The sequence below is a fragment of the Apteryx mantelli genome, chromosome 1 (assembly GCF_036417845.1).
Source record: "Apteryx mantelli isolate bAptMan1 chromosome 1, bAptMan1.hap1, whole genome shotgun sequence".
NCBI lineage: Eukaryota > Metazoa > Chordata > Aves > Apterygiformes > Apterygidae > Apteryx > Apteryx mantelli.
In genome coordinates, this window is record NC_089978.1 from 187390181 (window position 1) to 187462078 (window position 71898).

At 38.7% G+C, this 71898-nt stretch overlaps 2 protein-coding genes across 5 annotated transcripts; one reads left to right on the forward strand and one right to left on the reverse strand.

Annotated features, from left to right (window-relative positions):
• Positions 1-9304: 9304 nt before the first annotated feature.
• ATP23 (ATP23 metallopeptidase and ATP synthase assembly factor homolog) lies at positions 9305-16368 on the reverse strand. 2 transcript variants are annotated; one of them, XM_067314317.1, is made up of 6 exons: positions 15982-16368; positions 15177-15222; positions 14987-15068; positions 14474-14611; positions 11799-11882; positions 9305-9847 (listed from the first exon to the last, which is right to left on the reverse strand). In XM_067314317.1, the coding sequence occupies exons 1-6, from the start codon at positions 16349-16351 to the stop codon at positions 9644-9646; spliced, it is 924 nt and encodes a 307-aa protein (XP_067170418.1). In that variant the 5' UTR covers positions 16352-16368; the 3' UTR covers positions 9305-9643. The 2 variants fall into 2 exon arrangements, with proteins under 2 accessions (XP_067170418.1, XP_067170420.1); XM_067314319.1 differs by lacking the exon at positions 9305-9847 and adding an exon at positions 10647-11423 and having other exon boundaries at positions 15982-16351.
• RPAP3 (RNA polymerase II associated protein 3) lies at positions 16350-38665 on the forward strand. Of its 3 annotated transcripts, XM_067314292.1 has the most exons (18): positions 16350-16502; positions 18246-18404; positions 19263-19403; positions 19825-19947; positions 22501-22628; positions 23169-23290; positions 23662-23732; positions 24679-24810; positions 27519-27646; positions 29478-29599; positions 30416-30486; positions 30628-30744; positions 32486-32554; positions 32801-33012; positions 34243-34438; positions 35093-35190; positions 36644-36744; positions 38166-38665. In XM_067314292.1, the coding sequence occupies exons 1-18, from the start codon at positions 16350-16352 to the stop codon at positions 38255-38257; spliced, it is 2235 nt and encodes a 744-aa protein (XP_067170393.1). In that variant the 3' UTR covers positions 38258-38665. The 3 variants fall into 3 exon arrangements, with proteins under 3 accessions (XP_067170393.1, XP_067170401.1, XP_067170408.1); XM_067314300.1 differs by lacking the exon at positions 32486-32554; XM_067314307.1 differs by lacking the exon at positions 18246-18404.
• The last annotated feature ends 33233 nt before the right edge of the window (positions 38666-71898 follow it).

Sequence of the window (71898 nt, forward strand, 5' to 3'; positions counted from 1 at the left end):
GAAGAGCTTGCATTTGCTTCTTTTTCCAGGTTTAGACACATTGTTAAGGGATGAATGAGTGGTCTCATTTATCTGTGATTCAGAGGCGTGAACCGATTTCTAAGGTGAGGGTACATAGCCTGTCTTTCTATAAAAACTGAAACAGAAGTCACACTTCCTTTTTTAAAACAGCAGGAGGAAGAGGGTCATAAGCTGTTTCACAATATTCAGTTGTTAGATAACTCATCTGCACAATGGATGACAAGGTTCAAGAACCTGCTTACCCTAAGGGTAAGGTTACCCACTTCTCTTGCAGATGCCCTAACCAACAGGTTATAGGCTAATGAAGCTACGCCACATTGCAACTCATTACTGACTGGCCCAAGGCAAGGGGGAGAATGACTCTCTGCATTTTTATCCTAGCAAGGAAAGATCTGTGCCCTGGTTTTGCCTTTCTCTTTAACATTAACTGCAGCATGGCAAATACTTACATTTTCTACGTTTCTTATCTACATTTTTTGTAGTAGATTCACAATGGTATCAGTAAGCTTTCAAAGTATTAAAGAGAAAATCTCAAAGGTTCAAACAAGCCAGTTAATTATCACCCAGAAAGTGGAAAGCCAGCCTGAGTGGGCCCAGTAGAAAGGAAGACATAATGTGAGTTGAAACCCTAGCTAAGCAGAGACAGGTTGAAATTACAGCCACATGCAAACGGTTTTATGACAGATGAACAACAGCAGTAAGGACGTCAGCAATACATCTTTATGTGCTTAAGGAAGCAAAATGTCATGTAAAGCTCAATTTATGAAAGATCAATATGTCATAATAGGGATTATTGCAGTAACACTGTACAGGTGCCTGGCTTCACAGTGAAATTTGTAGTGTACAAGTTACATGTCTGGCCTCTCTGGGAAATGTATGGTGTTAGTGGATGACTAGAAAAGGATGCCCACCCAAGATACGCAATCAAAAAGGATTGTGAAAAGTACATTTCCAAAAAACCCACGCTCATCTAGGACTCAAGTACCCTACACCCAGGATTCACTGTCTGAACCCAGGAAAGCTTTCTGAGCCTTAGACCTGAAATATGGAGCAGGCATTCTTCCTTTCTGAGCAGACACCTGAGGAGATCTGAACCCACATTCCCACCCCTCAGAGAATGTCCTAACTGGCAGAGTTGGGTACTCAGAAAAGAAGGAAGGGGAAACCCTCATTGTCTTTTACATGGAGTAAGTAAATGTGGGAGCAAGAAAGAGACAACTTAATAACCAGTCCTCTTCAATTAGTGGTTGGTAGACAAATTGCCTCTAACAGAGACATCGAAAGAGAGCAGAAGGAGAAGGATGTAATGTTAGAGCTGGCCTCTTACCTCTACTCTCACCCAGCAGTCAGAAAGGGGAATTGAGATGGAAATGTGTATTTTGTGATTTTATTTTCTCATCTTCCTAGTCCTACAGGTAATTAGTCTTCTACTTTTCATACCAGATCTAAGGCAGCAGGAACGACACCCAAAGGTAATACCTATGCTATGATACCTAGAAATGCTTTTCAAGTCCCATGAATGAATATTCAACCCTGCCTAGAATTCAGCTCAATATCAGCATGAGGCCTAAGTATTAATCCCACTCTCTGGCATGATTTTTATGCTGAAGAAATATAAATACAGCCAAATGTATTCCAGCAGAACGTCAAATTAGGAACCTAAGGGACTGATAGATCACCAGTTGGCACCCAACCACAGTTCAGTGTGCATGCAGACAGCATGAGAAAATTGGGAGCATCAGCCAGCTGCAAGAGCTGGGGTGGGGTGGGGAGAGTGGGGAGATGCAGTCATGACACATACACACGCCCAAGTTCATTCATGAGCATATGAGCAGGGACGAGAAGGAAGTTCTGTAAAAATAGCATCGGGGGAAGGGGTTTCACATCCTCATTCAGTCTCCCTTGTGTAAGCTGGAGATGCATTGTGGAGCAGAAGGAGGGAACTAGTAATAGGACAAAAAGAAGAAAGGGCTTCCTTTACACACACACACACGAGGATGCTCAGGAGGAAAGCAGGATGAGCATAATGTTTTCACTGAGAAGAAACTAAATGGGAAGAAAACAGGAGAAAGAAAAAGGAGGCTAAGAAAAACCACTCAGCTGTGAAGCATTTTGGAGAGAGGGAAAGTTGTCTCCTGCTGAAGCTGTTCCACTTTGCACTGGGACAGAGGGAAGGGAACTAACTGAAGTAGGACAGCAAAGGCACCCTGCTCCCTCTGCAGCCATCAGACTCTGCCAGCCTGTCATCCAGCCCTGATTTGTTTACAACCTTTTTCCTGGCTGATGCCTGTGAGCAGGGAGTATGGGATTATAAATCTTCTACTGCTTCAGTATTTTTTTTACATAGCGTTCAATGGAGCAGGAACAGAAACCAAGATCAGTCTTCATATATTGGTTCCCTAAACCACCCTATGCACACAGAGTCCTCTGTGAATACTCTTCATTTTTCCCTCTTTCCTTCCTTTTCAAGAAAGAGAAAGCAATGGCTTCACTTTCTTCCAAGCTCTGGATGTAGAAATCCTAAATTCCCTTCATCCTGCTAAAGAACTCTAACCAACAAACTATTGAATAAAAAGATGATGGAAAGCTTTGTTTTGCCAGGTCTTTTTTTGATCAGGCTTACAGGCAAGCTGATGAGGAATGCTTGTTGGTAAATTTGGATGGCATTTTGGTGTGGATGGATGCTTAACTCTTCAGCTCTGTCAAGCGCATTTACCTCCTGTACGTGCCCTGAAGAAGACTTCTAAACACCCCAATAACTTTTTATTACATCAGAGCTGGGTTTTTCTGCTTACTGCTGATTTGTCTTGTTTACACTTATAATTGCTACCATTCTCTAAAACAGTTTCAAAAAACTACAATCAACACATGAAGTCTCCTGTGGTAACTTTGGCATCTGTCCATGCAACTGTGAACTAAGTAACTACAAAATTTAAAAATGCATCTGCCAGAGAACTGTCAGTGAGGTATGTCATGGCTAGCACTTCTTCTCTAGGAAAAAGCACCTCAACACTGATTATTAAATCACTCTCCATTGTAAAAGTATATCTTCTTACTGTTTGGACAACACCCCTCATCTTTTCTTAGTTTTACCTTGTTAGCATTGAAAATCAACTTCAGCCAGAGATACAGTGTAAGCAGAAAGTATTGGTGCTTCTAGTGGTATTAAAAAGCCTGGATGCTTAGCTGGTGTTTGGTACTCCCACAGGTAGAGTTAACTGGATGGCATTAGAAATGTGAGTTAGCGCCTAACCAGATTAATACATTCCTGCAAGTCCTGAGCCAGAACTTCCAAACCTTTCAAAAATAAGAGAAAAAAAATCAAAATGTAATGGAAATACAGGCATGGGAAATAAGAGATTAAGAAAATATAATTTTTCTGATTCTGATTAGTGATGATGGGTCTTTATAGCTTAATGTTTTGGTCTGCAATGCGCACCCCAGCATTTACCTAACTGCCCCTGCAAACATAGTCACGCTCCAAAATGTCAGAGATGGAAAATGTATTTCCATGTCTGTTCTGAGGTGATCCTCTGAAGGAAGCAAATATTCCGCAAAAGCAGAATAATGAATGGAAATATATTTAATTTTTAATCTATTTTAACATTAGAGTTATGCAAATTTGATTAAAACAGATATTTATACAAAAACAGAACTGCACACTGAGCAAATGCTGTATCTGATCTGCAGGTGGCTTTTCATTGCAGCATGCTGTTCAATGGTCCTTCAGCTCCCTCTGCTGTCTTATTTTTCAAATTTGCAATAAGCTTTTCCTCTTTTTTTTTTTTTTAAACATCTGTTTTGATGAGAAAAAATGATGCAGATTAAAATTGCACCTAAAGCAATGAAATGATTGCTTGAATTGATAAACAGTGTGTGCAAAGTTTCATATAATTACTGACCCTCATCTTTTCAGGGAACAGCAAGAAGCCCATCATACAGTTCTGATTGCTTTCCAGTAACTTGTAGTGCATATATTCTGCCATTAGAATCTGATTTGGTGTAACTGCAATGTGTCTGTTGCTTAAGCTGGCATTTCCTGGTAATGCAATTTTATAACATCCTGATCATTTTTTTAAAATAATTATGTCTTCCTGTAGATCTATGTACTCTTTATTACCAATGTCTTTTTCAGATGTATCTTTGGCATACAGTCTTTCCTGGATTTTGATGGTGTTCATCTATCAAAAATGGTAAACAAAATAAGAAGCAGCTTGTATGTTTATATTTTAGTCTTTGTTGTTTTCCCATTTTTAAATAGACTTGACAATGCTTATCCTAGATAGCAGACAACTGTAAATATTCAATGAATGTATGAGTCAAAAAGCAATATAAATACAAAACACACACACATTCATTAAATCAGAACTATGCTTAAAAAGGTATAATGAACGGAAGGAATATATGCCTGAATATATGTTAGAAACATTATGAAAAATTCAGCATCATACATCATACTGACTAAAATGGGGATCTGAAAAGAAGTAAAGGTTAAGGGAATATTAACACACAAGATTATGTTGTTCCGAGGCCTCTCTGATCCGCAGGGGATTTTAGAAAATGCAGAATGTCTAGCTAGATTACATCAAAGATGGAAAGCTTAGAATTCAATGTGTAATTTTCTCCATAGGTATGTAGGGTATTTTATCCATTTTTTTTCCTGCTGGATATGCAGCCATGTGATTATGTCAGTCACTGACGGAATTATTCTGAGAAAATAAGATTATGAAATCTCCATGTGAAATTCTGCAAAACTATTGAAAACACAGATTTGGGGAATCTTGGGCAAGATGATATTTTCTCCAACACAACTAGGATGCATTTCTGAGGGATCTACATTAATGAGTAACCCCAGAAGCAATAGTACCTAATGATATGTATTATGCCTCCTATGGGAATAAAGGGGCATTCCTCACGTAACCCAGCATGAACAGAACAAGACAGACCACTTGATAAAATCTCTCATAGACTCTTTGGATGTGTTCCTGCGGTCCTCTATGAGGGCAGTGCTTACATCTGAATATTCTCAAAATGTTTTTTTCTGTTCAGGAAATGGCAGCACAGCACTGGATCTGCTTGGGTGACAAAGGAAATTGCTGCCTTTTCTATCTTCCTGTTAATGCAACTTGATCTTTAGTGAGGCCTGTAGGAGCAGACCCCTTGGAACTGAGACTAATTACATGACAGAATTAATCATGGGGAATTACAGAATTAGAATCAGACTCAAAGAATGTAGGCATCCAAAACAGGCTGTAGGTAGATTGTAGGAGCCCAAAACTGGAGTTTAACAAAAGCCCTTTCAGATGCTGCTTAATTCTGGAGGTACCTTGGAGGAGCTAGGGAGGACCTTCCCATTCCAGCCTGAGAGTTTGTTGGGCACTTGAAATCTTTTGTGCATGTTCAGACCTTCCCCTGACTGAGCAGCTCAGTACCTCACTCCTGCTCAAGTCCCACCAGTGAGTCTGTTGCCTGTACCAGCCAAATCTAGCACGTGGTATCCTCTGAGGAAGCTTCATACACTGACAAATCAGTCATCACAAAATACATAGGGACACAGACCAGGAAAAGACAATGCTGATTACTATATCCAGTCCTCCACCACCAGGGACAACCATAACATGAGCAGCAGTTGAGAGCATGAATGACACAAGCTAAAAAAGGTTTCCCATTGCTGATAATCTTCAGATCTACAGTAAAAGAGGCCTGTGTCTCAGCTGTGATGTGCCACAGCTGAAGAAGAGAAAGTGTTCAAGGTCATGTCAGTGAGCTTCATCCCTGCAAAAAAAAAAAAAAATCATCATTTACCAGGGAATTCACAGGTGACTCTGTGATGCTATCTAATAGCTGCTCCTTCCAGAACTGACTTTTCCACTGGCCACACTGTCCCAGGGGCTACTATTGGCCCAGGAAGCCTAACTCCCAGCTAACACCCCAGCATGTAGCTCATCCTGCACAGACTTAATTGTCTGATCCAGAGCTCATATCAGATCTCATTTCTGAGGGCCAGACTCACCCACCCTTGCCACTATCACAGCTTATCACACTATCACAGACCTCTTTATTCAGAGCAGTAATAGTAAGCAGTGAACATAAAGGTATGTACTAGTGACTGAGCAGCACAAAACAGTGTCCAGCTTGAATCCAGTTCATCAGCTTGAATCCAAAGAATCCAAGCAACATCTCTTTATTATGTGCATTTAGTTAGGTCCTTATACATTTTACCACGCTGTTTATCCTAGTATATGATCTTCTCTCATGCAATTCCAGTGCTTTGCTCATATGCTAAGTATGCATGCAAACACCAATCAGTAGTAGCACTGTATGTTCCATTCACGCTACATTTTGTTATACATCAACGCCTTCCTCCACTCAACGTCACAGGTGTCTTCTGTAGATCTTAGCTAGTCCTTTAATGGCTCACAGACAGCCTGTTCTCAGTCCAGTATCTAACTGCTTTCCTATACACACACTATTCACCTTCTTACTACTTCTGTAGGACAGCTACAGTAACTACAGTACTTCTTTTTTAAGCCTTCAGAGTATTGTTTTAGTCTTCGTACTATGGAGTAAGGCAAAAAAACCCGCCAGTGATCTCTACCATATTACTCAAGGAAAATTTTCTTTCTGATCCCAGATTTAGTGATTAGTTTAACCTTCAGCATATGAGTAAAATACACCAAACTGGCACTAAAAGAGTTTAAGACCTTAAATCCATCAGCTCATTCTAACTCATGCCTATTACTGTTGTCTCCCCAGTGTTGCGGGGGCCAGAAATGAAGAACTAGAACTTTGGGAGTGGAGAAGAAGAAAGAAGCAAAGACTATTCCTTTCCTTTATGAACTCTGCAAATAACTAGCAGAAATCCTGAAACACAGGATTAATACAACAGAAATAAAATGCAAATTAATGTGAATACACAACAATCTAGTTTCACTTAAACATTTTTGAAATACTCAAGAGCTTAACTTTTCTCATTTTAGGATCACCCCTTTCCATAAACTTTTCATTCCCTGTGTAAATAATGCATGTTCCTTGTCCACTGTCATATTAAGAATGCCTTTACTCTTCAGATGCCATCTTTTAATTTTCTATTTAAATTAATCATGACCAATTTATAACAGTTTGACCTTGTACCATTACTCAAATAATTTCCTCTCCCAACGTTTTTACAGAGTAATCCCATCCACTCTCATTCAGTTTTTTTTGCTTTCTTTCCAAACCTTGCTGGGAGAAAGAATCCAAGAAAGCAAAATGTACAGGGCCAATGAAAGCAAGAACAGGAACACCAAATTGTAATTCTGTGACAGGGACATTCTCTTGGGAGTGGGCAAGTGAGGAACCTGGGCTGGCAGACCTGGGAGTTCAGGTCCCCCAGGACTACTTACGCATTTTACACTAAACAGGCAGCAAATAAAATGTGTGTATCTATGCAGTTATTCTTCCAAAAGATTGAGCCTGAGCTCTGGGTTCACACTACAGATTTGCATAGTGACCTCACATGTCATCTAAGCCCACCCAGGTAGCAGGTGGCATTCTACTGCTATTTCCAAGTAGTTTGAACTCAACAAGTAACAGAGCAGAGGGGTTTTTTTTGCTTGAGTGAATTCAGTGTGAACAAAACATAATTGGCAGATTCTTGTGCTTAGGACTCAGGCTCCAGGTACTGTATAACCAACTACATCTACAGTGACAAATTAAACTTGACTAGGATGGTTATCTAACACTGATGGTGAGTGAACAAAACAACTCCCATCTATATTTTCTAAACTTTTCAAATCTCCGGAGGACTGGCATGCAAACTGCCTAGTGGGAATGTTCCCAAGTTCATGTAGGCTCTTTAACTGTATCTGGGACACCCATGCCGAAGCGACTGTATTACTTGTCATGAAAAGAATGCCCTAGCGTCTAGGTGCATGGAGTAATTTCACACTGGGAGTGTCAGTCTCACCCAGATATCTACAGTCTAGAACACAGTTGCATTTCAGATCCATCTCTTTCAGGCATTTCTTGTAGGCTGTCCCATGTACAGTTCAAGGCACCGAATTCTACTACAGCTTTGCAGATAACTGGCATCAACTCAGCATTGTTGCTTCTATGCTAGGAGCTGAACATTTGAAACACAGGTGAAAATACTTTGAATTTTAACTTACACAGTTCCTTCTCTTGATCCAAATCTAACTGCTGCACAGAACTAATGTAAAATTTGTTTTTAAACTGAACTAGTATCTGTAGCATAGTATCTTGTTAGGTGTTCAGCTGAAGAAAGGGATAATCTAGATGATACATTAGAAGTCTGTACTATTCAATCATTTTTTAAGATGCTGGGGGGGGGGGGTTGTTTTGTTTTTTAGCAATGCCCTATCCTGCAGATGCAAAGAAGAGTTATGAAGAATTAAGCTAAAACAGGAGGAATCAGATGCTTGCATGCAGCTACATGGCTATGATCTCACTAGGATGACAGAGACGTGGTGGGATAGCTCACACGACCAGAGTGCTGCAACGCAGTGATGAAACACGCTCTTTAGGAAGGACGGGCTGAGGAGGAGTTGCCCTTTTTGTGAGAGAGCAGTGGGAATGCATGGAGCTCTGCCTAGGGTCAGGTGATGAGTCAACTGAGAGCTGATGGAATTAGAAGGCATACCAGCACAGGAAGCTTTTACTGTGGAGCCTCATCACCATTATGTCAGTGAACCATACTTGAGGTAAAGAAGCCTCTAATTTCAAGAGAGAAGAGAATGTGGTTATCTCACATCTGAGACAATCATTAGAATACCTTGTATTTGGAAATAACGGAGGAGTGAGACATTAGATCTTTGTTTGTGCTGTGGTATCCAAGACATTTTTCTCTCAGATATAGGATGTAGCTAGTAACCCGCCTTCCCTCAGAGGAACAGGGGATCTGGATAACTAGATACCCTGTACAGTTTATCTGCCTTGCAGTATAGGAAGAAAACTGTAAGCTACACCTACCTTTTGGGCAAGGCCCAATCAGGTGAATACACTCTCACAATGCTTATTTAGCTTAAGCCAGAGAATTGTCAGTTAAACCCCTAATAAACCAAAGGGCTTGGTGTACCTGTGCAGTTGACATCAGTTGGCTGGGTTTCCAAGGATCTCAGAGGTGCTGAAAGACTGAACTTTAGAGACAAATGCAGCAGTTTAGGCAACTAGGGATAATCCAAAATTTAATGGAGACCCAAGAGCTATACTTCGGGTGCTCACTTTTGAAAATGGAATGATCAAGATTATCAGGTTTATGACTATGTATCAGAAATGATGGAAATTTAAAGATTTTATGAAAAGATTTATTCAGTAAAGACAGAACTTATAGAAACAAAGTCCTAATCATACTGAGCAGAATTAATTTGCATTGAATTGTGCAGAATAGGTCTTATTTGCCAAGTCATTTGATACACTGAATGATCTTGCTGAAATAACAGGTGAGGAAACACACTGTTTATAGTCTTGCTTACTTCATTTACCTCAATGGAACTTGGCTCCTGGATAAAGTCTACAAAATGAATTGATTCACTTGGTAGAACTGCCCTTTCCACCAGAGCTGTGTGCGTAGGCTTAATCTAGGCATAACCAGATATTAAAATAATTTTTCAAGTTTTTTCCTTTACAAATTAGCATTATAGCGATCTCGGTTCTGAAAGTCTTTATAAGCACGTTTTGCATCTGATTTGTTGTGTGGGATTCTTCCAAATGGTTCCAAATCATTGAAGCAGGCATCAAAAACTTCATCCACAGCTTTTTCTGCTGTTTCTTTGCTAACTTTTCTAACAGCCAGAATGGAACGAATAGCTCTGTCTCGTACACAAGTCTGAAAGTGGGAAATAGATGAAGAAAATTTGTCATTATCTGAGAAGTTAAAATAGATTACATTGTTCAGATTTTGTCAAATATTAACTCCTACTACATATGCAGAAATTTTATAGCACAGAAGAGTCAAACAATGCCTGTAATAAAGTACATTTTTGTTCAATCCTATGTTAACTATGTATTTTAGTTTTCCATTATGCACATAAGCCTTTGGCTAAAAAAAGGAGTTTTCCTGTAACAGGAAATAAAATGCAATTTGACTTTTGTTGTAGTATCACATATTTGTACAACTTAGAATTACACACAAGAGAAAGTATGTCAAAAAGATAACCCAACATAAATTTCAGTTAGCGCTTTTCCAACCGAAGTGCTGTAAAAAATAAGACCAAGTAATGGATTCCTCTGCTGACCTTCATTTTGATACCTCTCCTTAAGACAACATTTGCTGATATGAAAAACAAAAAAGGTGGACAATATCTCCAGCTACAAGGTCACTGCTGCTCTAGATTAAAAGGGAACAATTACTTGAGACTCAACCTGTAGTCTTTATTCTTATTAAAGAAAAAAAAAATAGTATAGGACTTAATGCACTAGGTTATTTAGACCCCTTGTCGTTCTCTCTCTTCCAGTTTTCAAACTCTTTTAATCATATAGAGGGTAAGACATTTCCTGCCAAAACTTATTAATCATCTACTAACAAAATTATTAAATAGTAACTGGGATGAGAAAACAGCTCCTAATTTAAAAATCACTTCTGAGTCAAAAAAAGTTTTCTATAAAGCAGCTAAAGCTTTCCAAAGATGTTTTAGAAACTGTATTCAAACCTGGCCTTTAAGAATTTTTTTATTGTTCATTCAGTGCTCTTCCACTGTCAGTGGTACTGCGCTAATCATTGACTCAGTTCTCTTCAGTTGTCGGTGATACTGCTCTAGAATATGACTAGGTATTCAGCTATTTCACTCCAACAAAAATAACAGAAAAGGCAAACAAAATCAATCATGAAGCATTAAAGTTTAATTAAGAGAAAGCAGCAAATACATAGCATATTCTCCGGCATTGCTGCACCCTACTGCTCTGCAAATATGGAATTGTGATGGAATATGGCAAACATCCACTAGCAATATAAAAGGGGGACAATAAATACCAAAAGCCATAAGGGGGAATGGTATCATTATGTATTCACTTTTCAGGTGCAAGTGATAATGAAAACTGTGAAACAGAATTACGGCTCAGTGTTATAGGAGGGGCCTGTACACTGTATCTGTAAAAAAGTAGAAGAAAGTAACAGAAAACTTAAGTAGGCTGCTGCTTTGCAGCAAAGTACTCAGTCAGCTGCCATTTAACTGCGCGACAGTACAGGAAATTCATTGCAGCTTCCTGACAAAACCAAGCAGGATCAGGCTCTTTATGATTTTTTCCCTCGCCAGTCAAGACATTTGCCCTTTGAGAACAGTAAGAGGAGGATGCAGATTAGTCAGCAGCTACCAGTGTTCCATTCAGCTACGGTTCCTCTCTCTTCTCCTTAGTAGAGAGGTTTAAGAAGGAATCCAGGGATGAGAAATGAGTAGAGAAAAACACTGCAAGAAGAGCCAAAAATGAAAGAGGCACTGGTTAAAAGGAAAAACATCCAACAGCAACAAAACACAGCTTGTCCAAGGCAGATATAGATGCTAGACAGAACTAGGGGAGTAGGAATACATTTCCAAGGGAAGACTTCAGAATAGAAAGACAAGACAAGCCTTGAGGAAGAAGAGACACAGAACAGTGAAGCAGGGCTCAAAAATGGGAGAATAAAATTAAATGGAGGACAGATAAACATTTACAAGAGTATCAATGATTCTGAGATCTACTTCTTTCTGTGATGTTTTCAGCTATGAAAGTATGGAAGGCAGAGCTCAAAAATAGAAAGAATGCTCATAACAAATCAACAGACTAACATCTACAGTCTTTACCTGATGGTGTTGCTTTAATCCAAATTTAAACCTGGCTATTTCATTCATCAGTGTACAGTCTCCACTGAGATTAGCAGCTCGAATCTATTGTGGGGGAAGAAAAAAAGCCACAAGATCAGAGAAAAAAAAATTGTAATACAAAGTCAAACAAACAACTTTTTTTCTGGTGACTGCCAGTAAAGAATGTTCCCAGGACCACTTGCACTTATTAAGTACATAATATCTTTATATCCTCTCAATTCCAACAAATGGCAACATATTACTATAAAACCTGCAGATAGCTCCAGGGATCAGGTTTAGACAAGTGAGCAGAAAAGATCATAAATACATGAACTGCTAAAGAAACATGGAAACAGATTCTCCCCAAAACATCTATATGAGAAACTGATACAATGGCCAGGAAGGAAGACAAGATACCTTTCAAAGAGATAGAACAGCAGTAACCTGCTAAATCACCTGCTTTAGAAAAAGACACATTTAAAAGAATACATCTTTATTCCCTTGTAAACTGTCTTCTCTTGTGCCTTGAAATTTCCTTTGTCAGCCAACTGTTCCACACCATATCTCCTCAACTGGGAAATGTAACTAAAATTGTATTTCCTATAATTAAATACCAGAGTGAAGGGTAATATATCAAAAAAATGAAATGGAAGAATTAAAAAGTTGAATGAGCAAAAGTTATAAACGCCATGGTTATAGAAAATAACTACCAAAAGAGCTGAAGCACGCAAAGAATTTCAACAAAAGCAAGATCAAGCCAAACTTGTTTTATGCATGTTCTCTAATTTCATGTTTGAGATGTACATTTGTTAATCTGCACTGTGTAGATACATAGACAAAAAAAGCAGGTAAGATAACAATTTTGAATTATATAGAATGGCTTTAATGACACCATATAACATTACTTGACACTAAATTATATCTATTAAAAGATAAAGATGATACCTGACAATGGAAAGTATTTCCAAGGCAAATATGCTTAAAATTTGTTTTTATGAAGTCTGATCTGTTCTGTACCAAATTTGTCATGTCAGTTCTCTGACCTACTGTTTACAGTTTATAGATGAAACTTGTGCATATCTTAAGTCTCAAATTGAGTACGTTCCCTAAAGAATGATTGCAAAGTATTTTGATATCATTTTATTTTTAAAAAATACAGTCAAAGAGTCACCTAATCCTATTCATTTGCACAGTCACAAAGACATGGTTTTGTAACATTAATCATAAGGGTAAGATTTTATGTGATCACATGATAAGGATTACATAGGAAAACAATTAAAAGTATGTGAATATACACAAGCTGTATACATAAGAGGCATCTTTAGTAGCCTAAGCAGTGGTCTGACTTCATCTCATAATGTATCCAATTTCCAAAGCCTTTCAAGTAGCTTATTCCTGTTTCCTCTGAAATGTATATGAAATCATGAGCAAAATGTACTACTAACAATGTTACACTTAATCAGAAAAAAAAGTATGTTATGGGAATCACAGAATCGCTGAGGTTGGAAGGGACCTCTGGAGATCATCTAGTCCAACCCCCCTGCTCAAGCAGGGTCACCTACAGCACGTTGCACAGGATTGCATCCAGGCGGGTTTTGAACATCTCCAGAGAAGGAGACTCCACAACCTCTCTGGGCAACCTGGTCCAGTGCTCTGTCACCCTCACAGTGAAAAAGTATTTCCTCGTGTTCAGATGGAGCTTCCTGTGTTTGAGTTTGTGCCCGTTGCCTTGCGTCCTGTCACTGGGCACCACTGAAAAGAGTCTGGTCCCATCCTCTCAACACCCTCCCTTCAGATACTTGTACACATTGATAAGATCTCCTCTCAGCCTTCTCTTCTCCAAGCTAAACAGGCCCAGCTCTCTCAGCCTTTCCTCATAAGAGAGATGCTCCAGTCCCCTAATCATCTTTGTAGCCCTTCGCTGGACTTGCTCCAGTAGTGCCACATCCCTCTTGTACTGGGGAGCCCAGAACTGGACGCAGTACTCTAGATGTGGCCTCATCAGGGCTGAGTGGAGGGGGAGGATCACCTCCCTCGACCTGCTGGCAACACTCTTCCTGATGCACCCCAGGACACCATTGGCCTTCTTGGCCACAAGGGCACATTGCTGCCTCATGCTTAACTCGGTGTCCACCAGCACTCCCAGGTCCTTCTCAGCAGAGCTGCTTTCCAGCAGGTCAACCCCCAACCTGTACTGGTGACTGGGGTTATTCCTCCCCAGGTGCAGGACCCTGCACTTCCCTTTGTTGAACTTCAGGAGGTTCCTCTCCGCCCACCTCTCCAGCCTGTCCAGGTTTCTCTGAATGGCAGCACAGCCCTCTGGGGTATCGGCCACTCCTCCCAGTTTTGTATCATCAGCAAACTTGCTGAGGGTGCACTCTGTCCCTTCATCCAGGTCACTGATGAAGAAGTTGGACAAGACTGGACCCAGGACTGACCCCTGGGGGACACCGCTAGCTACAGGCCTCCACCTAGACTGCACCGCTGATCACAACTCTCTGAGCTCTGCCATTCAGCCAGTTCTCAATCCACCTCACTGTCTACTCATCTAGCCCGCATTTCCTGAGTCTACCTATGAGGATGTTATGGTAGACAGTGTCAAAAGTCTTAAAACATGAAACATCCCTAATAACCAGCAGTAATAGAGTGACAATGTTAGAAGCATTTTAACTTACCTCTGAACATGCTAAGTGTTTGACATTTTTGAACCAGTCAACATGTGCACGGCAGTGATCAAAAGCATGAATCAATTCATGTGTAACCACACGGTTCATATGGGATTGGTGGCGAATATTGTTCTGACACAGAACAATCTGTAGAAGAAAAGATATGGATAGTCTTTTATAGAAAAATAAACCATCACTGCTAGTGGTACATACTTTATTTACTGACTCTGAGCTACACTAACTTTCAGCACCTCCCTTACTCCTCAGAGACCTTGTGGAGATCACCTGCATTGTTTAAACCCTTAAAAATGACCAATGGTTTTCAACATTAACTGTCTCATCATTCTGCAGTTTACCAGTAATGCTAGTTCTATATTGCTGGACATCTTGCACGTCTTCTTTTTATGTTTTCAAATCAGATACCAGTATTAGCAATTCAACTCCTTTTTCACTTAGTAACAAAATACTAAAACATTCATAGTCAGTTCTTTGAAAGACGACAATGTGTAGTTCAGTGCCTACCTGAGATGTGGCAGAATCAAAACCTCCACTGACGCAGCCATCACAGTTTTCACAAGAAAAGTGCCGGTCATTGAAGACAGTGCTGAAAAGACCCAAATGAACAAAGTTACAGGAAAGAATTTTAATAAGACTATTAACCCCATATAATACAGATGTTACCACACAAAGCAATATCAGTTAGTTTACATACCAACCAGATTGCTTCATAGCCTCAAGAAGTAGTTGAGCATATGGATCTAGAAAAACATGGCTGCAATCAATTTCTCTAGACAAAACTTTTGTACAGAAAGTCATCTATAATCAAGAATACAAAGATAGTCATGAAAAAAGCACCATGCATACAAATTTATATATTGCAATATTTGACCATAACGCATTATAGCTGATATCTAATCAGTAGAGCTCAGGCTATGTAAAGTGATATATATACAATACTATTCAGGAATCAAGTCACACCAGACATTATTTTATTGGTAATAAATACCAATGTAGGGACTAATATCTACCTCCATGTCCTCACCAACGCTTAGCACAGTCAACACACCGTAATGAAAAATCCACACATGAACCAAAAATCTGTCGATCCTCTCAAATTTTTAAGAAGAAGAAATAGAGAAAGTCTTGCCGGGAGAAATAAAACACACAGCCACTTTTCAAAAGTTTTCTTTGTCTTAACCAAAACCAGGGTGTTCATTAAGCACCGGCCGCATCCCTGCCTTCTCCTCAGGCCAGGCCAGGCCCGGCCCACTGCCCGGGTCCCCCGGAGGGGCAGAGACGGTGCCCAGCGGCGGAGGGCCCCGAGGGACAGCGCCGGAGAAGGCAGCAGCGCTCGGAGGAGGGGCTCCCGGCAGCCCGGGCCCCGCAGCCAAGGCCACCGCAAGACACAGACACACACACACCCTCCCCCTCCCCCGGCGGGCGGGCGCCCGCCGCTGCCCCGGCCCGGCCCTGCCCGGCAGCGAGGCGCCGCCACCGGGCGGCGGGGAAGCGCTTACTCGTGTCCAGGGTCATCCTCAGCATCAGCTGGCACCTGTTATGGAAGGTGAAGAGGCTGCGGGCCAGGAAACTCTGCGGCTTCTTGTTGCGGTCCGGGAAGAGCCGGCAGCCGAAATCATCCTCCTCCTCTGCCGCCTTCTCCTCGGCCGGCGGCGGGACCGGCTCCCCGGCCTCCATGTCCGCCCCCTCCCCGCGTCGGCCACCGTCCCCGGCTGCGGAGCAAAGGGCACGGCAAGCCCCACCAATCGCCGGGCCGGCTGCCCGCCACGTGACGCGGGAGGGGGCCTGACCAGGCAGCGCCGAGGGCCGCCGTTCCGCGAGCCGGGAGGCAAAGCGCGGCCGGGCCGAGCCGGGGCAGCGTGGGCGCATGCGCTGTCTGTTCCTGTCGCCGCGGGGCCGCCGGGGTGCTGGGGCGACCGCGCCGCTCGCCCGAGGGGCCGCGGTGCATCCTGGGAGGCGGCCGGGCCGCGCGGCGCGGGGGGCCGGCCGCGGCGGCAGGAAGCGGCGGGACGCGGCGCAGGTGGGGCCGGGACGGGGCTGCGAGGGGGTCGCCGGCTGCCGCCTGTGGCGCCGCCGCCGCCCGCGGGGAGGGCGCCCGGTGCCGCAGCGCGCTCCGGGCGGGGTTCCGCGGCGGAGATACTGGGGGGAGGGGGCGGGTATCGCGATACCTGGGAGTGTCGCGGTGCTCCAACACGGCTCCCTCCATATCCCCCCCACTCGCACGGGAGGGGGCTCTGGGGGGCCGCCGGCGCCGCGGCCGCCCTTGCCGCTTCCCTGCGCCGCCCTCGGCCACGGCGGCGGGACCGGGACCGGGCCTGGGCCTCCCTCCGTCCCGTCCGCCTCGCGGCGACTCCTCTGCGCCGTTGCGCAGCTCCCGGGCGCATCCCTAGCTGTTCCCTAGCACCCGCAACGCGTGGGGAAGGGAAAGCGGCGAAAGCGTAATTAACTGGTTAATGAAAGAGCTGTCGGTGCACCCGCCCTGAAGAAGCCTTAATTGAGCTCTCCTGTAACTGTTGAGTGGTTGAGAGGCCGACTTCGAAATTCAGATGAACTTGCTTTTCTTCTTGGGCTTCTCTTTTGAAGTCTCGTGCCTTCTGAGGTGCAAAACTGCTAAATGGCACAGTCAGCCTGAGGGTTGAGGTAAATCTCATTATTGAGATGTGCCTACAGTATAGCAGAGGTATAGTATGCGGAAGCCACGAGTTAACCTGCCCTGCTGGTTATCAGCAAAGTCAGCTTGGGGTAATCGGATGACTCCTCCAGTGTATTTCTGGCTGGAGTTGCTGGGACAAGGAGGCCCTAGGCTGCTAGGGAAAGTTCTTTTGTTTGTTTTTTAAAAAAAAGGGGGGGGGGAGCAGCAACACTGAGAGTCAGACAAAGCTGCCTTAAAGAGTGTATAATATCTGTGCTATAAAGGGATCTACTACCGGCTTTTGGCTTAAGATCATCACCAAGCTATGTGCAAGATGCAGCAAACGATGTTAGGCTAGTGGATGACAAGAGCCTGCTTAAATTATACATTTCTGTAAGATGCTTTAGTATCCGAGAAAATAACATGACTTGATATCAGGTTGTTGTCTTCAACACTAAAAATAAGACAAAATTCATGGAGACTTCTAAATATTAGTAATTATTAAACAGTATTCTAGGGACTTGAAGGGCTGCAGGTATGTGGAAAGAGCATGTTCAAAGAATATACTGGAGTTGTAATTCATCTGACTTCATAATAAAACTCCTCATTCATTTACTCTCTCCTGTGCTAAAATGTAAATACGTGCATATTTGAGCATACTTTGTAGGGGCAGAAGATGATTTGGGGATTGATTTTTGGCAGATGTCTTGTTTCTATTAAGATACAAGGCAGCATATATATTTTAGTCTGTTTTATAGTTGAAACTTAATGTGTTATTTTCTTTCTTCTGTCATCTGGGAAACAGTACGGAAATTTCTTTAAATTACAATCACCTTGTTATCACCTTCAGGATTATAATTGACTTGTTAGGTCCTATAGCGTGCACTTATTGTTTACTGTATTTTGGTGTATTTTATTTTATCTGAATACTGTGGCTTCCCTTCGTGTTTTCAGAAACATTTAACTTGTGTTTCTTCTTGGTCTCTTACTATTTAATGGTTTTTACTTACGCTGTTGGGAATCCTGTCGTGCATGTAAAATAAGCCAATTTTCTTCAGTTTGAAGAGTGTAACTTCCTTCAGTTACATACTTACAGTTCTCACTAAAGAGTTTTTCCCTGAAACTTGGCAGATTACAATGACTGCACCAAATAAAGCATTGGAGCTACAACTGCAAATGAAGCAAAATGCTGAAGAGCTGCAGGATTTTATGAGAGAGTTAGAGAGCTGGGAAAAAGATATTAAGCAGGTGGATTCTGAACTAAGGAAACAGAGTGGTGTTCCAGAAGAGGTAAAATTGCAAGTCCAGTATGAATATTAATGCAGCTATTCATGATAGTGTTTTTAATAGTTGCTTGTTTGTTCTTCCCCTCATATAATGATGTAGAATGATGTAGATGTAGAAAGATACTCATTTTGCAGGTGTTTTACTTGAGACAGCCCAGTCTGCTTCAGCAAAATTGCATGTGTCGACTTAAAATATCTGGATAGGTGGTATGAGCTAACCAAGCTGATTGGTTGCTCTTGATCAAGGATTCCTTCATAACTGCTTCACCAACAGAGCTGTGGCACAGTAGCTTCTTGAGCTGATGAATGCTTGAGGCCAACAAATTTTTAACCAGCTCCAAGTAGATCTAGGAGAATATTTCTTTCTGCAGCCTCACTGTTGCTTATTTATTGCTGACTTTTAATATATTAATGTTATTCTCTGGTGATGTTCTTCAGTGAATTGTTTTCTAAAACTTAACTTTTTACCGTACATATAATGTGTTACTGTGTGTTGAAAGATTTATGCTTGCTGTCCTTACTGGTTTTATAGAATTCAGAACAGCTTGCTTGTTGGGTTTCTAAAATAAAACCAGCCCAATAGGTATAGATAAATAGTGTATGCCTTTTTTTCTTTATATTTAAGGTTGTCAAAATCAAAAGAATGAATTAACTTGTTCATTTTACAACAACTAATGTGGTTCATGCAGGAAAAAAATTTTTTTTTTTGTAAACATTTGAGAGCTTGAAGTGGTCAAACATCTTTAGCAACAAAGAATTGTTTTCAGCTTATAAGAGTAGTGATACCTCTCTTAATCAGACTTCTCCAAAATAAGTGGCTTTCATGCTTCTGTTTTATAATAAATTACTTATTTCAATTTAGAATTTGCCACCAATTCGAAACGAGGCTTTTAAGAAAAAGAAAAAAAGCAAAACTAAAGTCCCCTCTAAGACAACCACTAAGGAAAACAAGAAAAACAAGATCAAGTCCTACGATTATGAAGCATGGGGAAAACTAGATGTGGTGAGTCAGAATATCTGCTTGTTACCTTTGCTGTTGTGTCCCCAGTTGATTTTTATTTTAAATTAGATTTTATTGTATTGCTGAGAGTTCAGTTTAGAAACCAGTATCTTGTTGTGCTGGATACTGTATAAACATAGAAAACATGTTAAAATTTGAAAAGTTGAGAAATACTGCCTACCTAGTTTAACAATAGGTCTATTAAAAAGTCATAATTCTAGTAGAATATAAGACTGAACACACCTAGCAGTATTAGAAGATACATCTCTTACTTGTAGAATTTTTCTCAATGAGGACTTCAAGCAATAGAGATTTTTAAAGATGCACTACCTATTCTCCTAAAGTCCTACTTCATTTATTTTATATTCTTAAATTATAATGAAGATAGTTTATTTTTTTTCTATTTATCTATTTCTAATTTCAGGATAAAATACTTGAAGAACTTGATAAAGAAGATAGTACTCATGATTCTATATCTGCAGAATCAGACTCCGAAGAAGACGGAATTTGTATAGATGCAGAAAAGGCTCTTGCAGAGAAAGAAAAGGTTATTACATTATAAACATTCCTTGTTTACAAAATAAAACTTAAGCAAATGAGCGTTTATAATTTCTTTTAAAAGATTATCAACTGAGACTACACTTCTGATGGGAATGTGCCTGTTCTTCAGATTCTTTGTTTTTTTTACTACCCTTTGTTCCAATGTATAAAGTTCTCAACGCGTTTGTGTTCTCATCACACATTTCGGCAAAGCCCATTAGACTGAACTTAATGTACACTGATGATAATATATATTTTTTTCTTTAAACTGTTGGATTGCCGTATAGAATTGCCTTATTGATCAAATTGGTGTTTACCTGAACACAAGGTCACAATGCCCAAAACTGGATCCCGAAGGATTTAAATTGGTCCCTTTGCGAGGCCTGTACATTTGGGAATGATGAACAAAGTAGTATGTCTCCTCTGCCTTGGCGATGGCATGTTGGTAGCACTTGCACTTCTACAAAGAGAATACAGCAAGCCCTATCTCATGCTTCTCCTTCTTAGTGTACATAGTGAGGATTTCTTGAGATCCAAAATAAAAAATTTGTTCCATTCAGCAAGATCTTCAGCAAACTCTGCCTTTGGGCAAGGTTCTGAATTTACAAAGCCACTCTTCACACTGAATTTGGGAGGAAGATAAAATAGCTGCCAGTTATCTAGACAACTTTTAAGACTTGTGGCAAACAGTCTGCCAACTCTACAAAAATTTCTGGAGGAAAACTGTATAAATTCTGGTCTTTAGGTTTTGTAGGTATCCAGGATGTCTGTTAGACATGCCACGCCCACTATGAAAAATTTGTTAGAACTCATTAAGGGCATATGGTAAACCTTGATTTCAACAACATTTGTTTATGAGAAAAATCAACATTTTCTGTAAGGTTTCCAGAACATGTTATTTGTCATACATGACAGATTCAAGTAGCAGGGACATTTAGTCAAACCATGATAATAACTTTAGTCTTAATAATTCTCTATTTAAAGTTCCAGTAGGAATTTATTGCTTTCTACCTGTTAGGCACTTTCTTCCATATATCTATTTACCTAAGACAAAATTATCCTAAATTCAAATAGAAGCGTCTTTTAGCAGTACTAAGAGTAATTACCAAATAACTGGCATAGAGCACTACTTTGTCTAGGAAAAAAAGAAATCTTGGTGTAACCATACCTCAGTGATGCAGTAGGGTTTGTTGTTGATGGCTTTTTTTCTTGGAAAAAGATTGCATGACAGGTGAAAACCTCACCTATTATGTGTTAATGCCTTTAGGTTTTTAGACTCATCAAGAGTTCCATTTATGAGTGAGTTTCTTCCTCACAGTCCTAGAACCTGCTTGTTATCCCATTGTAATATTAGAAGGTTCTGTCAATCCTGTTATGTGCTGAATGCTTGATATTTTTCTGATACCATTGTGCCAAGGAGTCTTTTTCATGACTTTTCCCAAAGAGTTAGTAACCATGAGGGATCTGACATTTGTATTAAGTGAAATGAATAATTTGAGCATTAGTTCATGTGACCTATATCATCACGTGAGATAGTCTATCTAAGTTTGTTGTATAGAAGTTTCTGTGGTTCTGAGAAACTTTATTTTACAAGCAAACACCTAACATTATATGTCAGTCCATACTTTCCTTCAGTAGAGTTTCTTAGTTTTTTAGTTGTCTTCATGGGTGACATTATCTGCTTTCTTTTCCTGATGCAATGGAGTTCCATACTGTATCGCCTGCATTCTGTATTGAGGAAAAATTGAGGTGTCTTTGACCTTTATCACCTCAACTGCACTGAAAGAGATGAGGGCTCATTTAGGTATAAGTTGTGTCCCAGAGGTAGCCAAAAAATAGGATCTCATACAATGGCAGTATGCCTGTTTTGAAGTGAAATCCATATAGAAAGCTGTTATTTTAGGTAAATAACTGTTCTTTTTCTCCACTTTGTTTTCAACTAGAATATGTATTTTCTCTGTTACTGGTTTTAACGATGAGAAGAAGATAGATGCTTGACTTCTGTGTTTATATTTTATTTTTATATATATATGCACACACATATTTGTGTGTATGTGTGTGTGTATATATATATATTTTAGTCTTTTTTTTCCCCTTGTTAAAGCTGTCAGATTATTAAGGCTATTGTCCATTGATCTGTGATGCAAAAAGCAAAAATTGCAGGAGAGACTAGAATATTTATCTTGGGAAGCAAAGATGCTGAATCTAGTTGCTAAAAACTGAAAAATTTCAATAGTTCTGCATTCTATTTGAGCAGCTATGTATGTACTTATTCTAGGTTTGCAAAAATGACCTACAGTTCCTGAAAGATCCTGAAAATAAGTTTATAATAAATCCTTTCTATTGCATAAGTGATGAAAAATATTTAATATGGGATGTTTAAAGTGTTTAAGTTAAAAGAAACATTTCAGGGTAAAGCATTACTTGATGAGAGATGTTAAACTAAAAACATCTGAGCATTCTAAAATATAAGGCTTTGAATTGTTTTTCCACCTAAAACTAGTGACATTAGTCAGTATACACTAATTTACTAAAATGACACATCGTTTTGTGTTCACAGGGTAATAAGTACTTTAAACAAGGAAATTTTGATGAAGCAATAAAATGCTATACTAGAGGGATGCATTCTGATCCATACAATCCAGTATTGCCCACAAACAGAGCATCTGCTTTTTACAGAATGAAAAAGTAAGATTCATACTTTTAAATCCTTAATGTTTTCTTCTTTGAAATACTACCTTGCTTCAGATTTTTTGTTTGTTTTTATGCCTTGATGATATTATTAATCATGCTGTAATACACAGGTCTATGTGGGACTGCAGTCACAGTGTGCTTTGCAGTTTCAAAGTAAAATGGGGATTGCCAGGATAAGGAATCTTGTAGTTTCTCATCTTTTTTTCTCTGCAATTTCATGCTAGAAGTTTAATATCTGTCTTACAGCATAAGAGATTTAAAAAAGAAAAAGGACAGAAAGTTCACTATCTAATTTGCCCTTCAGATTCTTTAAGCACTGTTTAATTTGTTTTAATTTAATTTAATTTGGCTTTAATTTGTTTGGGGAGAAGAAAAGGGTACAGGGGAGTTGGTTAAGTGTAAGTTGGTTAAGTCATGAAGTATGTAAGATTTCCACTTTGGAGAAAATCTGTAAAACTTCAGAGTAAGCTAACTTGCTGAGGTTTTGGATTTATTCAAACTGTGTTCAAACTCACTCATTCACATTATTGATAGGTTTTCTGTTGCAGAATCTGACTGCAATTTAGCACTTGCTCTAGATAAAAATTACACAAAGGCTTATGCCAGAAGAGGGGCTGCTCGCTTTGCTTTGAAAAATCTTCAAGGAGCTAAAGAAGGTGAGTCTTTTTTTAATGCCTTCATTATAGTACATGCAATCTATTCATATGTGTACTTGATTAAAGCTGGTGTGATTTGCTAATGTGGTGTAGGAATTTAATTTCCATATTCTATAAACAAAGAAATAAAATACCAGATCTCATGTTTCTGGTAAGGTAAAATTCAAGTAGAATGTCCAAATGATTACTATAGCTCTAGACAGGTCTGGAATAATTCAGCTTTAGATGTCTTGGAATAATATGTTCTTTGTAATATCTCCGTTTCTTTATGTACTACACGAAACGGCTATTTCAAGGGATGCTTGTATTTTATGTTCTGTTACCTAGCCTATAATTCCCACCTGAAACTTTGTTTTCTGATCTTCTGATAGATTATGAAAAAGTTTTAGAGCTGGATGCAAACAACTTTGATGCGAAAAATGAACTGAAGAAAATTTATCAGGTAATAAGAGTAATGGTTGCTAACAGAGGTTAATACACAGTATTAAATTCATATCTGTATCAGCTTATAACAAAAATGCAATTCAACAAAATCTCTTGAGATTTTTCTGGCATTTGAAGTTTAGTGAGGTCAAAGTCTGTAATTTCTTTTAGATTAACTGGCACGTATGCATACATTAGTGTAACAGTAGGTTTGCAGACTAAGACCGGACGTGTGCACCAACCTCTGACCCTTCTGCCCCACCCCGTCCTTTTTTTCCCTCAAATGTGTTTTCCACCTCCCATGGTGTTTTTTCTGGTCATGCTTAGCACTTTGGTACAAACTGCAGGGTATCACTACAGATGTGAGAATCTATGTAGTCTCTTGGCCACAGAGTAATGCTAACTGCTAGCATGCTTGTAGTCTCACTGATTGCTACAGTATGCCAAGCCAGAACGTGGGTTTAAGCCTAGCAGAACATCATAACCTGTTGCAAGTCTGATCCCTTTCATGACAGGGAGGGAATGCTGATTATGATGACTTTAGTAGACCGTAAGCTCAACTAGCATTAATGCGTGAACATGCTTACACCTCTTCAACTGTCGTTTTGAAAGGCTTGAGGAAGTTTTTTTCAAAATGAAGACCCAAAATCTCTAATAACTGAGTAAGTAAATTTTTTGTAAACTGCAACATATAGGCAGGTTCCATGGATCATTTTGCATTGTGCTTCAGAAATTACTTACCTTTTCTTTATTATGTACTGTTCTGATTGACAGTCCTTCATAGAAGTATATTTTCAAGGACAGCTAGAATGATTATCTTCAGTTTGCACTCAAATTATAACAAAAGCACTTCTATTTAAAATGGTTGGGAGATTTTCACATCTTAAAAGTTTAGAATTTGTATGTTCTGAAAATGTATCTGAGCGAGGGAAATATATGTTGAGAAACAGTGGTATCTTTGGCAGGCTTTGTCATCAAAAGAAAATTCAGAACAGAAAGAGATTGAAGATGCAGTCAAACCCAAATTATCAGGTGAAGAGAAGCAGCACATAGAAGAGCAGCAGCTCAAGCAAAAGGCTATTACAGAAAAAGATCTGGTAAGTCACAGCTTTCAGTGGGACAGGAGAACTAACACAGAGAAGTGTTATATTATGCTGTTGGCTATGCAAATGTATAAATTAAACTTGATACTTTCCTGAACTTCATAAATACAGCATACTTGATATACCCTTAATTCATTCCCATTTCTGAGTTTATTTTATGAGTTTCTTCTGTTTAGAATCTTCTGGAACAAAATTATGCAAGGTAGCTTTTACAGCAATTTGTACACAGTAAATTTCACACAGATTGTAAGCTAAGTGAAACAAGAACTGTATTTTACAACTATCCTATTTCTTCAATATTATATGCATCTTGACCCCTGCTTGTCCAAGTAGAGTTGTGGACTGTTTTTTACAATTTCAAGCCTCTGATTAGAAAGTAAAAAGCAGCTATGAAAAAAGAACTTCAGAAAGTGCAGGCAGCAGGGACAATAAAAATGTATTTCTGGATACGTTGTCTTGACTCACAGTTGGCTTGGTTTTTGTTTTTTCCTCTCCCCTTTTCTGATTAGGAAATAACATTATGAGCTAAACATGATTTTCTTACTGTTCTCTTATGTAGCTATTTATAACTTCTGACTTTTTATCAATATTCATTTTTTCTGTACTGTCTGTAAGGGGTGATTAGTGGGAAAAGAATTAAAGCATACATTAGGCAATGGGAATAAAGTTTTGAAAGGGCCACAGAAAAGAAATTTGAGTCTAATGCAGTAGCTCAGTGGCAGCAAAGCTACATCAGTGTAGGCGTGTGCGTGGCGATATAGATCCTGTCATGTCTGAATTGTGACCTTCACTTTTTTGTCAACAAGGAGAGAGTGGTAGAAGAACAGATAAGAGATACAGCTTTATAAACAAATTTTTGGTGCTGTATAATAAGTATAATATAAGTTTAGTCTTTTGGAAACAAAGTAAAAAAATCAATGTAATGTGTTTGTATGGAGCATTAAATGAAAAATTATATCAACATTTTGGCCCAAGTAATTTTTGAGGGTAACTGTTTTGTGGATGAAGCGGAGTAAAGAAGGATTTGTATAGAGTAGAGAGGGAGATTATAAAGGTTAATTTGTGGAGCTGGTGTTTAAATTGGAAAGGTCTGAGAAGTAGGCTGTGTATGAGAACTAGGCAAGGAAGCTGAAACAAGTGGAAAGACACATTTCTGTCAAAGTAACAAAAACAAGGAATTAAAATTACTTGTGTGTGTGTGTGTGTGTGTGTATAAAGAAAAAATGCATCTTTGTGTTAGAGACTTGCAAAAGAGCAGAGAGTTAGGAAACTCAAAGTTGAAATGTATGGTCAGAAAGAAAGGACTTCAAAAAGGATGCAGTCAGAGTCAGTAAGTCCTTTAGTGTCCTGGCTAGGAGTTGCTCTTCACAGTGGGAGAGTAAAGGCAGTCTTATGGGAGATGTAGATTGAAGAAGGGGAGATGAAACAGTTACATTAGAAAAGGGGAGCAGAAGGAAGTTGAAAATGAAGAAAAGTGAGTTTATACTGATAATTGCCCTTACATCCCAGGCCTTACCTTTGTTGCAGACAGTAACTTAGGATAAATAATTCTCCAATGCTGTAATCACCTATTTGTTCTTTAAAAAGAGGGGACAAAAAGGAAGAAAACACTTGAAAAACTGTAAATAAATAAATAAATAAAAATTTCTTGATACATAAGCATTGTGATACTAAGTTGATATGTTAAGAATTGGTGGGAGTTATTTATATATGTAGAATAGAAAGAGCAGTTGCAAAGGTATCCCTTTGTTGTTCGCTCAGTAAGAAAAAAATGCATTAGAAAGTGCGTTAGAATCATTGCTGTCCTTTCTGCAAGTGTCTTATGATCTCTCAGAATGGGAGGAAGCAGGGAACCCCTCACTGGTGTGTCCTGTTCTCCCAGCGCCATCCAGGCAGGAAGGCAGAACGTTAAAAAGAGTCGGCAGTTGCTTGTCATCTCTTGGGGGGGGGGGGGGGGTCTTTTTTTTTTTTTTTTTTTTTTTTTTAAGCAAATTCTGCCTTTACCTAGCTGAGGTTTTTTTCCTGCAGGGATTGCAGGCAAACATGAGGTTTTACTCTTTTTTTCCTAGATTTAGTGAGCGATGCATTTCAATGCAGTAAACAGGAGGGGAAATAAAATATATATATGACAGGTATTTTTTTTTAAGTAGTTCAGGTTCTTTGGATTAGCCTTACTTTTTAAGCAACTGCAGAATTCAAGTATGGGCTTCAAGAGGGAAGGGAAAGATCAGTGAACTGATAAAGCATTTTGTGACCAGATAACATTTCAAAATGGCATTATTAAAATTTTATCCATAGAATATTAAGGATTTGTTTGGTCCTTTCTTTTGGTTTAGGCCTATTTTTTTTCTTTTTTAAGAATTGCTTGTGTTGCAATTAACTGTGGCCACAGAGTAGCTTATACTACACCTGAAGAGTGAAGAAAAAATCATAAGTATAGGCTTATAAGTCTATTCTTAGAATTTTTGCTACGTGCATTATTTATCCTTGAAGTATTAGAACAAATAAGGATTCAGCTTTTTGTGGTCTACCTTCAAAAGAGCATAGATACGAAGAAATATGCCATAAATACCTGCTCTGATATGGGTGATGTTTATGATCCATCATCTTCATAATCACAGTTCACAGTGATCTTGACTGCTAACAAGATGAGAAAAGCTGATTGCACTAGATCTTTTTCAATTTTTTTTTTTTTTAAATAGGGTAATGCTTATTTCAAAGAAGGGAAGTATGAAGCTGCGATAGAATGTTATACGCGTGGTATAGCAGCAGATGGCACCAATGCACTTCTGCCAGCTAACAGAGCTATGGCCTATCTAAAGATTCAAAAGTAAGTAGTATTTCATGTACAATACTGTTTCTTTCTTTGCTGTGAATTAGAAGCAAAAATAATCCAATGGATTTTCACTGAAGTTCAGTTACTGTCTCTCGTCCTAATTCTTTATAGAATTCATATTAAAGAAACATACTGAGAGAAATAAGGGAGAGAAATGTGTGTGTAATCTTGCAGTGTGTGTCTTAGGAAAAAAAAAATCTAAAGAATAAAATAGCAATGATCTGAAATTATAGTGAAACCTAAATGGCTTTCCTAAAGTTTGGGGGGTTTTTTGTTGTTTTGTTTTGTTTTTTTCACGTTCTTCCATGTGTGTGAAGTTCTAGTTTCTCAAAGGGCCTACCTAAAGCTATATGTTTTTGACAACTATAAAAGCCAGTCAACTAATAAATGTTATACTGTATAAAGAAATGGATAACTTCTGACTTCAAAGAGACTGGATAGGAGCTTTCTCTAAAAATAGACATCTTTTAAAATATTTTTTCTTTAATTCCAATGTGTACCTGTAGTTTGCTCATTTTCAATTAAGCTTTACTCAAATAATCCAGTAAAAGTAGGAAATGTGCCACATGAGAGAAATTCTACATGACCAATTTTGAAATCTCTGAATTCTTTTGTTCCCACTACCTGAGGATAGTATGACAGTTTAAATCTTTTAAACTGACAGTATGGGAAGCAGGAAGCCGAACACTATGTTCATCATCTGTTCTAACATGATGTGGCTGGGTATCTGTAGAAACTATACATTCATTTCAAATTGTAAGATTATAAAATATGTTGCATGGGTAGTATTTTTGTATCACAACACTTAAAACTCAGTATTGAAGTCATAAGAGAATGTCATAATGCAAGTAATGTTGTCTGAAAAACAGAATCAGAGGCAATTGTAATTTAATTGAATGACCAAGCAAGAAAATTGATTCTGTAAGATAAATCAGTGTATCGTGGGTCTTTACAATTCAAAGAGGACACATATATAAAATGTACCAGGAGCTCATTGATATTCTTACAAACCTCCAGAACTGATCAGAGCTGCAAAAATACTTAGTCCATAAATTTATTAATAGAATGAAGGAGGAGAGAAGAGGAATGAAAGAAAATACTTCAATATGTACATAGTGGAATCGTGATCAAATGTAACTGGAATGAGGAAATTTGATCCTACACTGAAAACAAATGACATTAATGAAAGGATATGCTGAATTTGACTGTAACTATTTCAGAATGACAAGTCAAAGAAATTCAGACCTAGAGAAATCATTTTTGCATATGCTTGTTTTTCCTTTCTTGTATTCTTTTGTTTGTTTGTAATGGTAGTTCTAGTTTTCAAAAATACAAAGCTGTGATGCTTACTTTCATTTTAAGGTTGTTTAATGTTTAAAGTGGATTCAGCTCTGACAGGCTTTAAGGATGTTTATTTTCTGAGAGGAAATGAATTTCTTGTAAGATGTTAACAAGAGAGGCAGCATGGCATACCAAATGATTTGTCTGAAATTTGGGGAGTTGAGGAATTGTAATGTATGTTCCTCCAAGCATAAAAGATGGCTTTGAGAGCTTATATAGTCAAACCTCTGGTAAAAGGTCTTGTAAGATTTTAGAAGAAGCATATTGCATATTAAACCTGAAACCTGTAATTAGGCACTTTGACCTAAATCAAACTGCTTTATATTAGCATAAGTCATTAGAAAGCTCAAGACGTTTAGCACTTTTAAGTCCTGGGACTTCTGTTTTTAACTCATATTTTAAATATTTTGGGTAGCGCTGTGTTTTCAATTGAAACTGCTTCTTTTAAAAGTGCTTATTAATTTTGTACTACTCTTCTGCTGAGATATGAAGAGGCTGAAGATGACTGTACACAAGCTCTGCTGTTAGATGCCTCCTATTCTAAAGCTTTTGCTAGAAGAGGGGCTGCCAGAGTTGCTCTTGGAAAGCTAAAGGAAGCTATGCAAGGTAAGACTGAATTAGCACTAGTGGATGGGTAAGAGGTGAGTAGAAGGAGGTCCTTACTTTTGTTACCTTCTAATAGCAATTAAATCAGTTGCTGACTAATTGAGGTTGTTAGCGCAAAACTTAAGAGTGGGTGGAGTTTTTGTTTTTGTTTTTTTGGTAATAGAATATGTATAGAATCTTTGTGTTGGTATTCACATGATAGGAAGACAGTTTTGTGTGAAATTATGTGCGAGTAACAGCAATCGCCAAAATCATGTAACTTATTCATCAAAATTATTAATTAGCATTTATGCTAATTCAGTGTTAGGATTACATATAAAAGAAGCTTACATATGCTGGAGGTGTGGAAACACACAGGCTAGGCATCAAAACAAACCTTAATTTTTGTCCTAGTTGAAATTATGTATGAAATGTATTTCATGATTAAGGACTGACTTATTGCAGACTAAATTAAAAAACAAGAGAAGTAAAGAATGTTTTACTTGATTTTGCTCTATGTATCTGCTCTTTTTTGGTGTTTCTGTAAGGCAAAGTCAGGCTTAGTTGGGTGTCCTGTATTAGTTCCTCAAAAAATGTAGAATTCCATACAAACTTCAGTATATTCTGTAACTACGTTTCTGTTGCTTATATTAAGTAGTAAGAAATAGTTGGAAAAATGTGCTTAAAATTAGATTGCAGTATAAGCTTTGGGATGACTTATCTGCCATAAATTATTTTAGAGGTTTGAAAGGAAAATGGGAGGTTTAAAGAACTTGCCAGTACTTCTTAACATCAGTTTAAATGCATACGGTTTTCATATGTTAATTTTTCACTCAGATTTTGAAGCTGTTCTGAAGCTGGAACCTGGCAATAAACAAGCAGTAAATGAACTTGCTAAAATAAGGAATGTACGTATACTTGTGATTATTTTGTTTTTCTAAGCTTATATTAATGGAATGTTTCATTCTCTGTTAAGTAAATGTTAATGCATATTATAATCATTCCTGAAATTTTTGATTTTCTGAACAACTATCTTTTCTTTTTTTAAGGAATTAGCCGAGAAAGAGCGATGGATTCATCAAGAATATCCTGAAATACTGGTAAAAGAAACAGAAATACAAAATATAGTGAAAGTCATTGATAAACCATTACACCTGAGATCAACAGTAAGTAATTTTCTTTTGTGATTGAATATGTAGAATGATGGAAAAAGTAGAGCTTAAAGTTAAAATCCACTTGCTTATTTGTGTGGCTGCCTCCTGATAGGTATTCCTTACATGTGAAAACCCAAGGTTTAGAGATTTACCTTTTCAGTGTTTTTCAAGAACGTGACTTCTGCATTTTCATGTGTGTGTAACTGAATACTGTGGCCATGGTGTAAACATTCAGCCTTCACCTCCGCTCAGGAAACATGGTATATGCCTATGCCAATAATATGAAATGGGGAGGCGATACCACAACCCTCTGCTGGGTCCACAGCTGACAGGGAAGATGAGAGTAAAGGGGAAGCAGCTGACTGCAGACTTGAGAAAAAAGCTCTGAGTAAACTCCCTTTCTCTCTCTGCTGTGCTAGGTTTCTACGGTAGATTTAGTGGTAACAAGACATGCTGCCTGTCCTTATTCTCATACTCTGGCGTCACCCAAAGCTATTGCAGTTACCTTGAGCCTGCATTTTCATCCACATAATATGTAGATTAGCTGGCCAATGGTTCACGAGAAGTGTTATTTTAGGAGTGTAAATTTTCTGTGGTACTAGTCAAATTAATGAGTTAGAAGATAATATGGCAGTGTAGCGAGCAATATCAGCTTGCTTTATGCATTAGGCTGCCCCTTTTAGTACATTTACTGATTTTTTTGTACATTCAGAAGCAAATTCTTCTGTAAATACAAAGTGTGTTCACACTGTGTAGAATACTCTGGTGTTCTGCTCTTAATAACTTCTATACTTTTATTTAGCTCTGTTAGTTATATACTTCAAGTGGATAGTTTAGTCGAAAAGGTGTGATTATTTTAATACTGATTTTTAAACATATTACATGCTAGATGAAATATCTTTTAAAATCTGAATGGATTTGTTGTGAAGTAGAAGAAATACTGTAGAAAATGAAATTCAGTTTTCATTTTGACTGCTAAATTAATTGGAGATACTAGGTTGCTGTTTTAGTGTAATTCTGTTAATGTTGGACAAGTGTTAGATTAAGCATCTCTACTCTTTTTATTGTCCAAGGATTGCAGAGAGCGCTATAATTTTCTGTCTCTCTTATCCAGTCTCCCAGTTCTAGTACAATGATGGGATGGTATGTTTTCAAAGCAAGCCATATATTTATTGTCTGTCATCACCAACCCGACAGGGTTTTTGGACCTAATTTAAAGCAAATAGCAAACTGCTGTGGAGACATATCATGGAACTGTGTTAGCTGGACAGAGAAATCTACCATATCAAGACATCTAAATTGTTGAATATGTTTAACTGTGTATATTTGCAGAGCAATATACACCACATTTTATGTTCAGTGAATGGAATTCCCAAGTAAAAGCGGTGAATTTCTTTTCTTACTAAATGATGCCTCCTCTTAAGTACTGTGAAGGTGCTGTTTGGCAGTGTTCAAAAATAACGGTGATCATGCAGATATGAAATCTAATAACTGGAAAAAATGGAACAAGCGGAAGCTTTTTAGCTGCATAGCATGTCCTTCACTGGTGGCATTAGTTGCCTTGGGATGTATGCAACTTGGTCAACCAGTAAGACTAAGTTACAAATATTTATCATTTCAAAATTTGAAGTTATGTATGCAAAATAAGGGTTGTCAATTCTATGTTGTTAGATACTTGTTTAGCTAAAATACAAAGATTGATCAGGCCATTGGTCAAAATATACGTTAGTCCTTGCCCATTCATCTCTTTTAGGGAAAAAAACAAAAACTAATGATATTTCATTACTGGAAAAGAGGAATGCAGATTCTGAGATCTTCTAGAGTAAGTATACACTGATTTATAAGGGATGAAGCAAGAAAATGATCATAGAACACTTTCCATAGAATGTGTTGGAGTTTCCTATTTTGGCATTTATTTTAATACAAAGCATCTTCCCTGTGCATGAACACAGGTGAACCTGGTTATCATGAGATTGTTTTTTAAGTTTAAACACAGCCCTTTTCCAAGGGCTTTATATACACTGATGTAAAGGCTATACACATGACATTAGGTATGTGTTCTGTTTAGAAGCCTTTGAGAAGAATAGTCATTGAAGAAATTGATGATGACATACAAAATAGTGATTTTCCCAGCACTGCTTCTTTAGTCAATAATTGGAGAAATTCTACAAGTATTGAAACAACTGAAAATCTACGTGAAGATGATCAGTTAACTACAATGGATATTCCAAAAGCAAAACAATTGAAAATAGAAGAAATCAGTGATATGCCAACATTACAGTAAGTATAAAAATTCCAATTCTTTTTTTGAAAGGTAAATGTAGTTGAAATCTTCATTTTTCAAATTTCTACATGTGATGAGTTAGAACATGTTTTGAAGAATTTGGTTTACAAAAGGAAATGTTCAGAAAAAAAACTAGAATTCTTGCACATCTGCCTCTAATCACATAGTGGTTGAAACAAATATGATCTATTTAGGGTCAGATGGAAAGCTGTTTAACATGAATAGTTTTGCCCTTACATTCCAAACATAAAGAAATTTGTAGTATTTTCCCATATATCATACTCTTCCTTGTGCCTTTTATCTTTTTCATCTGTGATTTTTATTTGAGGTGTTCTAGATTCTTAAGCAGAGCTCCAAGATGTTCTTTGCACATCAGTCCTGTGAGATGAAAGGAATAGAGATGACAATGTCACTTACTACTCTTTCCTCCACTGAGCAGGTGGCCATTAACTTCAGGTTTGCTCAGAGTTCCTGAGAGTCCACTGTGTTACCTAGTCATACCCAAGTTTGGCTGGGTGAGAGTAGGCTGAGGTATAGAAGGAGCTATACTGACTTTTTCCCAACCAAGTGCTGGAACTCTACCTGTTGTCTACTCAAGGAAAGCTTTGCATGCACCAGTGCCATCTCAACATGTTAATAGCAGATGCTTTTTGTGATATACTGATTGATGACTTTCTGTGAGAATTCCTCCCTTGCACTCCACTTTCTCAGCTCAGATGGATTTAGTGTGAAGTGTTGAAGACAAAAGTATATTTTATAGCCATTTTATGACTTCTGAAAAGTAAATGGACTTAAATGACAAATTATAGAACAACAAGTGGTTCCACTGTAATCAATGTTGAAAACTGTTTGTTCATCTGACGTGGTTATTGTTTCACATTATGAAATTGCAGAAAACCTAGTATTTTTTGCAGCTGTGTATGGTAGAAATTTGTACCATAAAATATAGTTATTTCCAGAAACAAAGTAGAGACAGGCTGAGTATATTTATCAGTGTTTGCAAATGTGTTTTTAAGAAAAGATAAATCAACTGTAAGGTTTTTCATAGTTTGAAGGGTTTTGTAGTTTGTTCTTAAAATACCTACTTAAACAAAACTTCTATGAAAACTTTAAAAATTATTGTATTTTAGATTTTTTCAGGAATCCGAAGAGCTACTGTTCTAGTTAGGTCTGTGTAAGATTCCTTAAGTGTTTCCTCCATTATGAATTTCCAAATCTCTCTGCAGGCTTCCCACCAGTGTGAAAGGAATTTCATCAATTATACATCCGTCTTTCACTATGAAAAAGAAGATAGAAAAGGAAGTCAAAACATCAACTCGATCTGCATCTCCAGTCCCTGTTATTCCTGCCAATTCTTTCCAGCTTGAGTCTGATTTCAGGAAGTTGAAAGAATGTCCAGAAAAAATGTACATGTACCTGAAGGTATGAAACATATGTAGTATTAATCCCTGATACTGAAGAATACTGATACTGAAGAACAGCACGAATGACTGAAAAGGGTAGTTTCATTTAAGTTGCTTGACTTATCAGTGTACAGTAGTATTTCTTTTAACTTCTTGCACATAATATTAAGTAGCTTGATCCACATTTAAATGGTTCTCCTCTTTTGTGTGATTTATTTCACTTTCAGTATGGTCTCTGCATAAATCTGTCTTATCTCTCAAACATTGGCCCCAGTTCTGTAAATACATTAGTAGCCATGTTAAATTCTAATTTTTCAGATGAATACTTCTAGGTTAGACATGGCAGCTTTCTTATCTCTCTAAGCTGCACACATACTTGAAGCACATCAGTCTACTTAATGTGTGCTTCTGTTTATGTGTATTTGGCAAAAGATCTTTTTTTGAGAAGTTAACTTAGCAATCCTCTTGCAAACCCCTCCACTTCCCCCCAGAACAATATTAATTTATATTCAACATAAGCTATGTTTCATGTCAACTAGTACAGCACTGATTTGTTTTTCTTTTCGGTGTCATGTACTTCCAGCGTTGCCCAAGAGATCATGAAAACTCATTTCTAATTCTCATAATTATTTTTTGCCTCTAAATAACATCTTTTTTTCTAATTCTTCCAAAGCAAATAGAACCTTCATTTTATCCAAAACTGTTCCAGAAGTCATTAGATCCAGATTTGTTTAACCAGATACTGAGAATTCTACATGATTTCTACATTGAGTAAGTTCAGTTCCTCCTTTTTTGTGTAGAGGTTTATATTGCTTTTTGCCATTCTGCTCTGTTCCTTCCTGTTGCCCCACCCCTGGGTTTACAAAACTATTTCCAGCATGTGGCATTACATTAGCAGGACACAATCATTGGAATGATTCAGCTGCTCCTTATTAAAAAAAATTAAACTTACCTTGAAAAACTAGTTTGAAGTGAAAAGAGGTATATAAAAAGAAAGCATTTACTGTATGTTGTTGACTTCAATTCATATAACTAGCATTGATAACTTATTATTAGATTATATGAAATAATTTTTCTTTTGTTCAGATTACTGTGTATGCTGTTGCCGCATATAGTTGCATAGTATTAATTTTTTAAAGAAGAAATAGCTAAGAAACACCAACAGTTTTATTTTTTTCTGTGCTATGTTAATGGTGATGCATTCTGAATTTTATTTTTAATTACCTGCTAGCATTCTGCAGAAAAGCAGTATGTTGTAGCAAATAAATATTGGAGCCGGAAGTTCTTATAAGCAAAGACCTCACGATTATTCTTGACATGCCTATCCATGCTATCATTCGACTTTAAAAAAAAAAAAAAAAAATCATTTTGCATGTTAGATGCAATGTGCCACTCCTGAATTACTCCTGTCTTAGAATTTTAGGTGGTTTTATGCAGAAAAGCAAGCATAAACAAATACTAGCCTTTCCCTCCGTTTCTTCAAAAGCAAATGTCCATTATGTGTGTGAAACATGACATCTTAAGCGTTGTGGACCTATTTTTGGTGGTAGAACATACAAAGACTAAGGAGTTGAAATTGTTTGCAGTAAAGTAAAAGGTGTTTCTCTTGGAGGTAGACGGGACAGCCTGTTAAAGGAAAATGCTATTTATTATTAGTATTTGTACCACAGATAGTACCTGCTTACTGTTGCCCAGAAGACTGTGAAATGAAATTGCAGTCTTGAAGTTTTCTTTACAGATAAAAATGACAGCAACTGTAGTGTGGTGCTTGTTGCTGAGTTTTCTATAACCACAGATGATATATTCTCTCTCTCTCTCTTTCTCTCTCCCCACTCTCATGCATAGCCCCCCACGCTCATGCATACCCCCCCACACCCACCGCTTCCTACTGAAGTGTAGAAAAATAGCAAACTTATGGCAAGGTGTAAGCATTAAATCATATAATAGCTATTCTGTGCCTCAACAACAATCACTTTGTATCTGTCCAGTTTTTTGTATTTTTTCACTCTTGCTCTGTATTATCTGCATTATCTGCATACAGATGTGTAGATGTTTGGCTTTTTGCTTTGTGGGTTGAAGAATGGCAGGAAAGAGGAGAAAGGCAGGGAAGGAAGTTCCATTGGTCCTTTAATTTGATGTTTCTGAAGTCTTTAATCTTGCTTGCGGCTATTGAATCTTTCTAATCAACAGTAGCTATTTTTATGTATCTAATAATCTTCTTTAGGAAAGAAGAGCCATCACTCATCCTTGAAATACTCCAGAGGCTATCTGAATTAAAAAGATTTGATATGGCAGTAATGTTTATGTCAGGCTTGGAGAAGAAAAGTAAGTAATTCAGTAGCATCTTTTTAAACTTGGATTGTGATACTATAGAATCTAACAAGGGATGTGTAAAATGTAGTGCTATTCTTATTAGGGATGTTACTGTTCTAGATGATGTATGTATCCCTTAGTGGAAGCTAGATGTCCTTTATTTTCATTAGAGCTCAATCTTCATAAATGTGCTACTATTTATTAAATCATCAGTTAAGACAAGTTTACTTATCTGGTTAGAAGCTTTTTGATTATTTTAGAAGCTAATACGAAAATAAAATTTTATTAAATTTTTAATTGCTTATTAAATGACAAAACTTGAAGATTTAGTTGTAGTTTTCTGTGTTTTTATAAACAATACCACTATATTTGTCTGATAACATTAGCACTACCATTTGCAACTAATAAGTTTTCATATAAATTCATGCATTATGTCAAAGGTACATGCTTCTTAAAAGGTGTCAAAATTATGCAGTTTTCACAGCTTGCAGCCTTTTCTTGGCAATGCTGACTTTACCATTGACTTCTGGCTTTATTGTTTTACCAATGAATGATTGCCATGTTAGAACACAGCTACTGCAATGCATGTTAAGTAATAGAGGCCATTAAGCAGTTAAATCAAGTCCATTGTGTCCCCCCTCACGCCACCACCCCCACTTAATTGCCTCTTTCACAGAGGTGCTAAATCGGTTAGTTCTAGACATTGGCTCTTTTCAGCTTACCTACAAAACAAATTACAGCAAAAAGAATGCAGGTATCTCCAAACCACTCAGCCTGTTTGCCTCCATCCTCTTCTTGAAGCATCAGTTAGATGAGTTTGCAGTTCAGGTTGACTTTGGCTTGAGTTTCTGGTTCATAAAAGTGTGTGTTTGTCTGTCTCTATTTAGTGTGCCAAACAGACTATATAACAGTGAGACACTTAAAAGCAAAGATTTCTGTGGGACCTGTATATATCTGAGTTTCATTAATAATCATCATGCTTTTACATAACAGAATTTTTGATCTCTTTAGAATAAAATTTCTTGTTTGACACTTACAGAAGTGCAGATAAGTTCTACCTGCAAATATGTTACGTGGCATTCAAACCATAACCTTATGTAAATTTTGTCTGTCATCTGCCATTAACTTTTTTTTCTTCTGTGTTTAATGGTGCAGTGCCAAGATAGTAAACAAAATAAAATCTGTTTATGTCAGGCTTTACACCTGTTTAAGAAAATGTTGTTAGCCAGCTCCTGTATATCAGAACAAAGAGGAGTCTTCTTGTTACTTTTTGTTTCTTCTCAATGGCAGTAATTTAAATTATCATATTTCAGCTATATAATCCAACCGTTGCCCTCACTGAGGAAAGAGTTGGACTTTAACATAAGTTTAACTTTATCTTAAGTCTGTGAATCACAAAAATAACACTTAATGTTGGATTTCTATTTTTACAGTTGCACAAGTATTGTTCAGTCATGTGAACCACATGGGGTTGAAAGATCCTTCTGTCGAAGAATTGGAGAAGAAATACAGAGTTTTCTTTTAGTGAGATTACTGACATTACATATGTAAATTGCTGTATTTCCACGCTTCCTTCTTGTGGAAATCAGCCGAAGAAGTTTATACAGACTAGAATTTTGTTGCTTTTGTATAAGTAATGAAACTCATACACTTGATTTAGCCAAATGGCAAGTGCCTGAAGAGATAATGACCTAATTGCGCAGGTACGTTTGCTTTCCAACTCCTGCAACAATACAGATCTACATTGTCTTCAGTGGACTCTGTTGAAAAACTGCTTGAGTGGATTGACATTCAGGATTGGGACTGTAGATAGAGATCTTTATTAAAAAGGAAAAAAATATTTATAAATGTCTTTGGTAAGAATCAAATGATTTACTTGGTGTCCATTACAAATCCACTTTTTTTATTTTAGAAAATAAACTAAATGTTGAATTCAAAATACCAAAATTGTCAGGAAGCTTCTTATTAAGGTGCTAAATCACTTTTCTCTAAAGATACACCACACCAGAACATACAGTATGCTAAGCAAACCTAAGGTAAGTTGGCCAAAAAATTACAGAATTCCTTTACTTGAGTTTCTCTACTGTTTATCCAAAAGCCGAATTTTGTCATTGATAGCTAAGATGTTTCTGTGAACCTAAACTGTAATTCCAGAATAGAAGGAAGCAAAATACTATGAAATTAAAAGGTGGAGGGAAATGGGAGTATTTTGTGTCCTCTGGGCAATACTTTTAAAATCATCTGATCAAATTTATCCTTTGGGTCAATGGGTCCTAAATAGGTAAAGCTCTTAAGACTCAGAAAGCTAAGCAGAACACCTTTCCAGTGTAAAGAAGACAATAAAGGCATGAAATAATCTGAAATTCACAGATGAGAAAAGAAATAGTTAGGCAAAGGCATGATAAACTCTTCTAACTGTTCACATGATTAGAAGAAGGAAAGAATAGTACTTACCAAATTTAGGTTAAAAAGTAGTATCCTACTATGGCTTTCAAAAATTTGCTGGCGTATATGTCTCTAGACTTGACAGTATCTTTTTATCCTGTTGGTATTTATTCTGTCAGATTGCTTTCACCCTGATTCAGATTTTGTGCTTTCCTAGTGCTTCTCTTACTATTGAAACTTTCTGACATTAGTTAATGCATTTGTTTTGGTAGCTGTGCTCTTTTTCAGAGGGCTGGTGCAACAGTTAAAATACTCAAAAAGAATTCAAACTTCCAATGTGGATTAATGGGAATAGGAGTGAATGTTATCTTCTGTGTAGTTGATTTTTGAAATCTAACTTCAGGCTTTCCCAGCTGTGTAATGTTCTGGTTCAGATACAATCCGAAGCAAAAAAAATGTAACTGAGCTACATCCTCAGCTGGCTCTGAGTTTTAACTGACACGAGTGAAGGGCTAGGACAATAACCAGTGTTGTTAGGGAAATGGAAGAGCCTTTGTAGAACACTGCTTGCGGCTTACCTACAATGTGAGCTGTTATTACTAGGTGTGTCTCATGTTACTTGATACAGGCTATTTTTTCCCCTGTTGTAAAGCACTTTTGATAATGTATAAGCGATGTTGCTGCAGCTAATAGAAGTGAATAAAAAGTAGTTACCAAAGTAATTTTATATACCTGTATAGATACAGATATCCTCTAATGGGCTGTTACGCTTGTCGTATGAGCTGTTTAGTGGCCCTCAAACACAGATGTACCTCTCTAGGGTTATGCTCATGGAACACTGGGTGTCTTACCAAGAAGCTGTTTCCTGAAGGCTATCAGTGAAGAGCAGGTGATTGTAATATGGGCCCCTAAAAGTAGAAGCGCAAGATGATAGCAGAAACATTGAAAGCTGTAGGCCAACAGTCACAACTCCATCCGCCCTGCTGTGCTTTTACTGAGAACAAGCTGCTGCCTTCTGGTCCCACTCTTGCTTTTATGTAGAGTCCTCCTCAGTATTTGTACATAAGGAGGGCTGGTTGAAAGGAAGCTGTTCCTGCATGTAGAATTTAGTGGTGTGGATGGATGGATCTGGTTCATGTTCCTACTGAATTTAGGTCACCAGGGTTTATCTTGCTCATTGCACTATGCTGTAGCTTATTGCTTATACTTCTGAATACAATATCTGATAGTAGCCTGCTGGAACAAAGTCCTTGAGATTATTTTTCCATGCATAAAAACAATGCAAGATGGGCAACACAACACAAGCATTCAAAGAACTGCAAGCTTAATTTGCTCCAGGAGATGGCAGTATTTTTTCCCTTCTAAATTGGAGATTGCTATATTGCTGAATTGAAAAGCTTAATGAAACACGGAGAAACTTCATAGATCTGAAGTAGATCAAATCAAAAATTCTCTTTTTGGGGGGAGGAGGGGAGGTTTTTGTTTGTTTTTTGTTTGTTTGTTTCTTTATCCAACACCATCTCAAGGTGTTTCTATTGTGTTAGGGGAAAAAAAAGGCTACAGTAAATAGTTTAAGGCAGTTAAATTGTACGGAGTAGCTTATGGCCTGCTATGCTAAGACATTCAAGATGACAGAACTCTTAGTTCATACTCCCTGCAGTGACTGTTTCAGACTTGAGTTTTGAGTATCAGTGTCTTGGGTAGTTGACACAACCAGTGAGCTTTGAAAGACTACTGATTAGGGATAGCTTCTCCCTTTTGCTAGGTATGTCCACGCCTGACTAATACCTAACCAGTTGTTCACTCATCATATGTCTGTTGCAGGTGATTAACACTTAATGCTGAGAGAACAGAGAACTGAGATTTGAGAACAAAATAATGTATATTTTAGACCACTTTTCTAGCTTGTCAGAATCATTTTTAATTTGAATTTTGCCTTCCAGTAAATCCAGAGGACTTCCAACCTCCATATTGTCTATTTATTTCGTTACTTAGGTGGTTGTTAGTGAAAATATTGGTGGAATTGATCCTAGGACATGTTTCTGCAGAACATCCTTACAGCTTCCTGTTTTGACAGTGGGTTTTTTTTTTCTTTTGATAACTGTAGCTACTTCTGCATTCATACTGTAATAGTTTCATCTAGGCCATGTTTCTCCATCTCGCTTAGAGAATGTCCTGTGATAATCAGACATATGCTAACATAAAGATGCTTCATCTATTACTTTTTTATTATGCTACTATGGAAGACAGAGTCAGTTTTGTCATAACTTGTTCTTGACCAACTTATGCCGGTTACTGTGGAAGGCATAAATTTATGAGTATAGTTTGAATATTTGCTCCAAAACTTTCTTTAGAATTAAAAACCAGTGGTGTTGACTCTGATCAATAAGACCTTGTTCTTTCTCTTTTTTCACTCCCCTCCCCACTCTTTTAAAAATAGACATTTTCAAAATGCCAGTAACTTAAAATTCTCAAATATAACTATTGCTACTACTTTTGAGGCTGCTTCAGCCAAGTTTTAACATTTTATAATGAAGTTTTTTGGACCCAGGTAATCTGTAAGCATCTGGTTTAAGGAAGCTTCTAACCTAACCCATTCCTTTCTTTTGCTAGGCTGAGATCTCACTCCTTTGTCGATGATGCAAATATAACTGCTTGCAGTTACCCTCATTAGTGGAGACTGAAACCATCAAACAGTTCATTCTTAACACCATCAGCTGTGAGTTGTTTTCCCTCCCTGTTGTGTAGCTAATACTTTACTTTGTCTTTTCTTTTAATGCAGGTGTGTGTAGAACAATTTCTTCTTATTCCTGTTGATTGTTTTGTTTTCTTTTTCTGGTTCTGATACTGTATCTGTGTTCTGTCATGGCTCGTATGTATTCTTAAATAATCTGTCCTAGTTTCCATTATTTGCATGCTTTCCTTTTCTGAGGTCAGTAAAGAGCTCTTTGATTTGGTTAGTCCCTTTCCACATGTGCTACCCTTCCTTTGCATAGTTTGAGCTTGTTATCTTGATATCATTTCTTTGGGAACTGCCAGCTCCTGAACTCTTTTTCCCTTAGACCTGCCTCCCAAAAAACTTACCTTCCAGTGTCAGAATGGAAGAATAAGTAAGTCTAAAAAGTCTTCAAAGCTTGTATTTGGGTTCTGTGGCATCTAGGCTGCTGAAGTCTAATGAGGGCAGCTTGAAATCACTCTTCTGTCAGTGTCTAAGGGGCTAAAATAGAAGCTAAGCATTTGGGGCATTAAATACACATCCCCTTTTCCCTCCTTCTCCACCTATGTCCTCTGTGATGGCAATAGTAACAAAGAACAAAGGAGTCTATGCCCATTTTCTGCCACCAGATTTCTTCTTTTGGTAAAATAGTGCTCTTCTAAAAACAACAAGAAAGACCTTAATAAAAGTATTTTTATAGGGCTGCATGTTTGCAGGCTCTCATTTCTCCCCAAGTGAAACTCACCCAGTAGCTTTTTTTTCTTAGCAACTGTCAATCTTGCTATATTTTTCTGTCTCAGATCTTACTGAACTGATGGCGTACTGAACTGATGGTGTTCTGAAATGCACTTGTATAACTGCTTTAGTAACTCCTTCAACCCATATTTCCCAAGCTTGCATTATTCAGAGGACAAAACTACCCTGCGAAATCCTTCGTTATTGATGAACATCAATGACAAAGGAGGAAACTAGCCTGGCCCCTTAGGAACACATCCTAAGTTTGAATACAGTCTTTGTTTAATGTAAGCAGGTGTAGGTCTGCTAAAGGTCCTGAAACTGCATTAGTGTTTAATCTGGATTTATCTGCTTTCCTGGTTAGGCTTAGGAAAATACAACTTGGAATAAAAGATGGATTTTTTTTTTTCATTTTTGTCACATCTCAAGCATACAGTTCAGCCTGATTGGAGCAGTGAAGTTGTGTGGGTTTTATGCATCTGTCTATTCCCTTTTCTTCTTTGTCCTATTTCACATAAACTGTTTGCATCAGATCTTTCTCATTACATCTGTCACCTTGTGCTGAATCCCTCTCTTTGAATTTCAGTCTTCCTTTTTCACTGTGTCCTTTCTGTTTTCCATCAGGTTCAAAACATTCTCCACTGCCTTCCTTCTCCTGTCATTAGTAGCAAGGAGCTGAGCCTCTAAAAGTGTCTTTTGAAGGTTCTTTTTTAGTTTTCTAAAAATTTCTGCTCAAGGCTCTTTATGTTTCTAAAAGGTACATTCAACAGCTCTACTTCTTGAGGTTCCATTTTATAGGAATATTTTTCTCTAGTGTCTGGCTTTATAAACTGAAGCAAGTACAGCATAAAGACCAAGGGAATTCTTCTCTTTTTTTTCTTACCTCCTATTCAAGTTGTTGCAGAGTTGAGTTGTAGAGGGATATGCTGGAATCTGTTGCTTTCTAAATATTAGCAGAAAGTAATGTTTGCTTTTCAGACTTCTTTTTTTCTTCAGACTTCAGACCTTTTGATCTTTCTCCCAACAGTTGTTAGATTAATAGAGTTTATGGTGACAGGTTGAAAAGTAAGTTTGATTTCTTGCTTCTTCTTGCTTATTCATACCAAATAATTCCACCTGGGTGTTAAAACAAGAAGTGAACCATTAGGCACAAATATTGACTAGACTAACAGACAACTGAGTATACAAATGCCTTCCTTGCTCTGATGCCTGATGAGATGGTCCAGATTAACATTCTCTATTTATCAAATTAAAACCCAACCTTGTAACTACATCCTTTATCAGGTCTGCCCCAAGGCTCCGAGTGCTAGATCAGGACCTAAGTGAGGAAACCTATCACCAAAAAAAGGCAAATTTTAGACTTTTATATGCATTACAGGAATGACTGTTTGTACTTCAAATTGCAAAAAACATCTTCCTCCTTAAAGAATTTGCAGTCTGTATATCATCAAAAAGCGGAGAAGGTTTAACTGGCAATGTGAGATTTGCCCAGCTGTGATTGTGATGGGAGCCTCCATATTCCTCGAGTCCAAATCCAGGACCTTTCTGACTGCACTAGTCTGACTACTCAGTTTGAGAAGTGATGCTTAAACTTGATTTATAATGAATTGCTGTCACTTTTGAAAAAATCAGGAAGACTTTGCTGACTTCGGAGAACTGTACTGTAATGTCTTGGTTGGGAAGTGAAAATGCTGCTAGCTTTTTCTAAAATAGCCTAACGTGCGGGCTGTTGCAATGCGAAATAGTGAGCTACTGATGTACACTGAAGCCTGTATGTAATGCTGTATATAGCTCATGAGCTTTAAGGACTCAAATTTTCTCCCCAGTGTTAAGATTAATTTGCGTTTTGTTACCGGATTCTAGTGGCTGTGAAAATTAGGCTATTATAGGATTACATCTTATTAAATGATTAATGTGATATTTAAGTGAAAATGGGTATGTTTTCTCAACAGTTGGCTGAAGACTTTGTTAGGGAATATTTCCCTTTTAATCTGCAGTAATGAAAGGGCAAAAAATAAATACTTTGGCATTTGCTAGATTTCTGGAAAGAGTTTCTTCTGTTTCATGTTTCATTTTTCTGTAGAGAAGCTTGTCTGATTGGTAAAGCTGGCATCTCTCACCCAAAAACCTGCAAGCATTAATTAAGCTTTGGGGGAATATCATGTGGACAAGTGAAAACAGGCTTGTCAAGTCTCATGCTTTGGTCACTGAAGTGCTATTTTTGGTCAGTCTGTCTTGTGTTAAGGTGCATGTTTTTCGTCCACGAGGAGCATGACACTGTTCTTTCTCAGTGGTTCCCAGACTTCAAGTGCCTTGATCAACTTGGTGACATGTCTGAGTCTGTAGCACAGGATACCAGAGCAGCAGAAAGGTAGTGAGGCTTATCTGAAACAAGGGAGAAGAGACACTTCCAGGTAGCAGCCGTAGGCCATGAATCCTCACAGCATGCTCAGAAGCATGTTCATCACCACATGGCCCCGTCTTCTGTCGTCTTCTCTGATTGGATCTAGTCTTTATCAGATGATCTGATGTGTCTGCAGTATTGGCATTCAGATAACTTTTGAGATTTGAGTGTTTTTTTTCAATGGTGATAAGCATTAGGCCACACTGAACTTCCTTTAACTTTACCCTCCCTACACTTTAAAATTAAAGCAAGAGATAGAAGTGGGTTCATCCCTTGCACTGTTTTGAAACTATCAAGCTTTAGCTTGATCCTCTAAGCTTGAGAGGCTCATTGTCCTGGTTTCCACCCCCAGCTGCCCTTAAAATACTACTACGAATGATTTAATGCTGCCTGAAAATGGGTACCAGCCATGGTGAGAGGGGTCTTACTTGGCTGCAACTTTTCTGAGGAGAGACTTCTACTTCATTTCATTCTTTAATTTCAAATATGATTTCTGGCTAACTGAAAGAAATGATTTGTAGCTGGATTAACTGTTTGCCTGCTTTGTTTAGACTGTGACTATATAGAGTGCTTTGAAATGCAGCGCCCCAGTAATCCCTTGGGCTCCAGGTGAGGTTGGCGCCCTGTGGTTCTTATATAGGCGCTTACAGAAGTGACTTACAGATACTTGCTTCTGGTGGCACAGCATATGTCCTTGCTCCATGCAATTAGAGATGAGGGAATGAATGCCTGGAGAGGCTGAGGAGACTTCCCTTTTTGCAGCAAAACCATTTCTATGGGTGGTCTGAACTAACCTGCTGTTTTTTTCCTGAGGTGGATTAGGAGGGACTTCAGCTGCCCAGCTGAGAGGGATGTGAGATGGTTCATCTCTCTGAGCTGTCATGGGCGCAGGACCATCAGTTGACACAATGTGTCAAGCAAGATCTAGAAGAGGATGTGTTTTGCCAATATAAGTACCAGCTCATTCCCAGTCTAACATGGAAATATGGTGACTAGTGGGAAAAAAAAAGGGGGAGATAGGAGTTTTAGGAAATTTTTCAATATTAATGTTTCTATCTCACAGAACTAGAAATAAGCATAATTTTTGAGACTTCAGAAGTTCAATCCCTGTGTATTTAATTCTGATTTTTTTGTCTGATTTTTTTTCCAGTTTGTTTTCCTACTGAAATATTTTTTTTTAAGAAATAGCTGTATAGACATTTCAGTGAAAAAGGTAAAAGCCTTCATTAAAACTCAGTGAAAGAGGCACAAAATATATATCCTTGACATACTTGTCTGAAAGAGTTGGTTTCCAGAAAAAATGATATTTTAAAAAAAGAATTTTAACAAAAAGTTATAATGTGAAATTTTTGGGACCTGGGAACTGAACAACCTCCCAGCCCTCTTTAGGCCCTGGGTTTATTTTAATAGTTTCAGCTAGCTTTTCTCTCTCAATTACTTTTTGTCCTTGTCTTCATCCTTTCATGCTTTTGCCCGTGACATACCAGGTCTACGTGAAGCCAGCAGTACTAAGGACAGATTCCAGCAGTCAGTGTTCCCATTATCAGATTCTGTCAGAACATCTCTGTTAGATCAAAAGCAAAGAAGAAATTTGCCTTGATCAGGATTCCCATGCGCTGCATATAAAACACCCAGCAAGTCTTCAGCTGTATTCCTGCATGGCTTGTTCTAAACCTAATGGAAACAGGAAACCACAGTACTATGCAGCCAGAGATCCAGTCTGAAGTCATTTAACAAGGCTTCTCTCTCCAGCTACGGTAATGCCAATGGAAGATAACATTATACAGATCAGCTTGAAAACTGCAGAGACTGACTGGGGGTCTTGTTTGTTGCTATTCAGTTACTGATGATAATGATACAGGACTCTGTCCTAAGACTCTCAAACCTTAGAGCCTGAGAAGGGAAGTTTGTTCATCATCCCCAGTTACCTAATGTATAAAACACAGCTTGTTTTAATATTCATTTCCTTCTTCTTCCCCTGCTGATTCCTTTCAGGCTGATACTTCAGCCTGCCCATGCTCGCTCTCATTGCTGATTGCTGGCTGGTATAGGCCATGCATTTGTCAGAGCAAGACCTAAGCGACATTTCAAATGGGACATTTCAAAATGGGGCAGGTGCCTCAGTGTGTTTCACCCCTGTGTACAGGATTCTCCCAGGTACAGTACCACACACTGACTAAATTCAAAACTTAACGAGATGGGTATTTCCAAACTGATGAGCATCTGTTGGGAGATTGCCCAAGATGCAAGTGACAATTAGGTGCCCATGTGCCTCTGAGTCTCAGGAAGAAGCGGCTGCATTGCAGAGCCTGCTGGAGCAGTTCTAGGTCCAGCTTTATTGCAGACCACAGGGATGTATGGACTAATCGCCACTTGGGAAAAGAAGCAAAAGGAAAGCAAGACAACGAAGTGAGTGATGTGATTGTACCTCTCCATAATTATTTTCCATGCTTGTAATGAATTGCTCCATGTTGAAAATTGCTGTTTATATGCATAGCCGCACACCTCAGACAAGTTGCTTCTTAAGTATTAGTTGTTGTCCTGCATGCTGAAGATTTGGGGGAAGTGTGTGTGTGGGGGGGGGGGGTTTCAGCATTATTGGTAAGATGTGGCTGTGCTGTTTTTTCTTCAGGCAACAGGAGGCTTTTTGCTCCTGTAACTGTTAGGATCATGAAGGAGCAAAGCAGGTTTGACGTAGTCTGAAAGTCGTGTGGAAAATTAAAAAGACGCCAGCAGAGAAGGTCTTTCCTTCAGCAGTAATTGGCCATGTCAACCTACTAACTACAAAACATTTCTCAAAGATCTAACTGGAAGTATTGATAGGGTTTTTTTTTTTTGTTTGTTTTTTTTGAAAACACTTTTTGCCACTCCAGTATCTCAGTAAAAAAAAATAAACAGAGGAGTTTCCATACATCTTTTATGATCTGGAATATTCAGAAAGAACTTGATTTCCCTCAGGAAGTATTTTTTCAAATAATTCTGCCTGTAGATAGAATGTTCTGTAACCCTTTATTGTTTCTTTCTAGGTTCTTATAAATACTTTCTTCCCTGGAGAAAAGAAAATAAATACTTCCCTTAAATACTGCCTTCCCCATAATTACTCTCTCCTTTTGTAGCCTGTCCCTGCTTCTACCTCCTGTATGCTGCCTTTTTCTCGCTGGAGCTCTGCCATGAGTGCCCTGCTTAGCCAAGCTGGTGTCCACCTGATATGTCCACTTGTCTTCCTGAATATCAAGATGGACTGTTCCTGTGCTTGGAGGATGCTGACCTTAAAGGCTTGCCAGATTTCCTGAACTCCTTTGCACTTTCAGAGCTACCCCATGAGATCACACCAACCAATTCCCTGAATAAGCCTCAGTTTGCTCACCTGGAGCCTAGGCTCTGTGCTCTGCAGCGCTCCTTCCTCACTCCCCTCCAGATTTTGAACCCCACTATTGTGCAATCACTATGGCCAAGGCTGCCACTGACTCTCATATCCCCAACTGGTTCTTCCTTGTTAGCAAATAGCAGATCCCTGGGAGCATCACCCTGGTCAGCCAACCTAGTTTGAAACTGCATTGCAATGGTGGAGCTGAAGTCCTTACTGCACTCAGAGAATTTAGCATCTGAGTCTTTCAGAGATAATTAGAAACAGTGCTGCCAGAGTGTAAAGATGAGATTCAAAAGAATAAAGATTTCTTCATTGGCAGAAAAAGGTAAAAATATTTTCTCCTGACAAGGAAGGCAGCTCTAGGTCTGAGGGAGAGTTGCCAGAGGGAAGTTCATTGCACCTCTCTGGAGGGCAGGAGATTCTTGTAGGAATCAGATGAAAACTGAAAATTAGGAAAGAAAACCTTAGAACAACTTTTGCTTTCAGATTATAAATAAGAGTGCTAGTCATTGAAGATCATATTTGATGAAATTTGCATTAAATACCCTTTTTCCCTCCTAATTATAGAGCTGGAATAATGATTCAAGAATATCCACAGACTATTTTTGTGAAGGGAAAGCTATGAACTATATTTGATTTGTTTAATTTATTTGACAAGCTTTGAGTCTTGAGGGCAAAAAAATGCTGGCAGAGAAAGGGAGCACAAGGCCTTTATTTCCAATGCATTATTTCTGCTAGCAAAGAAAACCTTTGGCTCTTCAATTATTTCAGTCCCAACCTGATGTTTGTTTCTTATCACCAAGGCCTGGATCATCTGACCTGTCATACAGAATCACGGTTGCTTTTTCCTATTCCACATAATGCTAAAAATTAGAAGCTTGATTCTTCTTCTTGCTCCGATAGCCTAGCAACAAGGCATGTTTTGACAGGAAGTTTTGGAACTGCACAGAATTGCCATGAAATCCAATATCAATGCCAAAATGATCTCCACTGACGGCTAGGGCATGAACTGGACATAGGTCTTCCAGGCCAAAGCTTTTTTGGGACTTCACTGTTGCTATTAAAAAGAGTAGCATAAGACTGTTAGGCAAGCAGAGAAAGTGTGAAAGCCCAGCATAAACAGGTAGATAGAAAGGGACAGTAGTAGCAAACCCTTGGCTCGTGGGCAGTTTTTCTTCCCTGAAATGACTCACTGGCACTATTCATTGTCAAAGGAAATGTAAAAGTTAAAGCTGAACCATTGCCTTCTGCTCTGACTGGAAAAGCAAAATTTGCCCCATGTTGCTTATTATGTACTTATTTATCCCTGAATAGTTGAGATGCCACTGTAGCTGACAGAAAGACTTCTCCTGATTGATGATTCATTAGCTTAGAAAATTTAAAATGTGTATATTGATTAATAAATAAGTAGGTTTCATTGGCTGTACCAGGCCTCCTGGATCATGTTTGAATATAATCATACAACACCCCATCTTAAAAGAGCAGTAGTAAAATTGCAAAATTGAGCAATCAAAAGGCTCAGAATGTCAGAGTTATGCCTAGAGTGACACTCAACTAGAGTGACACTTTTAGCTAGCCCATATGTGTATTTTTCATACCATAGTGTAATCTTTAATTACATCCTACACTCAATTTCTTATGCACTAGCAGCAAGACCCTAAATGTATTATCCTTCTCTAGTCAGTGCATCTTTGAAAATCTATGAACCTTTTTCCAGAAGGATTTTTGATGTCTGTGCTTAGCAGTTGAGAGGGCAGCCTGTCACTTTTGCAGCACAGTTCATGCTTTTAAACTTTTCATAATACAGGCATGCAAAAAAATCTAACAATGAGTTGCAGCTGCAGGGAGGTAAGTAAAGTGAGACTAACAGCTCTGGTTCAATTGGTTGTTAAAAAATTAATGACAGCATCAATGATACTCGCATGGTTGCTCTATTCTCACTATTTTAATAATAATTTTCTATTTCCTGGCTATTTGGCACTAGAGAGGAAAAATACCTGTATGACAGATAGGCACACCTCTATGTATGCTGGTTCAGCTGGACTTCATGCCACGTAGTATTTGCTTTATGTTGGACAGGCTGGGAAGGAAAAATCACTATAAAACCTACATCATCATGATAATCTATATTATTTTTTTTTGGTGCTTTGCTGTTATGGACTTACTTTATCTTTCTTCCAGTTCATTTTTGTTGTTGCGACTCCTCTAATTTTTCTTCCTTCTTTTCTTTTATTCATAAGTGCTAATTAACTGTGCCTATGAACCGTAACAACTTCTTAATGAGCAAGCTATAGGCTTTCTAAAAGCACCTCAAAAGACATGGAAAGATCTGCTTCCAGCTGAGCCAAACACAGCACCTCTCGTTGGCTGGTCAGAGAGAAAGAGGCTCCATTTAACAGCCTTATGGACAATTGCTGATGTTGTGCACCTAAAAGACAGCCTGGAATCGAAAGCAGTGAGTGCGTCAGTGCTCAGCAGCAGCAGCAGTGCTCTGGTAGCAGCAAGGGAGGTCAGTGCTTCACTGCTCGCTACACCGGGGGGTGGCGCTTCCCGGGAGCTCGCTGAAGCTGTGCAGACCCAGGTTCATGATGCTGTGTTCAGGTTTTGCCTGAAAAACATACCACTTTCAAGAAGAGAGAGTAATAGCTGAAGACAGGGGGAAGGTAGGGTAATAGAGAGAAAAGCCAGTGCTGCAGGAACTTGCATTGTTAGTGTAAATTGGAGGTGTGTGTGAGTGCCTTCAAATGGAGAGAAAAGGTGAGTTCTTTCTGGGAAAGTGCTAAGTGGGAGAAATGGGTTGGTTTACTGCCTGCTCACTAACAGTGAACAAGATGAGTCCTTATTTCCACCCCTGCTTCTTTTGCAGGCATAATCAAAAACAAAAGTGTGCTGCTTTTCAGAGCTTTTATATTCTGCAACACAGTAGCCAAAAAATGGCACTTGGAAGAAATCAACTAATTCACAGTTTCCTTAATTTTTATGCATTTTAAATGAGACACCCATGTCAGACACCTTTACAGTGTTAACATAAATACAGGTAATGGGAAAGAAAGAACAGAAATGGACTACCATTTGGAGAAATTAAAATCTTTTATAATATCAACAACAATTGTTTCTATGAATCATTCTGAAACAGAAAAAGAAAGGATGTTTAATTTAAAGAAGTTCCTGCTTATCATTAATGGCAAGTGAAGCAAATACCATTTTATTGCATGAAAGAATGATCTTCAACTGGCTCGAACTATTATGCACTCCATTTTGCCCAGGGCCTAAATGAAAAATACAGCAAGAATAAATGTTATGTAAAATAAGCTCAGGTTGAGAAAAAGTTGTGAGAATGAAGCTACATGTGGTTGAAAAATGCCTTTCCTGTATTTCACTCTTTCTTCCATTTAGCCCACAGAATGGGGACTAGAAGAAACCCAGAAACAGCATTTCTCAGGTCGTGTATTGTGAATGGAGAGCACTGGCTGCACCATGCTGCAGCAAAGAGGGAAGGAGAGAGAGGAGCCCCAGCGCTCCCTGCTTGGCCGTCAGACCAGCGCTGCACTTCTTCTACCTCAACACTTGTTGAAATCACAGTAATTCTTCCAGTGGAAAGGTGAGTTTGCCAAACATAATGAATGAAAAAGAGTGCTTTCAGATATAAAGCTGTATGGCACACACTCCTCTCACCAGCTGAGAGTATCTGATAGCATATGCAACATACATTTCCCTTCTGTGGTTTCAAAAACACTTTTCCTCAGTTAAATCCACCTTGTGAAAACAAGACAAGCATGAATCTTTCATGATTCTTCACTGTTTCTTTGGACTTTACACTATACTCTTGTTCATAACATGAAGGAAAACCAAGTTAGAGCAACACTGTTTTTCCTCATAATGCTCTTTTATCTGTGTACACAAATGGAAGAAAAGCAAAGCAATATATAAATAGCTTTATAGAATAGTTTCCACCAAAGGAGTCTTTATGCCAAAGAAGAAAGAAAGATGAGGTTAATAGAGTGTACGGTCACACCAAAAAGTACACTGTGACTTTCTGTTTGACTGGTAGGCTGTGCTGCAAAAGCCAGCATTAAACCTGATTTATAAAAGAAACACACAGTGAGGAATATCCAGTCAGAAGAACCTGACTGCTAAGCTCATGATTACATTTGTAATCTGCAATTTTTTTCTAAATCATCTTTAAGAAGAAGAAATGTACGAACATTATTATTCCAAATAAAATGGATGGAAAATGCCCATAGAAAAATTGACATCATGACAACAGCAACAAAAATAATAAAAGTAAATTAGGCCAAGCATAGTGCAATGTGCCCAAAAGCCCAGGCTAAAGTAAATTAGGTTAAAAACAAAGTCAGGGTTTTTCGTTTTCAAACTGTTCTGTGCTCGGCCTTCTTGACTTGTAAACCCTGTCCTTGTGAGACATGATGTACTCAAAACCTATTGCTGTTTACATTCTTATTTAAGAGGACTTTTTAGCCTAAGGCATTAAAATTCCAATATTCCTGCTGGAGTCTCTCAAGTAATTCTAATAATTCTTTGGTTTAAGTATTGAAATAATTGCAATTTACATTCAATAAATGCAGCAGCCTGTTGCTGATTTAGAGGGTGTGCTAATATGTGCATTCTCAGCAGTACTATAAACATAAACAGTTATCAGTTATGTTGGTTCCCCCACATAAAACAATGATGGGGAGAGAGGTTTTTGGAGGGCTAATAGCCTAAAGAAAATTTGGATCCCACATCTCTTCCCACCACTAGGTAAATTTCTTCAGCAGGTCAATTTCTGCTACTGAAGTTCTGCAGGCATCTAACCTGTCTAACACCAGGTACATGCATGGCCACCAAAACCTTGCCAGAATAGAGTTGCACAACACCTATTTGATACTGAAACCCATTTGGGATATTTCTTTGTCTCGCCTAGTAACAGGGCCTGATCCTGTAGTTAAACCATACCCCTACAGAAAACCTTTTGCCCCTACGCACTCCCTAAGATCCCAATAGGTGAGCATTCAAACGGGATATACTGGTTCAAGTTCCTTTCTCCATTCTTATAGTACAGGCCAGTGCCTTAGAGTGTCCTAGGACAGTGGCTCCTAAATCTTCTCTCTGAAACTTCCACTTCACATGACCTAATTACATATATATGTCAGAACAGGAACTGAAAAGCCCCAAATCTCCTCTTTATCACTCAATAAAAAAGAATTTCTATCACTCATATTTTTGCAAGCAAAGGGAGCACCTTCAACAGGCAATACTATTGGAGCCACACTTCTCCTCCTGCCACCTGCCACATAGTGGGTACAGCAGAAGGTGTGACATTGGGCAGATGGAAAACCTGAACTCAGCTTTGCACAATCCCAGGTATGTTTGCCCTGACTATTAGCTTATTTACTGGATCAAATAGAAGATGTCCTACTTGAACAGACATTTTTAGAAGAGGAAAACACACCTATTTCATCATTTTTAAAGGCACTGGACTTTAGCAGGAAAGTAATGGTTGAAAATCCCAGGCAGAGACAAAGATCTCACCCAAGCAAAGTGTTAGGTGGTGCTGTCTTCAAGGGAGGGGAGCTCAAGGCATGCTTCTTTCTACACTTTTTAATGACTGATTGTGGAGTTCTCTTCTCTTGCTACTTGGACATTTACAAGAAGCTGGGACTGCCAGTCACCTCAAGTGCTCTCTGGACATGGATCATTGTCTATTTTGAAAAGTTCCAGAAGAACGTGGTAGAATATGAAGAAACAAAACTTGATTTCTCTCCAGCTGCTGAGAGGAACTTCATAACTAGTTCTAAAACTTATTTTCCTTGCATACCAAATGAGCTGTTAAACTATGTAAGTGTACCACAAAGGATAGTTAAATACCTGCATAAATACTGGATTGATTGCTAGAGCAGCAGTCCTCAGCTTGTGGGCCACATGTGTAAAATCCTATGCTAAAACTGAGGCTAATCACAGAATCGCTGAGGTTGGAAGGGACCTCTGGAGATCATCTAGTCCAACCCCCCTGCTCAAGCAGGGTCACCTACAGCACGTTGCACAGGATCGCATCCAGGCAGGTTTTGAATATCTCCAGAGAAGGAGACTCCACAACCTCTCTGGGCAACCTGTTCCAGTGCTCTGTCACCCTCACAGTGAAAAAGTTTTTCCTCATGTTAAGATGGAAGTGTCTGTGTTTGGATTTGTGCCCGTTGCCTCGCGTCCTGTCACTGGGCACCACTGAAAAGAATCTGGTCCCATCCTCTCAACACCCTCCCTTCAGATACTTGTACACGTTGATAAGATCTCCTCTCAGCCTTCTCTTCTCCAGGATAAACAGGCCCAGCTATCTCAGTCTTTCCTCATAAGAGAGATGCTCCAGTCCCCTAATCATCTTTGTAGCCCTTCGCTGGACTTGCTCCAGTAGTGCCACATCCCTCTTGTACTGGGGAGCCCAGAACTGGACGCAGTACTCTAGATGTGGCCTCATCAGGGCTGAGTGGAGGGGGAGGATCACCTCCCTCGACCTGCTGGCAACACTCTTCCTGATGCACCCCAGGACACCATTGGCCTTCTTGGCCACAAGGGCACATTGCTGCCTCATGCTTAACTCGGTGTCCACCAGCACTCCCAGGTCCTTCTCAGCAGAGCTGCTTTCCAGCAGGTCAACCCCCAACCTGTACTGGTGACTGGGGTTATTCCTCCCCAGGTGCAGGACCCTGCACTTCCCTTTGTTGAACTTCAGGAGGTTCCTCTCCGCCCACCTCTCCAGCCTGTCCAGGTCTCTCTGAATGGCAGCACAGCCCTCTGGGGTATCGGCCACTCCTCCCAGTTTTGTATCATCAGCAAACTTGCTGAGGGTGCACTCTGTCCCTTCATCCAGGTCATTGATGAAGAAGTTGGACAAGACTGGACCCAGGACTGACCCCTGGGGGACACCACTAGCTACAGGCCTCCACCTAGACTGCACCGCTGATCACAACTCTCTGAGCTCTGCCATTCAGCCAGTTCTCAATCCGTCTCACTGTCCACTCATCCAGCCCACACTTCCTGAGCTTGTCTATGAGGATGTTCTGGGAGACAGTGTCAAAAGCCTTGCTGAAGTCTAGGTAGACAACATCCACTGCTCTCCCCTCATCTACCCAGCCAGTCATTCCATCATAGAAGGCTATCAGATTGGTTAGGCATGATTTCCCCTTGGTGAAGCCATGCTGACTACTCCTGATCACCTTCTTGTCCTCCACATGCTTGGAGATGGCCTCCAGGATGAGCTGCTCCATCACCTTTCCAGGGATGCAGGTGAGGCTGACTGGCCTGTAGTTCCCTGGGTCCTCCTTCTTGCCCTTTTTGAAGACTGGGGTGACGCTGGCTTTCTTCCAGTCCTCAGGCACCTCTCCTGTCCTCCATGACCTTTCAAAGATGATGGAGAGTGGCTTAGCAATGACATCCGCCAGCTCCCTCAGCACTCGTGGGTGCATCCCATCAGGTCCCATGGATTTGTGGGTGTCAGGTTTGCTTAAATGATCTCTAACCCACTCCTCTTCCACCAAGGGAAAGTCTTCCTCTCTCCAGACTTTCTCTCTTGCCTCCAGGGTCTGGGGTTCCTGAGGGCTGGCCTGAGCAGTAAAGACTGAAGCAAAGAAGGCGTTCACTAACTCTGCCTTCTCTGCATCCTTTTTCACCAGGGCACCCAACCCATTCAGCAATGGGCCCCCATTTTCCCTAGTCTTCCTCTTGCTACTGATGTATTTGAAGAAGCCCTTCTTGCTGTCCTTGACATCTCTAGCCAGATTTAATGAGGAAGAAAAAATACTATGTTACCTGCAGGACATCACCTTGCCCAATGCTGGCTATATCTGCAGGAGTCAGTCTTGGTGTGCGCACTGACTTTCTGTTCTGGGTGTGTATCACACCTTCTTCTCCTACCTCTGTCCTTCTTTCTCCTGTGGAAAGGAAACCCAGGTTCCTAGGCAAAAGGAACATATGGTGGCTTCCAGGCAGATTTCCAATCTGGATGGTCAAATCCCAGAAGGAGGTGCTCACCTGCTGTTTCACCTAGAGGAGTCTTTTAAGCTACTGCAATTATAAAATTTAATTTTTTAAAAAAAGTAAATTATATACTTTGGGAAATTACTATGGTCTCCAGTTGAGGTATAGCACAAAGTCCAGAGATTCCCACATCTACCTCTGATAACAAAGAAATAACAGGGTTGATGGAGAAAGGACAGTGTGCTGGGGACAAGAGTCCCCAAGAGCTAGAGTACTCATATGATGCTCAATGTGTTTTTAGGCAGTAGGAATCCCTGCACAGACATAAATTATCAGAGATAGAAAATGTCTCAGCATCAATGCCACGTTCAGTGTGTGGGAAAGCCTCAATGCTAGCTCAAATATAGCTCAGTAAGCAGATGTCTTTACTACAGCAAGCATACTTAGACCTCCCTAGATTCACAGTGACAGCACAGAATTACAGTCTCTTTCATTCAAAAATGATAACAAAAAACTATGTTGCCACTCACTTTTTATAGAAGCTTGGGAGGTTACAACACTCACCCACAGTGAAAAACCTTCAGTAAAGACAGGAAGGAGGAGGAGGAGTTAAAGAAGGAAGGAGGCAATTTCCATCCTTCCTTCTGAAGCCTGGCCTCTTTATAGGAAAGGATGCATGATTCTTTGTAGCCAAACTTGGAAGATGTAGACTATATGGGTAGGTTACAAGACAGGTGAAAAACTGGATGGAGCCTCAGGCTCCAAGGGTAATGATCTATTGTTTGAAGCCTAACCAGTGGTTGGTTACGATTGGTGTTCCTCATCAGTCGAAACTGGGGACAATACTATTTATTGTCTTCATTAACAATTTGGACAATGTGTTGGAATGCCCTGTCTGCAAGATAGTGAATGGCATCAAATTGGGATAGTGGTTGATGTACTGGAGGGCAGAGCTGCCATTCAAAGAGACCTCAACAAGCTAGATGAATAGGCTGACAGGAACCTCATGAAATTCAGCAACGACAGCTGTAAAGTCCTGCCCCTGGGGTGGAATAGCCCTGTGCAACAGTGCAGACTGGGCACTGACTGGCTAGAAAGCAGTTTTGCAGAAAAAGACCTGGGGGTTGCTATCCTGATGGACAAGAAGTTGAACCTTGAGCAAGCAGCGTGCCCCTTGCGGTGAAGAAGGCCAACCGCAAAAAGTACTAGCAAGAGTGCAGAATGATTATTTCTCTCTATTCAGCAGTTGTGAGGCTGCATCTGTACTACTGGGTTCAGTTATGGCCTGTCAAGTATGAGAAAGACCTTGACAAACTGGAGTTCAGTGGCAGGCCACCAAGGTGGTCAGGGGCTGAAGCACATGATGTACAAGGAGAGGCTGAGAGAGCTGGGTTTGTTCAGCCTGGGGAAAAGAAGGCTTCAGGGGCACCTCGTTGCTGTCTTCAGCTACCTGAAAGGGAGTTGTAGAGAAGATAGAGCCACAATCCTCTCATAGGAGTATAAAGAGGTGCTCTTCCCTGATAGGATAAGAGGCAATGGACAGAAGTTGTAGCAAGAGAAATTCCAACTGGACATATTGAAAAAAGTATTCACATTGACAGCAGTTCACCACTGGAACCAGTTTCCCAGAGAGGCTGTGAAAGCTTCATCCTTAGAGATGTTCCAAACTTGACTAGACCCTGAACAACCTGCTCTAACTTCAAAGCAGGCCCTGCTCTGAGACCTTCGAAACACCCTTACAACCTAAATTTTTCTATGATTTTATGATTCATAGAACCCAAGAGAGGAAGGAGGCAAGAGAGAACCCGAATCCTTAATACAAAGCTGAAGACTTTCTCCTGAGATAGGCAGTTTCTGGGAGGCAGAGGGCCCTGGCCTTTCCTTTCTTGATGGCAGAAGGGTCCATGCCTGAACCTTGTGAGTTTAATACCAGCTCTACAAATTCAGCAAAAATTCCGATTCCCAGCCCTGCCCCTTAAAAATCTCACAATTTGGGATGTTATTTCTATGAATAGTTATCAGGAGAAGCTTTGTGGCTGACAGTTATCCTGACCTTATCAGATATATATCTATATTGTTGTTAAGGGAATGTTAAAACACTTGCTTTTTGCTGGAGAGATTTTCACGGTCCACTTCACAGTGTTTGTGTCTTTCAAATACGAACTATAAACATCATGTCAAGTTTCCAGAAGATACTGCTCCACACCTATTCCTTTTGGCTTTGAAACAGCTCCCCAGAGAAAATCATAGAAGATTGGAAGATAAAGGAATTAACAAATATGTAGCAGCAACACTTACTGTGAATACAAAACAAGGCAGCAAGAGAAGTAACTGTCATGTTTAATCCTTCCTAGCACCCTTTTCACAGAGATTGCAGTAGAAGCTGTTTAATCTGGTGTTTGGCATCAAGTTCTGTTAAAAACATTATACAGAGCCTTACTGAGTATGGCTACTGTGGATACAGTCTTTTTCACTTTGTCTTGATTCAGTGGAATAGAGGACGGACTACCTTAATGGAAAAACTAGTTTCAAATAAAGCCTATTGATGTTTTAATATGAGAAGCTATTGTTGAAGAACACTAGGACACTAACTTAAATTCTTTATTGGGCTGTTGTCATTAAAAACAACTCTCCTTCTTATTTTAAAGCCGAAGTAGTGGAAAACAATATTGAGGTATGAAGTGTTGCTGCTTTATTATGATCCTGAAAGTATAGAATTAGATTTTTCTGACAGATTTACTGTTTTTAATTAGAATCAAAAGTGCAGACTGAAGTTGCAGTTATAACAAAATCTTAAATTTGCGGTAATGTTTTAACAGAGGCATCTGAAGTAGTCACTATGCCCAGAAGAACAGGTCAACCCTCTGAATATTTGATTTCCAAAGCCAAGTAAACTAATAATAGTGATTTAAATATAAAGCATTAAGTATATCAGCCAGGTACTGCTTTGAAGAAATAGACTGATGTAGAACAGCAGCAAAACAAAAGAAACATTTTTTATCCTTTTATTGGACTTTTAGCAGCAAATATATGGAATTCTAACTGTGTGCCTGAAGTCAGGCCTCTCAGATAATTTCTTTTTGTAATGTAAATGAAAATCAATGATTAATGTAGCATTTCCTGACTGGGTACTAAAACTACTTCATCTTTTTGATGAATCTCTTAGGCATACACTGCAGTTTGCATTAAAAAGAAAATCAGATGTGAATTTACTGAGCCAAGAATATAGCCCTTCCCTCATTAAAATGCATGTTTTATGTAGATTCACTGTCTGTATCACATGGTAAAGATAGGAGAGTGGTCCTGAACTACACTAGTATCAATAGCCTTCAGCCTCTTTCTCTCCTTGCCCATCATTACTTGGCCCATCTCCAAAAATGTGTATACAGTTGTGGGTGAAATTCTCTCTCTTAACTGATTGTGAAAAATAATCAGAGGACTTTCACTTGTTGCTACATGTATCAGTTTTCCAGTCTCTATTTACATGGCATATGTTGTATAAATTCAAGCTTAGTTTTACCCATCTTTTTAAAAGTTTAGGGGGGATTTCTAGACCTTTCTAAAGAAGCATCACCTGGTACATGAGTTCAGCAGCACTGTGTACTGCCTTGGTCCTTAAAGCAATATAAGTATGGCACTGCGACTCAGGCAGCCAATGGCAGCTGCCAACTTTCTCTCAGCAAGGCTGTGTTGGCTCAGGTATCTCCACTTCGATCCATTGCACAGCCATGCCCATTACATACCCAGCTGGGTCTGGGTTTCCAGGGTATTCTTCCAGGATTGCACCTTACTCTGTAGACCTGAAGCCACTGCGTCTGTAGTTGTCTGGCTGAAGTTTCATTCCATTGCTCCATGACATATCCCATACAGAGCAGGAAGCCGTATTTCTCCTCCCTGTTGCTGTGTCAAGACCAATAATTGTATTCAGACAGAGTAGTTTGCAGAAAGGAATCTGTATTTGATCTGGAGATAGGAAATGAATGAGAACTGCCCACTCTTTTGATAGCAGTTTCTAAATTTTAGTGCATTATGAAAAGGAGCTGTACCTAAGTTCTAGTTTGATTTGGATTTTACTTTCAGACATTAGTTCTTGTTCTGTTAGTTTAAAGAGCCCTTCAGTAACTATGATTTTCTTCCCAGAAAAGTGCTCATTGACAATGTGTAAATTATCTTGGTGACTTTGATAAACCTGAGAGAGTTCTATAGTGTCTCCTAGTGCAGCATCTTTTCCATCACAATCACATGTTGATAGTTACCATACAGATTAAATTATGAGGGAACATAGAGGAGGATTAAAATAAGAGGTACAGTTTAAGTCACTACCTCAAGCATCCTTGATGCATTCTGTCTTAAAAGCCTCAGGACTAGTGTGAATCTAACCTTTTAAATACCTCTCTCTGTTCAGATATCATGCACACCAGCATAATACTTGGGCCAACCAAGATTATAGGACACGACTGGGACATTCATCTAAGCTGCATTTTGGGCTTGTTTCCCAGAACATGAACCATCATTGTGTTCTTTCTGCTGGGTTTAGCTGCCAATACCACCCACTGACAGATGCCTGTCCAATGTTGCAGCATAGGGCAGCGAGTCCCAAATTAGCAGAGACTGGACAAACATCAGGATTGCACAGTGCTAGTTCTGCATCCCAGCTTACCAGTTTCACTGGCAAGAACAGCCAGCTGGTGGGGACATAAATTTCAGACCGAGATCGTATTTGACTGTACAGTTCCATGTGGATGTGGGTGAGGATGTGGATCTGTTGAGTCGGGCTGGTACTGGCTTGGGTGTTTCTGAATAGACACTCCTGTTTTTTAGGAGATCATGCAGGAAGGAGCAGCTGTGCTCAGTCAAGAGCTCAGTTTGGAACACGTTTCACAACTGGAAGGATAAGTTGCAGCAAATAATCTATTATCATCCTTGACTTGTTTGGCTTTTTTCTGTATCTTCTTTGGGAGGACTGCAAGAGCCAAAGTTGTGTTTACATACCTCTGTTCCTCCTTGGCAGTCTCCTTGTCCCTTTGGAAACTAATACTCCGTGAGGCACAAAAACTGCATGCTGCAGGCACATTTCTAGTAACCCTTACTTTGCCTATTCATAAAACAAGCAGTATAACAAGTGGCAGTTTTGCCTTTAGCCTCTCCTTTCAACCATAATGCTAGAAAGGCACATGCACTATTTATCAATTAAATAACACGTGAATGCAATGAACCAAACCATAAAAAGACAGCACTTTACTGGGATCTGTGCTGGCACCAGAAAAACCTACAACCCTGATTAGAAATTAGGGCTCATTGTGCAGTGCCTGGAAAAGGTGCAGACTAGGCTCCACCAAGGCCAGAAAGGTTGGTAGGGAGCCTCATAAACCACAGAAAAGACCATTTTGAATCTCTCACCCCTGTTCTAAGGTTTGGGGTTCACCACTCACAACCTCTTTCAGCCCCAGATGCCTTTGGCAGTTTTATTTCCCACAAGACTTGCCAAAGGCAAATGTGCAATTGTTCAGTGGATGGAGCTGCTCCAAAAGGAGTAGAGACTAAGTTCAAATCTTTCCTTTGTCCTGGGAAAGCAGGGGTTGAAAGGCATATCTTGTACTTCTCAGGTACTTGTCCTAGTTGTTGTCTAGCTGTTCTCTACTTTTTTATTGTTGTTGTTTAACAAAGCTGCAATTATTCTGTTCAAAATAGGAAGCAGTTAATGAGAGATGGCAAGCCTCTCTATACTCTGCTGCCAGGACAGTTCATAGTTAAATGATCAGGTGGGAAACAGGGGTTTAATGTCCTAAGAGAGAGAAGGGAACGATTAAAGATTCATGTGCTGGGTGACTCATTCCATGACAGATCTATTGAATAAAAAAGGTGCATTTTTGTATAGTACCCAACCTGACTGGGGCATGGCCTGAAGATAAACTAGACAGAGTTTTGTACATCTCAGCAGTGTTTAAGCAGAAGAGGTGCTGAAGTACTAAGGCCTGTTAAGACTGAGGCAGCTCTAAGCATGCCCAAAATCAAGACTGTAGGCACCCAAGAAACTTTAATACCACAGAGTGAGAAAAACAAGGCTTTTAAGCAGGAAATTCTGTCTCACAATTTTATGTTCCTCAGTTCCACCTAAGGTCCGGTTTTAAGAGCCAAAGTCTATGACTGGACATAATTCATAGTCATTAAGAATGGTTCCTTGAGAAGAGTGAAATCTGAAGGCTATTTTTGCCAGAGATGTGGTACTAAATATTGTAGAAATCAATTGACTGGAGTGATTGCCTCAGAGTCAAATGTTCCACTACACCCTGACCAGACATTCCCCACAAACAGAAGGGTACACTAAATAGGTTTGCTCAAGACTTATACATAGGAGCAAGTTTCTCACGAAGACATTCCATAATATAGTTACTGTTATAATATAGTAATGACAAAAAATCTTACCAATGGAAAATCATTCACAAGGGTATTTTCAAAGGGCACCCTGGTATCCTCATGGTACACATTATTTTAGAGTTGATGTTTGTGAGTAAGGATGAGGACCCCCTACTTTCTGGCAGAACAGCTCTGCTTAATTAAAACAACATAATTTGGAACAACAGTTACAAATCAAGTAATAAACTGCATAAAAATAAACCATGTCACAAAAAAGAACCCCAACAAAACAAGAGGATAAGTTTGTATTTGTTACCAGATCTGATACTCGTCTGTTTCCCTTTAGCATTACTGTACAGTTTACCCACTCTAAACCTATTTGCATTGCCATTGTATGTGGTGACATGTAGATCATTTAGTGAATAATTTTCACATTGTACAATAAACACCTCCCAAATGTATCAGAGAGACATCTTCTCTGTATAATGATTTCATGGCAAAACTAATTCTCACAGAAAATAAATTGTGAAGGGAACATTACAAATATTATTGTGATATAGTATGCTGTGAAAATCGAAACTTCATTATTGAATTCCTTAAACTGTCTGCAAGGTTTGAAAAAGTGAGACTGTTTTCTAGATGAATAATCTGCAACACTCACCCACAGCATAAGAACTGAGCAATGCTTTGGCCATTTTTTTGACACTGTAGAAGTTATTTTCCTTTTTTTTATTGCTATTTCTTTAACCTATTATTGAATGAATAAATATGCTGAGTTCTTCCCAGCACCTCAGGATTTTTGATGGTCTCAAAGAAATGAGTCTGCTCTCAAGTAGTGTATAGTCATGCCAATACAACATAAATATATTTGGATATCACTCCTGTAAAGTGTGAGGAATGGGATCAGCAAACTTTAATCTATATGCAACATCAAACTTCTTTCAGTCTGATTCACCAGACTTGTCAAACTACTAAATTCCTTTGGTTCAAACAAATGCAGACAACATTTGTGATAGTTTTGTGACTAACAGTAATGATAGGATGGAGGACTTATTTCAGATCCCTCAGATAATGATAGAAGGTTTGAATCTGTCAGGCTATGTTAGTATTTTGAAATCATTGCAAACATGAATGACAATATCAAATGCTGATGCACAAAGACCAATGGATTAAAGCTGGATAGCTGATGGTGCTACTTTCTCCCATGTAATTTTCCACCATACTTTTTCCCAGAAGTATCTGCTTTTACAGCAGAAACAGCTGAACATACATGAAGAGGCTCTGAAATCACTTCAGCTTACAGCATAGCATATTAATACAGTTCAGAAGTAGCTTTGATTTAGTTGTGTAGGCTGACAGTCAAGACCTACACACACAGTTCACTTGTTGCCATAGAGGGGGTGGCATGACTGTGAGAGGGGGTGGTGGGCAAACTGGTGCAGTAACAAGCCATCTCATTTTAATCTGGTTATGTGTGTGCAAATCAACACCCACAGCTATGCAGTCAAGGGAAAAAGAAGCAGAAATATTGCACTTTTAGACTGAGATCCTTACAGTTACTTCTCATCTGGCAGGATGAACTTAGCACCCTGCAAGATCTGATGGCAGTAGAGGAGGAGCAAGCCCTTCATCACCCCTCTTTAACTTGCTGGTTGCTCTCACAGTGAGTTAAATCAGCATTCAGGCTGGGTTGCCTCTATTCTGGTATGTTATGACATAAACTCACTGAAAAAAAAGAATGAAGAGCCAGTATTTAACAGAAGGATTACTCTAATGGAAAGATTTTTTTCCTAAGACTATAGTTACTTATTCTTGTACTACCACTATGCATATAAACTCTGCAAGATGTGTCTCCATTCAAAATCCTAGTCCTCTCCAGCCAGAGATATTTTCATCTCTTCTGCTGTGATTTATTTTTACTGCTTTGTGTCAATATTAAACAAGCATCTTAACACTTTTGGGATAAGTGAAGATGTGATGAAGAGAAGAGCAGTTTTTCACTAATTAGCTGTTGTTACCTAAATAACTGCAAATGTGCAACTATTATTTCATACAATTTATGATACTGCAATATAGATATTATTTTACTTTATGTGATTCTTAAAAACTTCATCTAGCTTTTATAAGGGCATCTGCCAAGTTATGATTTATGAATTCTTTTCACTGTAAATGAAGCCAATTCATTATACTTCATCAAAATGTTTAAATTAATGCAGTCACCTTTCCTGAAACTTTACTAATGTACAGGTTATTTGTCTGAATGCATGAAGCATGTGGATACCTAGGTAATTGTAAACCTTCAAACTCTATGAAAATGAATCATTTTGCACACCCTCTTCTGTCTCATGTAACATTTATTAGCTTCTTAAGAGAATCATGCTGATAAGAATACTTCATTATAAAACACACAATACATTTCCTATATTTGTTTATTCCAGTGTTGGGGAATTAAATTTTTAGCTTATGAAAATGTGTCTAGTCTAAATATGACTAAGAAATGGCACAAATTTACATAGGCAGAAGATATGTAAGGCATTTCCTCTTTGACACAAGAATTATGCCTAAGAATGTTATGAAATGAAATATAAAAGAAAAACTTATAGCCCCAGAAATTATACGGCTACTTTCCTGTTTTAAAGAAGTGAGATAGTCAACAATGAAAAGTTACCCTTGTGCTTACAACTGCGAGTGCAAAACTGGCATTCTTTTCCTTTTTCTCTTTTTTTTGGAAGAAAAGAGACAAGGTTAAAATCTCTCTTTTGCTCTTTGGACCCTTAGAAATAACAGCTATTATATGAGCTGGTTTCACCATAATACGTCAGTTCTTAGAGCTCCCATTACAGGACTGTACCACTCGAAGGGAAAGCAATCTACCTTCTTACATGTCCAGGGAGGGAAATGGAGTACAGAATTTCTAAAGTTGGGGATTTTTTGCTTTACAGATTTTGTTTTGTCCTTTGAGAACTGGGTATATCTTCAAGAGAAAATGAAACAAGATTCGCTTTGCTGTGCCTGAGGGTGGTGAAGTACAGCAAAAGTCTATTTATGTCAAATACAATTCAGAAGTCTGAATGGGAACTGAACAGACTTTATCAATTTAAAACTCCTTGCACATGACAGAGCTGAAAGTTACAGCTATATTACTAAAAAAGTCTGGGGACTGTTCTCTGTAGTGAAACCAGAAGATACCTGAGATTTACAGCTAAATTCCCTTCCTCTCCAAAATAGTCTGGCTACGTGCAGGTTGACAGTGGGAACAGCAGAGGGGACTGCCATTGCCAGCCAGTGTTACACCCGCGCTGGTTGTTGTCTTGGGACTTGCAAGTTGTCCCAGACCAAAACCATGCCTGGAACAATGCTAACTAAAAGTGCTTACTCCTTGGCCCTATTTTACTAAGCAGACCTACAGATGTAGTCCTACAGACCCAGGTTACAGGGCAAGCCAAAAGTTCTTCCCATGCTAATCCCATCACTGTAACTGAAGATGACAGGAACATACCATCTTCCTGGGAATTTCTGCTGTGAACTTTACTAAGTGATAATAGTAGGGGTTAACTTTGAACAACCAGCAGGGTTGTCAGATCCTTTTGTTTTGTTTTGTTTTTAATTTCTCTTTCGACTAAATTTTTTTATCCTGTGTTAAAATTTCCCTATCCTGCTTCGTGCACATAAGAATCACTAAACAAAAAAAGGAATGGTTGTGTCTAGAAAGGTTGTTTCTGCCATCTCAGCATATGAAACAATAGGATTTGTAAAGCTGACTTATATGAAACTTAAGCTTTTCCTCTTATTTCATTTCCTATCTCAGACCATAATTCCAGTTGCTAGCAAAATCTGCCTCAAAGATATTGCACCTAAAAAAGATTTATTTTAAATTTCTATTTCCTTTGTAGCTACAAACAATGTGCTGCTAATAAAAGGAAGCCTATTTGCAGCTGAATTTCTTGAATTGATTAAATTGCTTTCTCAGGAAGAAATTCACAGTACTGTTGATTACGCAAGGTGGTTATTTGTGTGAATATCTACATAAAATCAAAGGTTACATTTTGAGATGTCCAGACAAAAACCATAGTTGGAAGTATGCTGCATACAGTTTGAATAAATGCAGGAAATGTTTCTACATGAGTTCTACAGATGTGATGCTATGTGGCATTGTGAGGAGGTGCTGCTGGTAAAATGATATAAGTGAGACTTAGGTATTCTGAAAAGCGTTGTAGATTAAGAATTAGCAGTATGTATTGGACAGATAGTTTGCTTGCTTCAGTGCAGTCGAGTTTACATCAAACTTTCATTGAACTGTTCATAGAACTGAGTTCTATTAATATGTTGAAAAAAACAGAAAATTTTGAAAAAGTCAGATTTTATTCAGTATTTTTGAAGCTACATTTAAAAAACATGTCTAATTTAATGTGATTAACTACAGTGATGAAACATTCAAATAAAATATTCACAACTTGTTTTTCAACCCAATCATCTTTTTCCAGGGCAAGCAAGAAAATAAATGATGTTTGTAAAAAAAAAAAAAAAAGATAAAAAATATCTTTATGTTAAAGGGTTTTTTTATGTTTTCTGTTTTTCCATTTATTTAAAAACATATTTTCACAACACTAACACTGATAATGAGCTGTCACCCACAGTCATGCTGTTTCCCAGATTAATGAGGAATAGCAGCATCTGGTCCTCAGTCAAGGCATACTTTGTTTCATTTCTGAAAATCTGTATTCAATTTTGCTCTAATTTGTGGGGGAAAAAAATTAAAAATCACATTCTGGGATGTATTCTGGATATCACTTATTTTAAAATGAATGTAAATATACCTTTAATTTCTATTTATGTATTTCTATCTAGTAAACCTATGTACTTGTTTATTTAAGTCATAGAGTCATTATTAAAATCCCTTAACAATGAAAGAATTAGAGTTTTCTTATCATGAATGGAAGTTCCAAAATGAATCAAGAGGGCATCAGGAAATAAATTAGTATCTGGATAAACTTGTTTATTAAATGAATCTTGCTAAGAACACCAGATGTGAAAAAGATAAAAGACTAATTGTCAGCACCAGTGATCCTAAGTAAATGTTTGATTTACTGATTATAATGAAACATTGCTGTTAGTGGGAGTTGTGTGAAAATTGTTAGTTCTTGAATTATTGTTCCATGGTGAAACTGCTGTTTAGGTGGCATATTTTATATGCAATTATTTTCTCTGTCTATTGATATACAGCTCATTTGCTCCAAGAAAATGTCTCTTATTGTACGATTTTCTTTTACAATGTGCAAGTCATTTTTCTATAAACAATATTGATTAGACTAATATTAGTTGGTTTTAATTTTAAAATTCTACACAATGTCTAATTTGTCTCCATTAGTTATCATTTTCTGTTAGATGAAGTGTCTCCTTAGTGCTACTGGATGTCATTTGCAACCTCACAGGGCTTCATAAACAATAAGTCTGAAAAATCACAGAGGCTCTTCAGCTAGAGGAAGTCACAAAATGTTCAAGATGTTACAACAATTCACCAAATGGCATATGAACAAATACTCATAACAACCCCCACTCCAAAAAAAAAACAACTATAATAAGAACCAGCTGAGACCTGTGAATATAATTAACAGGAAGTGTGAGATCTTCTTTTCCCATTGCTAACAATATTCAGTCCAAAAGACCTTCAAAATGGATGTCTTTGGTATATCATGCATGTTAGTTCATACAGCTGAAGCAGAACAGAAAATATAAATAACTGTAAAGAGACTTTCTGGATATGGTTGTCATTTTCTTAATGTTACTAAAACAATAAAGTTAAAAACCTGTGAATATTTTCAATATATTCAATATAAAGAAAACAGCATGACTATGGGTGACAGATTTTGGCTTGCTATCTGTGTTAATGCTGTGAAAACACCTAGAAGTACTCCTGAAAAGAAAGAGAAGGGAAGAGAGCCCCTCTAAAGTATAAAGCAATTATTTGTTGGCTAACACACCCAAGCAGCACCAGGCCAAGCGTTAGTGTGCTTGCTATGCTGAAGAGACACCTGAGGAGTCTTTGCTGGCCAGAAGATGCCAGCTAGGAGGGGAAGAGTTATCCTCTGCTCCTGGATTGGCTCCTCTGTGCTGGTGAGCTATCTTCTGACTCTGTGTGTTTTCCTTTAGGGTTTTATTTTTTTCTATGTTGATATTCTACCTCTTGAATCTTTCAGCTACTGATGATCCCCATCTCCCCTATCTCTCTCTGCAATTTTAACCTTCTGATCTTGCATGGTTCTTTCTACAGACTTGTTCATGGCCTTTTTCACAGCTTAGTTAACTTTGAGGAGCCTGGGACAAGTTTATACAGCTGGGACACATCAGAACCAGGCCAGACTGTAGGAACCCATCCTGGGGGACGTTTCAGAGAGGGTTACAGAGCAAGAGGGTTACATTTCTGCTGGATTATTTCAGCGTGCCAAGTTCACAGAAGATGCAGAAGCTATTCCTCTGCTGAACAAAATGTTTCCCTTTATCAGTAATGCTTCTTGCAACAAGAAGATTATGTCTATGTTTTGCTCTTGTTTCTGAGTGCAACTGAAAATAAGCATCTATAAAATTAGTGATGCCATTTGGCCCTGATTACAAAGCAGATGTCCAGATAGATGTGCTTCTGGCATCATGCTAACTCTGGAATTTGGGAAAATATCTCACAGTCATACTATGCTCTTGACTGATTCCCTATTATCCAGTACCTGATCCATATCAAGACAGTGCCCTACTCTTTTTATTCCAAACTGACACCCTGACCCTCTCATGTGACAGTTTTTACAGAGGCAAGGCTTCTCTGCAAATAAACTAAAATACATGCTGTTGAAAAAAAATGACCATAGAGAAATAGTCACTGCTTATTTTATAACCATACAGGTGCTTGGGGTGACATATGCATTTTTCTCATTCAAAGTCTAGTCACAGCAATTTGTGTCAGTCATGGAAGACTGCTCGGGGTGGATTCAAAATGCCATCTGCCCACCAACTCAGCATGTAAGTTGACTGTGTGCTGTGCATAAGAGTGCAAAATAAATGGGTATTAAGTTAGCATTTTAATGACTCTGGCATCTCTGACAGGTACAGAAAGCAACAGAATCACTTGCTTCCTTTGCATGTGGCATCATGTATAAGTTGAACAGAAACACTCCATAGGATATGTGAAGGGGGTTACTAAAGCATTCTTTCCCTTCTGTGCCACTGAATGAAGTGTGCTGAGGTAAATTCCTCAAATGTGTTTTTTAGGAGCTGTTCATTGTTGAGTGGAAATGTAAGAAGCTTCAGAATTAAGGGAGAATGAAGATCTAATACCTAGACTATTAATTACTCACAAAGGAGTCTGATGAACAATTTACTGACATGGTTACACAGGTTCCCATTGTCTTCAAGTGCTACACCATCAATACTACTAAGATAATAACTACTTTGAGGCAACAGCTAAAAATAACGGTCAGAGGATTTCTGAAGTTGAAGTCTGCTTTTGATAGAACTCAATTACTCGTATATCAATTATGGTAAATAAAAAATAGTGATCTCATAAAATGGAGATGTTGTTAACCTGAAGTGTCCCATACAACTAGAATAGTTGGTTCAAGGAACTAACACACAATAAATTAACCTTCTGTGAATCTATTATGATGTGTATGGTTTCTACCATGCTAATCAATTGTTAAGAGATTAAATGAAAAACATTACACTTTTTTAAAAATGACACATTCAAAAGTATTCCATCAGAGATTTTTTTTCTAGAAAAGAATGGTTATTTCTAGATGGGACTGAACTGAAGACTAACTGAATATTGCCAAATCTTGACTGAAGAAATTGTGAATGTTATCGCTTTTCCTCTGGGAAAAATTGTGCCTGTCATAGCATTTTGGAGCTGTCTTCTCTCTCTTCAAATTAGTTTAATTAGCTCCTGCAAACTGAAGATAAAATAGGTTGCAGAGCTGTCTTATCAAGAAGCAACTTTGGTCAATTTAGGTCATTAAATCCCTATCAAACTCGCACAGTATTGCTGTTCTCAGAGGAAAGGGTTTTTTCACTTAGCAAAAACTTACAGAGAATAAACAGTCTGGATATTTAGGGAGAAGAGGAACGGTCTTAACTTTAACTTAGAGACAAAAATGTAAGGCTAGAAATCAAGTAAAAGGAGTTCATATGAATAGGGACATAACGACACTACTCATCATATCATTCATTTTCTCTAAGAAATAAACACCCAAACCAAAGAATGTTAAATTAGTTCCAGAGAAACTTTGGATACAACTGGTCTTTCATCATCTGTCTTCTAAGTAATCCTCAGTGCATCCATAGTCTGAAGTGAGGTTCCTAGGCTCCAGGAAAAGGTATGTAGAGAGAATCAGGGGTCTAAAAATGGTTGTCAGCATATTCTTTACATAGCATTGGAAAAGCCCTACCAAATTAGTATATGAGACTGTTCAGGGTGTTTTGATTTTAGCCTGATCCCTCTCTACAGGGCATTTTTTACATCAATAGTTACAGGGCTAGAACTGGCCTTATCTGTGGTCAGAACTGTTAATTCACAATACCTGAACACAGGGAAATGACAGCCAGATAAATATAGGGTAATTTAGGTCTGGAAACAGCAGAGCTGCCTTTGTAGGGTGTTGTAGTCGAACAGTTAAACTGCATTTCTCTATCACAGTGTGTGTGATGCTCCTTGTGTGAAGAACTAAGACAGGTAAAAGGAAATCTTAACTAGTGTTAGACTAGACATTTAATTTTTAGATGGCTAAAATTCAAGTAGAATTCACCTCAACTTACATGCCAAATCCAGAATTACAAACCTAAATGCTCAGTGTCAGCATGTACCTAAAGGCACCGGGCACTTCCCTTTTCATGTGAAAGTTCCCTTGGCACCTGGGAGGCTATGACTGCTCCCACCAAACAATGAAGCACCACACATCATCTGAAATGTATCGTCCCTGAAAGGTCCAGAGCAGTGCCTCTAACACTGGGTACCATACCTCATGTCATAGGGTTTCAGTATCAGAAATAATGCCATTCCACTGATAATGACAAGGAAAATCATGGCAATTTGAGAGAAAAATAGCTAACCATGGAAAGCATGTCATGGTTTCCTGGTCCTCTTAAGCTGTGTGAAAGTATTTTTTTAGGATACAAATGCCAACATTGCCTTTGCCCATGAAAGTATGAGAAGCATTTGTCAATGACAGAATATGCTCTGCACTATTT

Excerpts from the sequence above, each read along its gene's own strand:
- RPAP3 (XM_067314292.1), top strand. The coding sequence starts at position 16,350 with ATGCGCTGTCTGTTCCTGTCGCCGCGGGGCCGCCGGGGTGCTGGGGCG. Across the intron at positions 19,404-19,824 it reads CATGGGGAAAACTAGATGTG|GATAAAATACTTGAAGAACT; the intron begins GTGAGTCAGAAT and ends TTCTAATTTCAG. Across the intron at positions 27,647-29,477 it reads GCCTATCTAAAGATTCAAAA|ATATGAAGAGGCTGAAGATG; the intron begins GTAAGTAGTATT and ends TCTTCTGCTGAG.
- ATP23 (XM_067314317.1), bottom strand. The coding sequence starts at position 16,351 with ATGCGCCCACGCTGCCCCGGCTCGGCCCGGCCGCGCTTTGCCTCCCGG. Across the intron at positions 14,612-14,986 it reads TTGATTCTGCCACATCTCAG|ATTGTTCTGTGTCAGAACAA; the intron begins GTAGGCACTGAA and ends TTTCTTCTACAG. Across the intron at positions 9,848-11,798 it reads GATTAAAGCAACACCATCAG|ACTTGTGTACGAGACAGAGC; the intron begins GTAAAGACTGTA and ends TCCCACTTTCAG.